Here is a 67,442-nt window from a genome sequence, read left to right as displayed (position 1 = left end):
TTCAAGTAAAGTTTGGTATAGATACTAACATTTTAGACCTCATTTTTACTGACAATAGCAGCAGAGTTTATATTCTGGAGCATTTTCCATCGTTAAGTGGCATCGATCATGGTCATCATATTTTCAAATTTAGATTTGCATATGAAAATAGGTCTAATTTAATAATATCACAACAAGCAATAAGGAAGAAAAATTTTTTATGGAAAAAGGGAAACTATACAGCGCTAAATTTGTATTTTAATAACATAAACTGGGAACTGGGCTTGGAAAATATGAAATAAGGTGTGAAAAATATATTCCAACAATGAATTTAGATAAAAACTCTTTTCAACACAAAAACAAGTCACTGTGGATGACAAGTGAACTTAAAATTATGTGTTAAGAAAAACTAAAAAGTTGGTTTAGAAACAGAAATTTAGCTTTTAAAAGTATTTTATAAGTCAATGAGTATAAAAAGTTACATAAAGATATAAAAAAGCTTGTCAAAAAAAGTATTCGCCATTTTGAAAGAAACTTGACTCTTAACTCAAAAAACAAATCTAAAAGTGTCTATGCATATATAAATAACAAAACAAGATTTAAAGACTCTATCAAAGCAATAAAGCTACATAATGGTATTATAACTACTTATAATCAAGAGATAGTAAACACTCTTAATGAATTTTTTGCATCTCTTTTTATACAAGATGATTAATCAGAAGAAGTTTTGGACAACAATCTTTTAAAAAAATGTCCTGATCCATATTTTAGTATTCCTATTATTCAGAAACATTTGAGTAATTTAATCGAATCAGTAGGTCCTGATAATGTTCACCCAAAAGTTTACGGGAATGTTCAGAACCTTTGTCGAGTTGTTTAGCATTAATATTTTAGTAAAGGAACTATCCCAAAGTTATGGTCATGAGCAAACGTTGTTCCGTTATTCAAAAAGAGTAATAAACTAGATCCAACAAATTATAGACCGGTTTCATTAACATCAATCGTTAGTAAAATTATGGAGCGAATTATTGGAAATCGTATGATGGTGTTTCTCATTGAAAACAATTTAATTTCTAAAGAGCAACATGGTTTTGTTGACAGCAAAAGTTGTATAACAAACCTGTTAGAAACATTAGATTTGATCCGCAAGCGTATGAAGAGAACATTTCAGTTGATGTTTTGTTTTTGGATTTCAAAAAAGCCTTTGATTTAGTCTCTCACAGGAAATTACTGAAAAAATTATTTAGACTTGGATTTGGGTCATCTTTGTTAAATTGGTGTAAATCATTTTTGTCAGATCGAACTCAGAGGGTGGTGATAGGAGAATATATTTCAAGTTGGAAGATGGTTATTATTGGAGTACGCAAGGTTCAGTACTCGGAACTCTTTTATTTGTTGTGTTCATTAATGACCTATGTAGAGGGATTATTAAAGTCACTAAATTATATGCAGATAATACCAAAGTTATTTCAATCAACCATTGCTATGATGATAATAAATTATTACAAGAGGACATTAACATGCTAATAAAATGGTCTGAAGATTGGTTAATTAAATTTAATGAATCAAAATGTAAAGTCACGAAGAAGAAGAGGTGATCTGACTCAAAAGTATAAGATCTCAAAAGGAAAAGATATTGTTAATTTTTACCACCCTTCATTATATTTTGAGCTGGAACGATCAAGTAGAAGTAACGATTGTAGAATACACAGACAACTTTCCAATTCGAGAATTCGTCACCATTTTTTCACAAACAGAGTTACAAGCGATTGGAATTCTCTTCCTCAATGGATAATAGATAAAGATAACTTAAACCTTTTTAAAAACAGCATTGATAAATATTTTGGTTTCTGAACACTATGTTTTGTAATCAGCTGTTATAGCCTTGGTTCTACGTAATTAAGACTCAACACACCTCAAGTGTGTACATCATCTTTTCTATTATATTTTATATACTTGTAAATCTGCCTTTTCTCGATGCAAACACAACTTTGATGCGCTGTATATAATCCAACGCATTTCCGACGTATATGAACTAACGTTGATCCAACGTATATAATCTAATGTAAACCATACACATTGTACTAACGTTGGTTTATAAACATTGGGTCAACGTTAATTAATATACGTTGGATCATTGATGGGTTATACACAATTGGTTAACGTTGATCCATATACATTGGATCAATCTTGATCCCAATACATGGATCAACGTTAATCCCAAACATTGGATCAAAATTGATCCCAATACATTTGATAAACGTTGATTCCAATACATTGGATCAACGTTGGGTTTAGATCTGAAAAGCAACCAATTTTTGCAATATGTTTACATACGTTGGACCAATGTAACTTTGCTAACTATTATTAATCACTTTCTTATTAAGGTTTTTATTAATATAAATACGATACAACTAACATTGGATGAACGTTATATTTGCATCGGAGAAAACAGCCGACATTCTCGATGTATTTGCATACATAGGCCCAACATAAGTGTGCTAGCTGGGTGGTATAAAGAGGCCTAGGTACAAAGAAACCCTAAGTACAAAGAGACCCTGGGTACACAAACTTTCCCTATTCAAATAACTTTTATTTTGCTTTAAAACAAAATATTAATAATCTGCATAATTATTTTTTGAACTTTATTATTTCTTTAAAAAATTTATCAAAAATTTTGTGATGTTTGACATTTTTTAGAAAAAGGGTGGGGGGGGGGGACTTGTTATCTCTTTTACCCCTCTTTGTATCCGCACTTGGTTTTTTTCCTACAATGGTGGAATTTTTATTCTTTTCGCAATGTAAAACAAAAACTTTAAAAAATTGCTATATAAAAACTCTAAATGTATTCAATTTTTCAAAGAAAAAGGTCTACCTGGTATTAAAAAGAAGCAAATTTTTATTGTCCTCAACTGAAATTAAAAAAATTTCAGTTGAGGACACCGAGGAAGCGACAGAGGGAGTGTAAACAGTGGCGATATAAATAAATGCGTTGTTGCAAAAGATTGATCGATTAATCAGTTTCATATAATCAAGTGGTTTAAATTATGGAGCAAGTCCACATTTCCTTATTTCCAATACAAAATTTTATGCTTTACCATTTAGTTTTTTTCGAGCAACTTTAAAAACTAAAAAAGATTTTAGTCATTGCCATGTTGGAAAACTGATTGTAATCTTTTAAAGCTTTTAAGTTTTGAGCAATAGAAAAAAAATATCCATGAAAAAACCTGTGACATGAGCTGGAAATAATGCAAAAATAATACCATAGTAACAAAACTCACTGACACTGACATGACATTTATATTTTTTGAGTGGGCTTTCATAAAAAAAATTACGGAAAAAGTAACTAATTCCTTTAAGAATGGATGAATGTTATTAAATATTAAAAAAATAGATTCAACAAATTGAACACCCAATAAATAGATTAATTACTTGATTGTATTCTCAAAAGATTATTATTTTCGTAGACTCTACGAACCATAGAATATCAATCGTAGAGTACCAACCGTAGAGTACCAATTGTAGAATATCGAATCGCAGAGTACGAATCGTAGAGTACCAATTAATTACATGTAGATCCAAAGCATGCCAGGCAGAATATTGATAAGTTTTCTATAGATTATAATTTTTTTTCTTTGTTGTTGAGATGATGCTCAGCTATAAAATACTCAATATAGTGCTATTACTATTATTATTGAAAATACTCAACATACATTATGCTCTAATGCTATTACATTTCATATAATTTCTGAAAACCTAGTTTTAAAAACGCATGCATACTAAGATTTACATTTGAAATTTAACGTTATTTAAAAGATCTATTTTAGCGAAGAAATAATTCATATATTAATGGCTATATTAGAGGTAAGATTTCGGGATGGTCACGCTTAAAAGATCATAGACGTTGTCTATGATCTTTTAAGCATGATTAAAAGATTTTTCACCCGTATTTTAAGACATAATTTATCCTAAAATACGGGTGACTTCCAAGTATAATACATAAATTCTTGTCAGCTAATGAACAATATAGTTAAAGAAATAGCCCATACTTCTTGTACTATTTTTCTAGTAATATAAAATAGTATAGTTGTATACTGTGAAAAACTAATTAATTACTCAAATGCAATATAGTAGTAATAGCTAAACTATTGCTGCGTGAACAGCGAGTGAGTTTCTAACTCACATTGACAGCTTTTGATAATTTAGAAATATACAATAATTTAAAATAGAAAAAATTAAAATTTTGAATAAAAATTAGTTCTAAATTAATTTTTGACACTAAATATGTTTTCAAATAAAAAAAATTTTATTCAATAAAATTTAGGTTTATTTCATATTTCTGGCAATGGAAGTACGAGGAATCTTAAAATAAGAAATTTTAATTTAATCAAGTTAATCTGAAAAAAATTTTTTTTTAGAATAGCAAACGCCAATCAATTATAAAACTAAATTTCAAGAACTTTGGTTAAAGGGAAATAGTTACGATTTGTATTCGGTAAAATGTAAGACGTAATATAACATACGTTTTACATAAAAATTTTAAGTTCAAAATTAAAAGCCTACCGCATTTGAGAAACTTGGTAGTTCTTTGTATGTATTTTATTTCTTTGAAAATTAATTTACTATTTGTATTTCATATTTTTCACTTAAGCATTTAATACATTGTTTGCGTTTGTTAGCATTAGCATGTATTTCCGATGCATTTGTACCCAGACCTGCTACAAATATAATCATCAAACATGCTTGCTAAATAAAGCTAAATTTCAACACTTTTTGATTAATATACAATTATAAAAGATTTGTATTTAGTTTTTGTTTACACTTTCACTTGCTTACACTACATTTTATCGATCTGTTATCGAATTGTTATCGATTTGTTGCAGGTTAAAATCTTGAAAGTTAAATCTATCGCTAAAACTTGAAATATTTTAGTGCGATTTTTAAAACCTTTCTCAAATTTTTTAATACTTTATTTCATTATTTTAAGTTTCGCGGTTTACTTTTACTAAAGTTTATCTTTTTAAACAATCTTGTATAACCTACTTTATTAACCTAAACTTTCATAATTTTTTATACAAAAAAAGTGTGGCCACTTTGGGTTTGTTTTAACAACAACAGCAATAATAAAAACAACTAAAACAATGACAACTACAAAGATAAATTTAAGAGAAACGTTGAAAAAAATAATATATACACAATAATACGTTGAAAAAACTTAAAAAATCTTACCTCTTAAGTGTCAATCTTACTTCTTAATTACATCTTATTCTAAAGTTCAAAATAAAATTTATAAATTTACATTTTGAATGGTTTACTCTCTTATAGGTTGGCTCGATTCGGAGAACGATCATCGCAAACTCGAAGAAAAATAATTGCAATCATCGATTCGGAGAACATTCGTCAATTCGGTGAACAATCATCGATTCGGAGAGCAATCATCGATTTGGAGAACAGTCATCGATTCGGAGAACAATCATCGATTTGGAGAACAGTCATCGATTCGGAGAATAATCATCGCAAGTAGGCAAAATAAGAGCAAGTAAACAAAACGAATTCACACAAAAATAGTTCCTATTAGACAACATTCGTAGCTTTGTCATCCTATTTACAAATCTCTTATTGCCTTTAATAAAGTGGTTGTATCTATTTTTTTGAACGCATGTAGTATTTTAATTTAGTGAGGTGGATCTTTGTTCATTTAACAAATAATACCTATGAGTAAATAAAACTCTTTTTTTTTTTTTTGAATAACGCAACACTGTTTTTTTTTTCAAATACTCACAACATCAACTGGCAACAATAAAAAATAAGTGTTACTTTTGAATATGTAAAATGTGCAACTGTTACACTCCATTATAAATTCCAATGAATTTATAATTATATATATCATGTATATAATTATAAGTTCAGATATACCTGTGCATTAAGTGTGTTACTGATGAAACCATACTAAAATAGGTAGAGCTTTAATGCATACGTCGACCTAGAGTTTAGATTTTGGAAGGTACAACTTTATTATAAGAGCAGGCTATTACATGATACGTGTGCGATCGCTCGCCTTGTGTGGCCACCCATAAAATAAAATCTTTAAACATTTTTATCGAAAGAGAAAATAAAAAAAATGTAATAAACTTAAAAAAAAAATCATATAAAAGCTTCATATTAAAAAAATCTTTAGAAAATATCAAAGTTTCAAAGTTATATATTCTTAGAATACGGAAATAAAAAAAGTAATTTATAAACGATTTATAAAGGATCTTTAGTGGATTAACGCACTTTTTCAAAACATTGTAAACTAAACACTAAAATCGAACTAACGCTGCCGAGCAAAATTGATCTAAAGACTCAAAAATGGTTTTAAGTTGACTGTTAAGCGTAGCAATAAAGTTTTAAAAACTATACAAAAAAGAGAAAAGTTTCTTTGAACATTATAAAAACATGAAACAAAATACAAATAAAATACTCTTTAGTAATTTAAATAAAGTGTTTTTATTATTAAGCAATCGTTTGAAGTAATTTCTTATTATTTAATGGCTTTTCGCATAATATATATACATCTAATTAAAAGTTATTTTGAAATATTTATAACAAGAAAATACATACTTTTAAAAAAAAAATCATTTATATTACATTTAATATTTTATGATAATTTAAATAAATATTTTGATGAAACAAACATTGATTAAAAGTAACTTGTTGCTTTATTCGAAAGTGTTTTGTGTAAATTAGACAAACTTTTGTTTGTGTATATACACTAGCACTAGCTTTTGTTTGTGTATATAAAAGTTTTTTGTATATTACTCTGTAATATAAAATCGTTTTAAAAAAATCAAAGTTTCGAAGTTAGTTATTTAACGTTAACTATAACGTTTAGATAATTTCCTCTTAGTTTTATTTTAGTTAAGTTAAGTTTAGTTAAGTTAAGCTAAGTTAGTTATTTTAGTTAAGACTTATTATTTTAGAATTTTAGTTTATTTTTTTATAAGTTTTTTTTAATTTTCTCTAGTTTATTTTTATTTTTTCATGTCCAGGTTAGCATAATTTTGTTATGCTAATTATTTGAAACGCTTAATACTTCAAAATACGCAAACGGCCACGGACAAGTTGTCTTAAGAAAATATTTTGGCGTGGTCTAACCGTATGCGTTTCCACAAACATTTTTTAAAATTAGTTTTCATTGTCTGAAATTCTGTCTAAATTAAAATTCTTATTTTAAATAATTAGTTTCCAAAATATATTGAAATTGTATTAACTATTGCTAAAAAAAAACAGAAATAATATCAAAGTGTAAAAAAAAGTTTTGACTGAACAATACCGAACCCAAACATTAATAATAAAACCACATCTGCAAGTAGAATACTTGTGCAATCTGCATGTAGACTGCTAATATATAATATATATATATATATATATATATATATATATATATATATATATATATATATATATATATATATATATATATATATATATATATATATATATATATATGTATGTATGTATGTATGTATGTATCTATATATATATATATATATATATATATATATATATATATATATATATATATATATATATATATATATATATAAATATATATATATATATATATATATATATATATATATATATATATATATATATATATATATATATATATATACATATGCTAGAATAATCTGTTATGTCATTGTCAAGAGATATTTCTTATCAAAGTTTGTATTGGTGTCTTGGTTCAAGTATTATATCAGGATTATTTTATTATGGTTATTACCGCAGAAGCAGTTTTATGAATATTTTAAAGGTATATTTCTTTATTTTACTTAAGATAAGAGTTTAATAGTATTCATATTACTAATAACATTTAAGTCATAATTAGTGTAAAAACAACATAAAGTTGAAAAATTGCAATTTCTAATTGAATGCTATTTAGAATAGTAATGTTTTACATAATTGTATAAGTTGTATTGTATAAATGTACTTAATACTTTTTATATTTTTTTAATCATTATTGCATATTCATTATTTAAGAAATAAAATCATTTTGTTCATGTACTTTTGTGTGCCAAATTCAAAAAGGAGGGAGTGGGGTGGGGAAGGGAATAAAAGAGGTGTGGAATTTTAGTCCAGATCTAATAAATGTTTTAATCAGGGATTATCTTTTTCCAGATATTTCCGAAATTCTGGATATTTTTCTCAACTTTTAGTTTTTGCCGGATATCCAAAATGTTTTCCATACATACAAGTTTAGGAATATATTTTTGTAATATATAAGTTTTTAAATCTTTTTCACTCATCACTTATACATAACTAAGAAAATTTTGAAAAAAAATTATAAATAACTCAGCTAAAAGCAAAATTAAGAAGAAAATATATTCTAGATTTTTTCCGGATATTTTACCCAAGAAATTTTCTGGATTTTAAATATATAGCCTGGATTATCTATGCTTTATAAAAAAGTGGGTGGGAATTTTTTACAGAACATGCCTAAAACAATTTAATTGTGGCTTTTGGTCTAATGTGCATTTTTTAACATTTATTATATTTTCAATAAGATTTTTTTTAGTTTTGAGATGTTTTTAGTTGATAACAAGTAAATATTATTAAAAAAAAGGGGGGGGGGTACTCAATAAACTTAGGTGGATAGGAAAGTTTTCCTGAAATCAATAACTGTCTCCTCCCATGTATTAAGCATCTTTTATTATATTAAGCACCTAAATAATCTTAGTACTTAAACATTATCAAACAAAAAAGTTTTTAGCATAATGTAACAATAATAGTGTAATGTAAAATTCTCGCATATGTAAAATGTTATTCACCCAACACTTTATAACAAGGCCTGTTGTCTGATCTGCTTAAGTGGAAGACTGAAGCAGAAAAATGTTTACCCTTTAGAAACATACTCTTCTGTAAGATGTGTATCAAACTAAAATGTTAGTGCTGAGAAATGTTGTGCGAGATGTTTGGCTGTCCTCAAACATGGTGTTTCACATATATGCACATTTCATGAAATATAAATTAAAAAAAAAATGTTGACTTACTACATAGACTTTAAAGATTGTATTTTTTTCCTAGCATTCAATTTAATTGTTATTTTTTTTTTACCCAAAAATTTGTTTTACCCAAAGCAAATTTTATTATTGATTTAAGTTAAATTTTTATAAATTTATTATCTTTTAAAAACTTTCTCACCCACCCTGAGCATATTAAGAACCCAAACCGCCACCACGAACCCACCTCTGTTTATTAATTTTTACTTGTTATCAACAAAGAAGCTGTTAAACTTTAAAAATAAAAAAAAACTTTGAATGGAAACCAGCTTTAGAAATTAGAAATGTTAACTGGAAAAATACTGAAAAAAATAAATCAAGACCCTCCCTTCTATTAGATATGGACAGGAATTTCCACTTGAGAAAGTTAAAAGCAATAAATATTTATGCCTCCTAATCTTTTATAGAATTGTGCTCACTAGGATCTGGTCTGCATTCAATCATATTAAAAAGTTCCTGACAAGATAGAGTTTTAGTAGCAGGAGGCTCAGGGAGTTGTCTTGACATTTTTATATCAGCCTAACAGCTTAAGTTTGTTCATCTTTCAAATCATCTACAAAGAGAGTTTACTGAGAGAATAGAAATTTCTAAAAAACAACAGGTAATATAATGTCTTGCATAGTTTGGTTAAAAGTTTTAATTCTTTTTAATTTTGTATTTAAAATTCTTCAGTAAAGTTCTTCAATCAAGTTGGAAACCATTCTCTGTCTGTATATACTTTACAAGCTCTTTTTTGAAAAAGTTTTAAATTAAAATAAACAAAATTTTTATTACTTCAGGTTAGAATTTTGCATTTCACTCTATCGTCATAGCAGGGAACTTTATATAAATTACATCTGCAACCAGATGTATCATAAAGTTTTCCAATACACTATATGCTGCAATTTGAGGTCTCTTTTGCACTTTTTTCTACTAATAAGTTTCATTGTGTTATATATTTTAACCAGTTTTAAATAAATTGACCCAGTTTTTAATAAGGGCAATTTTAGATTTATATTCAATCAAATTTTTAATGGTTCTTTTTGAATTTTATTGACTATGTCAGTTTTTAATTTTGGACAGAATAAAAGATTTTATAAACGTTTCCATATGTTGGTGAATTATTAATAGAAAAATCCTTATTTGAACCTCCTATGAGTTTCTTAGTAGATTGTTGAGCCATTTATAGCAAATTTTAACCATAGCTATCTTTATTATTATTTAACTGCTTGCTTTATTCACATTTATCTTTTTAACTAGTTTTTCCTGCATTTACAGAAATGTCTAGTTTCTTTTGAATTACAATTTTATTAAACCTTAATGCATAAAGTTGATTCAAAATTGTTTAAAAATTTCAATTAGTTCTTTGTTTGTGTAAAATTCTCAGGTATCTGAAGGGAGAGGTAAATTGATTTCCAAAACAATTAAGAAATTAAATTTTTTTTCTTTCACACAGAAGCTAATCTATTTTTGTTTGATTGTAATGGTAATAAGTATTGGTCATCATTGTTATCAGATAAAAAAGAATAAACAAATAAGAAATCGAAAAAAAGTTTTGAAAATTTCTTTAAAATCTTTAATTGCATGTTGGAATTTCAAAATTGATTGGTGTTTCTCAATCATTAGTTGGATTTATTTTGCAAATATATTCACACATTCCATCTATTGAAAAAAAAGCTGGAAGTGGAAAAATAAAAGGATTTAAGCATAGTTATAAAGCATTTTATAACACCATGTAATGTATATATATCAAGTTAATTAGCATTACATAGCGTTATATAAAAAACAGCATTGACATTATTGCTTTAAAAAGTAATAATAATAAATTTCACGTGAAGGTCAAATGATTAGGAGAGTGTAGAAAAACCAAAGTATAATTTTTATTGCACTACATTTAACTATTAAAACAACATTTTTAGTTGAAATTTTTTTAATAAGGTTAAGCAAGTGAGTAATAGATAACTAGACATTATAAATACTTTAATGTGTGTGTAATTGATTCGTAGAATTTTTTAAAATTCTTAAAATTTTTTTGAAAAACTCGTAAAAGAAAGACAAAGTATTCATTCCAATAAAAGATTTATATTCATTATACAAGTTTACAAGTTACTTTTGAACAAATAATAATCCATTGCAATAAGCTTTGTCAACAAGAGCACAGACCCGAGATGAAAAGTTAGTACACATTTTTGGAGCATGCTTTACAAGTTCATTCATGATTTGACATACTCTTGATTTTAATTGGTCAACATTCTCTGGTTGAAAGGAATCAGCAAACACTTATCTTTTGATTTCAGCATGAAGGAGCTCGATAGGCCGACATTGAGGGACATTGGTGGGGTTGTTTTGTTTCAAAACAAGTGGAATTTGTTTGTTGTTTAAATATATAACTACTTTTGAAGAATAATGTGATGAAGCTTTGTCTGGCCAAAAGATGCAAGCTTTATCAGGGCAGTGCTTCTCAATGTAGAGGATTAGTCTTTGTTGAAGGCATTCAAATTTGTACATCTGGGTATCGATGGCCATTCCCTGGTTTCAGATAAAGTAATCCGAAACACCATGATCACAAAATGTATACCAAACACCTACTTTAAAGGGAAACTTGGTGCGACCTGAGAAGCAAATCTCTTCTGGAGTTGTTGAGGCATCTTTGGCATAAAAAATTTTACTTGAAAACCTGGCCCCATCATTCTGTGTTATATATGTTTCATTATCCATTATGATGATTGGAAGTCCACCTGCTCCCTTTGTTAAATGCTGACAATAAAGTCATTCAAGGGCTTTTCTTATTTCGCCTTTCTTAGCTGGATGGTAAAATGGTGCTGGTTTTCGCTTGTGACAATAAACACCATGTCTGTTCAAAGTATTTAAGACAGTTTTGTGGCAAACATTGTATTTTGGGGCAGCTCTTCTTAAACTTTTGTTTGTTGTGTTGTTAAATTCACATATAAGACCTCCAAGTGCAGCACTAGAGATCTTTCTAACAGCTCCATTGTTTCTGCGACCATCAGTAACACCCACGATCTTCTCTGCTTGTCCGAGAACCTTGTATGCACCAGATTTGCTATAACCTGCATTTTGCAAAGCCTGTAAGCGATCTTTCTTACTCAAGTATTCAGTACTTTTCAAGATATTGCTTGCGATTTAACGAGATGCCATATCAAAACTGTGTTATAAAACAATGTACCCAAATGATACTAAAACAGAAAAATGACAATTACAAGCATGAGTCACCTGTATATCATATAACACAGTTTCTATTTTTAGACATGATTTATTCTAAACATATTTGCATGTTAACAGTATTCTACGAATCAATTACACGCACGATATTAAAATTATAAATAATATATACCAAGTTAAATTATAAACAAAAAAAATTTTTAATACCACTTTAAGACTTATACAGCTAGAGTTTGAAGTAACAGACATGTTTTATAAAACTACAGTTTTATAAAACATGTCTGTTACTTCAAAGTCAAACAACAAAATGATACTGGAGTTATTAAAGGTATTTGCTTTCAAAAGAAAAATTTAAAAACAAATATCAGATTTTTTTTTTTGATAACTTTTTACAAACTAAAAGCTTGAAATTGGTAACTTGAAATTTAGATTTAAAAAGCAAAACTTAAATTTTTTGGCTGCAATATCTTTTGTTAAGGGAAGGGCCAGAGTTGTTAGTCCTTGGCTTTGGCCTGGCCGTAAGGCCAAAAATTGAGGCTTTGGCCTTGGTCTTGGCCTTGAAACTGTTGACCTTGGCCTTAATTGTTTTGGCCTTGGCCTTTAAAAAAATACATATTTTCTTATTGATTTCGTTGAACTCTGCAAATAACCTTGGTCTATTTTTACAAAATGTGGTTTTATTGTCACAGCACTTGCTACTTACAGTTTTGTTAACAATTGGCCTTAACGTTAGGCGAAAATTGAAGTGTTTGGTCTTGAAAAGGTTTGTGTAGGCCTTGGCCTTGAAACTCTTAATCTTGGCGTTGACCTTAAAACTTAATCTTGGCTTTGGCCTTGTACTTGGCCTTGTAACTTATGGCCTTGACCTTGGCCTTGGCCTTACTTATGGCCTTGTTAACAACTCTGGGTAGGGCTGCCATAAGTATCAGACTAACAACCAGGACAAATACCCCCTCCCCACCCCTACCCCTATCCAAAAAAAAAATGTGTAAAAAAACTTAACAATTATTACAATAATTGTTTAGTTTTTTTGAGTTGAACTAAAGGCTCATCTTTAGTTTATCCTAGCCACATTGAGAAATAATTCTTGCGGCCTCTACAAACTCTCCCCTCCTCCCCTTCCCAAAATAAATCTGTTTTTCTGATTAGTAAAGCATAAACTTCCCTTTGCCTTTCAAGCTCAAATAAAAGTCGATTGATTAGATTAACCTCAACAATCATTTTTCCTCCCCCAGTGAAGTCTGATGCCTCAATAGAAATTAATTCGTCATATTGGCATTTGTAAGCTCAGCAGAGCAGTGACGTATATAGGGGGATGATTGAAGAGTCTTGGATCCGTCACAGCTGCAGAGTGTTTGTTGGTGCTCACCAATACACAGTGGTTTGAATTAATCAAAAAGTGGCATTAATTCATGATTTGCGAAAATCTGATATAAAAAGTTCTGATTATGCAAAAATGTTGCAAATAAGTCATATTTTCATGTTCTGAAAGAATTTTTTTTTTAGACCACTTGGCACTTCCCCGCAGATGCTCAAAGTTGCCATTTTTTAAAGAACAATTATTTAGTGAAAAAGCAATAATTTTGAACTTTTATTTTATTTCTTAAACCGCACCTGTGAACTTCCATATATTTTATATATCAATCAAAAGAATACTAAACAGGCTTTTAGAGTTTACTGATAAATATTTTATAAAATAACATTTCATGCCGTAAAAGTGTGACTTTTATTAAGTTCTGTATGTTTCTGTAAAAATCTGAGTATATATGGATAAACTTTGACCCTTCTTCTTTTAATCCAATATAGGTTTTGATGCCACCTCGACCCGCTCAAGAACAATTATTTTCAATTTGAAAATGTTTCTACTTAAATTGATTTTTTTTTTACATAAAACATGACAGTCATTTTTATTCAGTGCTAAAAATGACACTCTAATTTCTTTAACATACATAAAATAAAATTATTAGACTAAAAATATAATCAAAAAAATTGATTTTTTTTTTAAAATATGAAAAAGGTTTTCCCCAAGTAAGGGGACTTGCAGAATAGGAAAAAACATGCAAAATAGAAGCACTGATATCATTTAATAATAATGGTTTTAAATTATTTTAATTAAAAGTCAATTTCGTAGTTACAGAGTATTTTTTTGCTATAGGATAAACTGCTATCGGCTTCTACAGTAGCGTGCAAAAGTAACCAGAGCATAACTTGAGATAACTTTTGAATGAAAAGTCCAATTTCTTTCAAATTTTCACTGAAATGTCAAAAAATTGATTACAAATCTAAAAAAAAATGAATTTTTACTAAATCTAAGCAACCTAATCTTAAAAGTTCATTTAATTAACATTTCTGTGTGCAAACGTATCTGGACAGAAAAAAACAACTTGAATTGCATTTTTTTTTAAACATTTTTTAAATTGAAAATACTTTATTTTAAAGTAAATTGCTTTAGTACTTTGTTAGGAAGCCCTTAGCATTAATTACTGCTTGACAGTGATAAGGAATTGAGTCCACCAGCTTCTTAATCACAATAATTTTGATTTTTTGCCATTCTTGTTTCAGAATATTCAATAAATCACGTTTACTTGTTAGTTTTCGACCTGAAATTTGTCGATCAATGAGCTTACATAGACATTCAATAGAATTAGGGTCAGGACTTTGCTAAGGCTATTCAATTAATTTAATTTCATTGGTTTTGAAAAAATTTTTCGCAAGAGTAGAAGTGTGTTTGGGTCATCGTCCTTCTAAAACATCCTACCTCGAGGCATTTTATCTTTAGCATGTAGTAGCATAACATTCTTAACTATATATTTGTACATATTTTTGTCCATTATGCCATCAATCAAATGGATAGAGCAGATACAATCTCTATTCAAGAAGCCCAGTTCATAACGTTTCGACTTCTGTGCTTTACTGTTGGTAGCTGGTATTTAGGATCGTTTTTATGGCCTTTTGGTCGACAGACATATCTAATATTATCAGACCCAAATAATATAAACTTAAATTCATCACTGAAAAGTACTTTCAATCACTGTTTTCTTGCCCAAATCAAATGTTCATTAGCAAATCTTAAGTGTGCTTTTTCGATTCTTTATATAAATAAAAAGTTTCTTTGTAGGACATCTTCCAAGTAGATTTACAGACCTCAAAAGACATTTGATTGTATCAACACCACATTTTTCATTATAAAGTTCTTTAATTTCAGCATTTACCAAGACAGCATTTTGCGTGGAACATTTCTCGGGGCTTGAGGATAGATATTTCAGCAGGATAATTACTCAAAAGACACTTCAACCCTTATAAAAGACTTTTTCAAAAACAAAAAAATTCAAATAATGGAATTGATATAGCAAAGTCCTGACCTTAATTCTATTGAACATCTATGGAAACACATAGATTGACGAATTTCAGGTTGAAAATCAGTAAGTAAATTTAATTTATTGAATATTCTGAAACAAGAATGGCAAAAAATCAAAATTATTGTGATTATGAAGCTGGTGGACTCAATTCCTTGACACTGTCAAGCAGTAATTAATGCTAAGGGCTTCCCAACAAAGTACTAAAGCAATTTACTTTAAAATAAAGTATTTTCAATTTAAAAAATGTTAAAAAAAAATGTAATTCAAGTTGTTTTTTTCTGTCCGGATACTTTTGCACGCTGAAATTTTAATTAAATGAACTTTTAAGATTAGATTGCTTAGATTTAGTAAAAATTCATTTGTTTTTAGATTTGTAATCAATTTTTTGACATTTCAGTGAAAATTTGAAAGAAATTGGACTTTTCATTCAAAAGTTATCTCAAGTTATGCTCTTGTCTGGTTACTTTTGCATGCTACTGTATATCAGCACAATCTAACTGTTGATAAACATTAATTAGTTCAGGTAAAACCTCTTCATTAACATTCTTACTTCTTGAAATAATTTTTCGAAATAATACTGGAAATATAAGGATCTGATTTTTCTATACCTCGAAAAAAAACATAAGTTAAGTTGTTAATTCTTGAGGTTTTTCTTACATGATCCATACAATCTTTTCTATGACATTTGTGAAGATTTTCTCCAACATTTTCGCCAAAAGTTCCAACTGGCGATATTAATTCAACCATGATTTGAGCTCCATGAACTAACACTTTATGAACACAAGTAGGAATTTTTTACCATGAATATTTCTCATTGATAATTAAAACTGTTTGTAGACAATAATTTTCAAATTTGATTGAATCAATTGGGTTTTGACAAAACAAACATATTAATATTGTTCTTAAATGGACAATAAAATTTATATCTATATCCAAAATTTCTGATAACAATATTGGATCAGAAAAAGCTCACCTTGCAGTATTGCCATTATTGGATGAACCAGTGCCACCTGGATGAGGTTTGTCTATGTGTAAATTTAATTATTCCCAAAATCTTTTTTTGTATAAGACTTTTTCGAGCTTTTACATAACCTTTATTTATTTTTCCTTCTGCCTACCATTGCTTAATATCCAATTTGTACGACAAATGAAAGAGATATTCCATGAAACGGATCCAGCAATAAAGTGGACTTATTCCAAAGATTAAAAATGCTTTCTCGGTGTTAAATAATTTGTTTGTGTAGTTTTCAATGTGACTCATTTCAGTAGGTGTTGCTTTACAAAGCGGACACAATTGATAAGACAGTGTTTCACTGATATAAAATAAAGAGCTTTTGATATTAAGAACTTTTTCATTTGGTAGCCATATTGTAATATCAGAAAGTTCATTTATTTGTCATTCAACAAAAAATTCTGTTCCGAGAATAAGTTCTTTACTTTCTTTATCATACTTTAAGATCATTGGTCTGCAAAATCTAACAGAGTTAGGAGTTGGGATTGCCCAAAACACATCTCAGTCATATGTTTGAAGTCTTAAGGGTACAATGGTAATAGAAAAAAGTGAATCGTCTGATGAAATTTTAAATAACTCATTGAACTTTTGATTGAATTGAGAAAAATTACCGGCTCCATCAAATCCCTAATTTACAACAAAAATCAACTTAATTGAATCCTTTTCTTTATTAGTAATTTTAGATATGATTTGTGCCTCTTGTAATTCTACTATTCTTTGAACAGTACGTATTAGAAGATTTTGGAATGGCACATTTGCCTCCTTGTCAGAGATGTGCATATTATTTGGTCTACATTTTTTTTTAGATTTCAGAATATTGCTGTGAAGTGGATAAATATCTGCACCTCACTCTTTACTTTCCAATCTTATCGCCATGTACTGAGGTTTAGTAAAACCATAATTTAATAGAAAAGCAAGACCCTCTTCTGTAGACATTTTTTGTATTTTTTTGTCAATGTTTTTATTGATATCATATGCCAATTGTTGATCTTGTAGAAAAAACATGATAATTTTTGCTAAGTTCTTATTACCTATTTGTTTGGCTGTGTATCTTGCTGTTTTAAGTATATACTTTGTATTATATTCAGCTTTTTCAGACAAATTAGAAGTTGCTATTCTTTTAGTTCGTTTTCCTTTGTCTTTAAAAGGTAATGTATGCCGCCCTTTCTTTAATTCTGGCGTTTCTAATACGTTTGAGAGTTTCCACTTCTTTAAATTCAAAATTAAATTCATGTTCTAACCAGGAAATTGACTTTCTATGAAATTTATACTTGGAGTTTTGAACATCCTTCATTTTTTGTTTGTACTGTTAATAATTCTTTTTTTAATTCTTTTTCTTGAGCACCTTCAATTTTCATAACATTCTTCTTTTCCAAAAATTTTAAACATTCTAACATTTTAATAACATCATCAGTCACAAAAGAAATAAAATCTTTATTCTTTAACTTCATTTAAGACAATCTGTACTTTATTATCTATATACACAATTTTAAATCGACAAAAAGATTTTTTGTAAATTCTTTCAACTTGCGAAAGCTTTTGAGGTTATATTAATTTAAAGGAAGTATTTTGAGGTTATATTAATAGTAGGTCTTATAGTTACCACAAATATATCTTTTTATGACCGTAGTATGCAATTTGATTGAAAATGACAGTCATATTTTATGTAAAAAAAAAAAAAAAATCAATTTAAGTAGAAACATTTTAAAATTAAAAATAGTTGTTCTTGGGAGGGTCTGGGCGACATCAAAACCTATATCGGATTAAAAGAAGAAGGGTCAAAATTTATCCATGCGTATTCAGATTTTTACAGAAACATACAGAATTTAATTAATTATAATTATTATAATTAATTTAAAGTCACATTCAAACATGCTATTATTTCCTAGTCTAAAAAGTTATCTTTCTTTGCATTTTTACGGCTTGAAATGTAATTTTATAAAATATTTAACAATAAACTCTGAAAACCTGTTTAATATTCTTCAGATTGATATATAATAGATGGAAGTCCACAGGTGCGGTTTAAGAAATAAAATAAAAGTTTGAAAATCATTGCTTTTTCACTAAACAATTGTTCTTTAAAAAATGGCAACTCTGAGCATCTGCGGAGAAGCGCCAAGTGGTCTAAAAAAAATTTCTTTCAGAACATGAAAATATGACTAATTTGCAACAATCTTGCATAATCAGAACTTTTTGTATCGGGTTTTCGCAAATCTTGAATTAATGCTACTTTTTGATTATTTCAAACCACTGTGCAATAGCATAAGTTCTTTTCAAGTTTGACAAAAATTGATTGAATATTTTCGAACGAAAAAAGAAAGAAAGCTATACAGCTCATTCCACTTTAAAAAAACCTCAACTGCTTGAATCATTTTATTTGCTTTGTTGAATCTTTTTGTATTTGTGTTTCAGATTAAAACAGCCACACTAAGCTGATCTTTTTTCCGTTTAAAGTTTAACAGTGAAATTTGTAAAGTTAAACCCAAAATAAATTGATTCCTTTCCGGCTTGCCTCTTCGAATGCCATGGCACCGCAGCGGCTGCCTAGGATGGACATGTGTAAAGATGGGCCTGAATGTACTGTCAGAATATGCTTGTTTTATAATACTTATAATGCCTTATAATAACGATTATAATAAAAGCTATAATGACTGATCGTGTTAAGAGGAAGCTGATCAAGGCTGTCCAGGGCCGAATTTCTTGGAATCCAGTTAAGTCAATAAGAACAAGACTAAAGAGCTCTCAGTGAGTGTGCACACCATCAGAAACCTAGTCAGAAAGGATTGTAAAGCATATTCAAGAGACAGGATTAAGAAACACCTGGTTTCCCCAATTGTCAAAGAAAAAAAATTGAAAGATCATAGAAACTTCTGAGCCTCTGATGTTTGGCGTGGTTTCATCTGATGGTCTCAAATTGCCTCCGGTTTTCATCAAATCTAGTCAGAAAGGTGACACCAATGAGTACATTCGAATCCTGAATATATATATATATATATATATATATATATATATATATATATATATATATATATATATATATATATATATATATATATATAATAATTTCGTAGTTTAAAATAAACAACGTTAAAAATACAGAGAAGATAATTGGTTGAAAGTTAGTTTACCTCAAATCAGTTGAAAATGAAAATCTATAAAATAGGTCGAAAAATAAATCGGTCAAAAACAAAAACGCCATAAATCAGTTGAAAATAAAAGACTATAATCGGTTGAAAACAAATTAGGCCTCAGTAGATTAACTGAAAATTAGTTCCATTTTTTAGTAAATGTTCTTTTTGAAGAACAACTTAGGAGGTCGAGATTTTTATAGGTCTAACTATCTGACACATATTTGTATATATAAATATATATATATATATATATATATATATATATATATATATATATATATATATATATATATATATATATGTATATATATATATATATATATATATATATATATATATATATATGTATTAGGGTGATTCATATTTGACGAATTTTTGAAAATCAAGTTGATCCTACCTGGAATGGTTGACCACCAGTATAAAAATAATTTTAAGCCCACAAATTTTAATGTCATGTGACTTTAGAGGTCCCCGCCAGTCAAATTTGTGTATAAAAACATAGCAAACTTCAGGGGTCTGGCGGGGACCTTTAAAATCAACACGGAAAGCCAACTTTTCTTTTATATGGTATATTTTGGACTACATATTTATAATAGGGTAGGACCAAAAAGAAATATGGTGGTATTTATTCCACATAATGTGGAGAAAGTGGCGAAAAACCCGTTTTTTTTTCATAAAATAACGCATTACTATCTATAACTGACGCTGGTTTATTCTTCATATTTAAGCCAAATTTTGAAAAATAATTTTAGAACTAAGCATTAACAATGTTTATATAGAAAGGGCATGTCAATAGCTACCCGCCCCCTTCACCCTATTACTGGAGATTCATACCCCCTCTATCCCTTCTTTGTTGAAAAGGGGGAGGTCAAAGTTATTTAAATTTTATTATAAATCATATTATTTAAAATTACTTTATTTTCTTCTGCAAAAAAAAACATCGTTTGTCAATTAAATTTTTTTTTTTTTTTATATTAAAATCATATGTAAATATAATATAATATATTGCAATGCATAAATATAGTATATAAATTATGTTATTTTTTTCTCTGCTTTCCTATAGCTTCATGTGCTAGCTGCAACTGTTCCTTGATTTCTGACCCACGGAAGTGATCTCGTCTTTGCTGCACAGCTAGTATAAGTTCTTGACGATCATCCTCATTGTGAACATTGTTCACAAACTCTAATACAAGTTTTAAAGCCTTTTCAGAACAATCGTTCACTACTTCAAGTTTACTTACAAAATTGGAGAATGTTTTGAACGGGTCAGCATAGCACCACATAGGAGAAGGACAGTTTAACCAAAGTTTGTCCTCCATTTTTGTCAGGTTTAATAAACTGAAGATGAACCAAGAGTTCTCTCCAATTAATGGAGCAAGTCCTGGTGGCACTTCTTGTTTAAATTTTAACTCATTTATCAAGTTTGACTTCTCTGAATGCTGAAAATGATCAGGAACTGGTTTGGAGAGTAATGTTTTTGCGATGTTTTCCACATCAAGAAGGGTAGGGTCTAGGAGAGCAAGTGGAACCAAAGTTTCATCTAAGTACCAGGTGTTTCTCTTCATTGACATCATTGTACTTTCAATTCCGTTTAGAACTTTCTTGGAATCAGAGTCGCGTTTCTCTACATATCCTTTGTACTGTACTGATAGGCTTTTACATCCTGAAATGGTGCCGCTGAGGGCAATGAGGTTCTCAGAAACCAGACAGAAATTGAGATAAGTTCTACCATTGTCTTCGACTCTTTATTTTGGGCAGCAGTTAAATCATAGGGCAGATGTGTACTCAATTTCTGAATCTTCAAGTAGTAAATGGCTTTTGACATGAACCTAGCATGAGAAACACAGCCTGAAGCTTGAACATTGGAAAATATTTTAGGATACAGATACATCTAATAAAATTCTAATAAAATAGATTACTGTCTTTGACTGAACCTATCATTGGTTCCTGAATGTCTTCCAGTATTTGAAGCAGTTGTGTCAAAACATAGTCCCTTTACATCGTCACATATTCCATAATCTTCCAGTACAAAGCTTCATACTGATCAGCTCCAGTCTCAAGCTCCATTGCTGGAATTCTAAGAAGCTTAATGTCTCCATCAATATTGGCTGAAACAGCAAACCTGTCTCTTTTTTCTTTTTTCCATATAGTTATATCTTCCATAATTTTTCCATCAAAGTGAGCTATTATGGGGAAAAGTGCTTTCTCAGCAGCTTTTTTAACCCCTATTTTGATCTTTGCATCATTTTGCTGGATGGTTTTCTTTTGTGCCCGCCAAACAGTAGATTGAGACAGTAAAAAGTCTTCAACATTTCCACCTAAACTAACAACCAAATCTGTACACACATGCAGCAAATCTCTGGAGGAAATATTTTTGGAAACTGAAGTCATAGCAATATCTTACAAAATCTGAGTCTATGCTGGTATTTATATCACTGGTTTCTGATGAAAACTGAAGCTCTGAAGTAAAATCATCTCTCTGAAAAAAATGTTCAACACTGTGTACTAACTGTGGATGTTTCAATCTTCTCTGTTCTCTCTTCCTAATTCTCCGGTTATAAAGTTTGTCTTTTTTACCCAGAGTCATTTTACGACTGGTCTTTTGATCTCTCAAAAATTTCATATTGGTACAATACGATTCCTTATTAGGACAAGTCTTCTTTTGAATCTTAGATATTTGGTTTAGCAATCCAGAAAACCTTCTTTCCTTTTTTTTTGAAATCTTGTCTAGCTTTTCCTGCTTCTTTTGAGTTCTTACACTTACTTTTCTTTAAATTCTCCCAGCTGTTGATCAGATCAGTGATATGCTTACTTTAATAATATATATAACAGGTTTAGAAAGTATTATATTATCCAAATTTTGTGGTGTGTTTATGGTAACTTGTCCCTTTAATATGAATTAAATCTTGTTTGGCCTACCTTATAAATGGGTCAGTGAGTATCCCATCCTTGTATCCTCTGTCTATCCATGGTTTCTTAACTGCGAACATAATGCAGTTTTCAGGACAATTACCAAGACCAGAACACTTTGCTGTTTGACGAACAATGGTACAAGCAATCAGCTTTTTTGTTGGAGTTATTTTGTCTCTAGATCGTCAAACTGAAAGTAGAGAATAATGTCTGTATTTGTTGAAAACGTTATTTCTGTAAGATTTTCTTTAAGATCCTCTTCTTCAAAAAGATATGTTTTAAGTCTTGTCGATCTTAGCATCTTGGTTTCTAAATAGTAATTTGATTAAAGAAAACAATTGATATTCATTCTTTGTTTAAGTCACATGTATTTTACAATAATAATTTTGTATATAACCACAGATAGTAGACCTTTTATAGATTGTTATGGATACACCACATACACACACAGAATGTAAAATTACAACAATATGTCTTCCGCAAATACGACAATATGTTAGTTTATAAAATCACGGAAACAAAAAAATATTCCAAAATATTCAGGAATCAAAATGTTCATAATTTAATGTTTATATTGTCTTTTTTTCTAAAGAAAATAAAGTAATTTTAAATATTATAATTTATAATATCATATTATTTAAAAAATCATATTATAAAATCCCCCCTCCCCCTCCAACATAGAAGGGATAGAGGGGGTATAAGTCTCCAATAATAGGGTGAAGGGGGGCAGGTAGCTATTGACATGCCCCTTCTATATAAACATTGTTAATGCTTAGTTCTAATATTATTTTTCAAAATTTGGCTTAAATATGAAGAATAAACCAGCGTCAGTTATATATAGTAATGCGTCATTTTATGAAAAAAAACAGGTTTTTCGCCACTTTCTCAACATCATGTGGAATAAATATCACCATATTTCTTTTTTGGTCCTACCCTATTATAAATATGTAGTCCAAAATATACCATATAAAAGAAAAGTTGGCTTTCCGTGTTGATTTTAAAGGTCCCCGCCAGACCCCTGACGTTTGCTATGTTTTTATACACAAATTTGACTGGCGGGGACCTCTACAGTCACGTGACATTAAAATTTGTGGGCTTAAAAAATATATATATATATGTATATATGTATATATATATATATATATATATATATATATATATATATATATATATATATATATATATATATATATATATATATATATATATATATATATATGTATATATATATATATATAGAGAGAGAGAGAGAGAGGTAGGTAGGTAGGTAGGTAGGTAGGTAGGTAGGTAGGTAGGTAGGTAGGTAGGCAGGTAACTAGCTAGATAGATATATCATTTGATTGATGCAATTAGTCTATTAGATTTTAGACAAGTGTCTACAAATAATTCATTAGATATACAGTGGGTTTGCAAATTATTAGGGACACTTTACTTTTTAAGTAAGTTCAAAGTATAAACTTCTTTAATGAATAAACACATCTTGTAGTTATTTTTTATTGTTTTTATTGTTAGAGAGCTTTATTTAGAATATAAAACAACATAATTACTTGTTCATAGCTATTTATTTTTTTATAAAAAGTTTTAACATAACAAATAAGTTAATAATCTTAATATTTTGTAATGCCACCATTTGCTACAATAATGGCTTTCAGACATTGGGGCATGCTTTCTATGCAGTCTTTTGCATTGTGTTGGAGACTGGGGTTGCTATGCCACTCTCTTTCAAGAGTTTCTATAAATTGCTGCTTGGTAGTGATTATTTCTTTGGCATTTTCCTGTTTTGTGAACTCCCATAGATTTTCTATGGGATTCATATCAGGTGAATTCCCTGGCCATGGCAAAACACACACTTTTTTTTCAGTTAGGAATGCTGTAACACTTCTAGCTTTATGACACGGTGCTGAGTCATGCATGAACATATACTCTTCATTACCAGAGGACCATTCTTGGACCTGGGACAGGAGCCTATTTTCCAGTGCTCGACTGTATTGGTCCTGCCTTATGGTCTCTTCCACAATCTAAAGGCAGCCCATACCCTTGGCTGTGATCACAGATCACACCATTACACTCACTGGATATTTAACCTTTTCCTAAAAGCAGTCCTGGTGGAATTCTTCTCCTGGGCGTCGTCGAACAAATGAGCTTTTGTCTATCAAAATTTGATTCGTCCGAGAAGCAGACCTGTAAAACATTTCAAAGATATTTTAAATTATTAACCTTAAATTTTTCTGGTTTCTTACAATATTATAAACTATATTTACTCTAGTCCAGCCTTCAATAGTCATATGCTGGTAATTTATAGCCTATTCCTGTCGCTTTTTTTCATGGCGTCAGTTAAATGTGGTGTTTTGGTTGGACAATGACCCATTAAATTCTTTTCAGCCAACCTTCTCTGAACCATCCTTTTGAAGATGTTAATTCCTTCATTGTTTATAATTGTAGCTAGTTCAACCACACTTTTTTTTTTGTTTTTAAGGCAGATGTCTCTAGTTTTACGGTCACAACCTGGAGTACTGATCCTTTTTTTACACTTTTGCTGACACGGTTCCAGAGGCACATTTGTACCAATTTTTCTTTTAATTTCACTCACTTCTGACTTTGAAACACTTGCAATTGCTGCTATCTCTCTTTGAAAATGTGTAGAATGAAGAAGTAAGGTTTTTACTTCCCTACTTTTTCTTGGGATTAAGTCTGGAGACTTGCCCATACTAAAAAAATCAATGAGAGGTAAGAATGGTTACAAGTCAGGATTTATGCATTAAAATTAGCAAAAATAATAAATTATTAACTATAACTAATTGAACTATTAACCAATACTTAGGTTTCAATAGTTCTCGAAAAAAACTCGAAAAACTTGCAAAAGGTTTTTCCAAAAATAAATAATGGAAATCAATTTTGAACTTACTCCAACCACACTTTTCAACAATTGACAGCTAATGGAGTAATAACCTAATTTTTTGACAGATAGGGTGGACTGACGCAATTCCCACAGTTTAAAAACAATCAAGTTATATTAGTAACTAAAATACACAAAAAAAATTATTTTAAAACAATTTATTTGCTCGCAAAAATATTTAAACTTAAAAATTACTTAAAAAGTAAAGTGTCCCTAATAATTTGGCAACCTACTGTAGACTACTATAATTACTTTTTTATTAATAGTCTTTTTATCATAAATATATTTTCGGGGATTTAGAATGTTAAAGTTTTTGAAATCAACAACGATTTAATAGCAGAGTTAAATAATTCAAATGATTGCACCCTTCCTTATGGTGCTGTAATTGGTATAGTAAAGTCTGAAGGTAAAACAATTCGTGGGTGTTACAATGCTGGTGTTGATGGTGTTGTACAAAATATATTTCTTAAAGAACATAAGACAGAATGGAATTCTTTTACAAAAGAATGGTAACTAGCATAACTATTTGTTATTTTTTGTTTGTAATTTTGTGCTAATTATTTTATGTGGTATGTAATAATAATAAAAAGTTTAACAAATTTAAATAACTTACATTAATTTAAATAAGTTATTATTTAAATTAATGTAAGTTAATAAGTAATTATTTAAATTGAACATGTTGGTTTTTTTTAACACAAACAAAATCTTTTTTTTCCTGACATAATTCTTGAAAACTCATCATTTCGATAAAGGTTAATTACTAACTGGTTTGTTTCTGGGGAAAGAGGGTTATCAATTTTTTTAATGGCAATATTAGAATCCCTTTTTAAGCTCATTTTTAACATGTCTTGAAGTTCGAACAAGATACTTAGACATTTGATATCTTTTTACGTATAGCTCATGATATTTCTTTAACATATTGATAGGAATGGTGTTGTTTGTTTCTGCTGTTAAAGAAGCTTCAACAATATTATGTGCTAATGAAACCATTTTTGCAACTCTGTCTATAGTGTTGCCAAACTTTTATTTTTCTACCGGTATTTTGTAGTGTTTCGGAACACATTTCAATTTGACTGGTGAAGTCCCAAACAATTCTTTAGAGGTATCAGACATAACCTTTTTCTCACTTCTTGATCCCATCCCTCCTGTGAACTAAAATCTTCATCAGTTTCTACTGCTTTTTTGTAACATGCTGAATTTCCAACCTGGCATTACATTATTTTTTTATCAAAACTTTGCCAAGTCTAGAGAAATCTTTACATTACCTAAAAACACAAATTTGAATTAGTTTTAAAATTAACTTGAAATTTTTTCATTAAAATTTCTTTTAATTATTATATTAACTATAATAAATTTTAGATTATCTTTTAAAGCACTTTTTTTACTTTCCTTGTGTGTTCCAAAAGGTTTACAACACTTTGTAATTTTTTTTTTTTAATATTTTCATAGAATTGTTCATGATAACAGCATACAATTTTGATTGAACTAAATTTTTCTTTTAAATTTGCTCGCCACATTTCTTCTCGCTGTTCAAGACAAGACAAATCTTTGCTTGAACAAAGCCTTGTTTTCTAGAAAATCCAGTTTAGTTTATAGTTTTTTCAATGTCACTTTTCGCCATATTTATTATATTTATTGTAATATCACTAGCAAAAAGAACAACTAAAGAATAAAATTCTTCATATGCTATATGATCTTTAAAGATAACCTTAACTCAAACTTTCAAAACTTTTCAAAAACTTTCAGTGTTTATTCCAAAAATATTCTAAAGTATTAAGCATTTAACAATTTAAAACAGATGAATTCAAATGGAACAAAACAATTAACCACTCAGCGTAGTTAAGGCAATTTATAAATTATTTGAATTCTTCTATTTGGAATTAGCATGGTTTTATCAGTGTATTATGTCCAAACAATTAGATAGTATATTTTTTTTTGCTTCAGGTTTTTTTAATATTTAAAGAAACTTTTCTTTTTTTATATATAATTTTCAAAACCTTTTTACTACCCGTAATAGTGAATCCAAAGAACACCATTTTGGAGTCTTCAGATCAATTCCGCTCATCAGGGTTAGCATGAATTTAGTATTTTTTATATGTATATATATACATATATATATATATATATATATATATATATATATATATATATATATATATATATATATATATATATATATATGTGTGTGTGTATATATATATATATATATATATATATATATATATATATATATATATATATATATATATATATATATATATATATATATATATATATATATATATATATATATATATATATATATATATATATATATATACACATATATATAAAAAGTTTCACTGGGACTCCCAATCAATTCGGATTTAAGAAAAACCATAGCACTTTTATGCCAGTTCTTATTTTAAAAGATATTTTAAATTTTTACCTATCACATGGCTCAAATATGCATGTGGGATTTATTGACATTAGTAAAGCCTTTCATCAAGTTTGCTTTGATACACTATTTAAGAAACTAATCTAAAATTATCTCTGGTGTAACTTTACGCTTACTCATTGTCTGGTATGTTGGTCAAACAGCTCAGATCCTTTGGGGTGGAATATTATCCAAAACATTTAATATCAGTAATGGAGTGCGACAAAGGAGGTGTACTGTCTCCTCTTCTATTTAATATATATATTAACGATCTTAGTGTTTTACTCAATAAAACTACCGTAGGCTGTTGCTTGGGTCCTTCTCTTGTTAACCATCTTCTTTATGCTGATAATATTGTCCTGTGCGTACCCTCAGCCAAAGGTCTCCAGATCTTACTTGATTTATGCTTCAGTTATGATGTGAAACATGATATAGTTTATAACAATATTAAGTCTCAAATAATGTTTTTTGAAATTTATAAACCCCTTATAAATAGCCCTCGTTTCACATTATCTGGCATGGTTCTCACATACACTAGTCAATATAAATACCTGGGTCACTTGATCTCAAACGATATGTAGGATGACAAAGATATTTTAAAACACGTGCGCTCTATGTATGCTAAAGCGAACCTCATCCATAGAAAGTTCAGCTCTACACAAATACAAACAAAGATCATGTTATTTAATGCCTTTTGCAGCCCAATCTATGAATGTCAGCTATGGTATCTTTTGAGAAAAGACTCATTTCATCGCCTATGTGTTGCATATAATAATGCACTTTGCTTGATATTAAACAAGCCACCACGGAACAGTTCAAGTGAATTATTTGTGAAACATGGTGCCCATTCACTTAATGTTGTTATTTACAAGCAACAATACTCCTCACTGTTACTGCTGCAGAATAGTGAGAACCTCGTCATAAAAGCTTTTGTTAACTCAGACAGGTTCTTACAGTCTCCACTGATTTTTAAATGGAGAGCTGAGTTATATTTATAACACTTTAATTTCTTATCTTTATTTTTTATTTTTTATTTTTTTCTTGGGTTTTGTTTATATTCAAGTGAGTTAGTCTTTGTTTTATTCTAATCCACTTTATTTTACCCATTGTATATTATTATATTGGGCCTTGAGCCTGTCAATAAATTTTGATTGATTGATTGATTGATATATATATATATATATATATATATATATATATATATATATATATATATATATATATATATATATATATATATATATATATATATATATATATATATATATATATATATATATATATATATATATATATATATATATATATATTAGGATTGTTCAGGGAAAAAATAATTTAAATTGAATTGAAAAAACCTTCTAAATTTGAAGCAAATATGTTTAAACTAACTCCAAAAAAATTTAAACACTATTGAATCACTCTTTCCTTGCCCTCAAAGGAAATATTTGGGAAAAAAAGAACCACAAAATGACTAAAAACGACTTCTTTTAAAAGTCTTGAGGGCAATATTGACATAAATATTCTTAATAATTTTTTTTCTAGAGCATAAATAAATATCTGAATTTTTGATTAAAATGGTATGGTTTTTTTCTTTCCTAAAAATAGTATAATTTAAATTTTAAATCAGCTGAAATTTGGTTAATACGCTGTGCTATTTTGCTTTTAAAGCCTTTACAAAAATTAAATTCAAACATTTTAATTTAAATTCATGCTAAGGTACAATAAAGTAAATATTCAAAATCATTAAAATTACTCATTTTATGTTTAATATTTATTTTGAATAAAATTTATATTGATTAATGTTATCATGACAATATTACAAGTTTTATAAAGGACCATATATATTACACCATATATATTACACCATATATATTAGTGTATGAAATATATTTAAGATATTTCATGTTATTTATACTATTTACAATATAAAAAATATATTGTATAAATTAATTTAACATATATTATATATTAAGCAGTGTAATGTTGCCTTGATAAACTTTACAAATATTAAATTCAAAGTTGGTTATTTAGATTTAATTATTAATAATGATTAATAATAATAAATTATAATAAAAATGTAAAAGGAGGCTTGTCTAAATTGGGAAAAAAATGTGAACTGTAATGTAATAAAACAATTATTATTAAAGCAATAAACCAGCAATTTTAGGTAATAAAAAAATTATTAAAGCAATAAACCAGCAATTTTAGGTAATAAAAAGAGATAAATAGGTCTAATCTAAATTATTTCAATAAAAAATATTTTGTATTTAGAGACTCGACTTCTGGCTGGAATGGATTTTTACAACATCAGATCTAAACTGCCTACAACCACTAAAAAGATTCTTTTAATTGTTTGTCTTTGGTGAAATAGGCAACAATTAAGTTATATTTATATTTTGGCGAAGTTAAAAAAACTCTGGATAAGTTAGGATTTGATGTTGTCAGTGACATCATGGCCTATTTAAATTACCCAGCCTATGTTACATTTGCCATAAAATAAAGAGGCCAGTTTTTTACGGCTTATGTTTAAAAGTTCTTAGTTATGATTTGTGTTTGCACTAAAAATGTGTTATTCTTATTTTGTTAAAATGGTTAAATAATAGTTGGATTTTCTTTGAATACTTTGCATTATTTCATGCTGAATTTAATAATTAAAATTAACAGGAATGAAGAAATACCTTTTTACAAGGAATATTTATTGGGTTTTTGTCTTTTATTTAATTTTTTCACTTGATTTTTGCTTACTAAATATTTAATTTCCTTTTGCAAATTGTTATAAAAAATATTTTTTAGCAATACAAGATCTATATTTGATTTCCAACTCTTGGTGAACTTTTGGTCTTGATTTCCAACTCTTGGTGAACTTTTGGTCTTGATTTCCAACTCTTGGTGAACTCTTGGTCTTGATTTCCAACTCTTGGTGATTCTTGTAAAATCAACACTGCTATAATAAGTGTTTAAAAATTTTTCTGAAAAACTTTGAATTAAAAAAGAATAACTGCAATGTTTGATTAGAATAGGAGAAATATTATCTAGAATACTAAAAAGATGACAAATAAAATCAGACAGGTTGACTTGAATTTCTCCTGTGAATAAAATACTATTACTTATACTAAGTACTTATTATTAACAAGAATACATTTTTGATCACAAGTTTAACATCCAAATCTTTTATTTTATTTTTTTAACAATGAAACTTGCTATAGTGCCATCAACTTCTATGCTATACTATTTATAAACTAGGATTATCAAATGTCCGATAAATATTTTCCTCCCAGAAAATAATACCGTCATTAAGCAGACTTCTGCCAAAATCTTTTTATCTATTCACTATTGCATATCTTTGTCTTTTCGCTTTTGCATATTTCTAAAAGACATAACAAAAAATCACTGCTCATTTATTTATACTTACTAAAATGTAGATTCAAAGGATCCTTTTGTAAACTGGATAGAAATATGTAGCTCCAAAGGATCCCTAAACATAGTGACTAAATTTCAATACAATTTGCAATTGAGTGTGGATTTGTTATAAATTTTTACAGCAGCATTGGTGAGTTTCTGCTTTGAGTTAAAAGTGATAAATAATATAATGATAAATACAAAGTTACAAACCTTTGACTTTATTTTCAATGGAGAGTTTTAAGTAATCTTAGCAAAATGTAAGATTATGTTTAGTAGCATGTTGATTTATAGCTATCTGAAAGTATATTTCAGTATTCTGTGTTATTGGAACAAACTGAAGCAGGAAATCAGTCAACAAAAAATTCAGCATGAAATAATGCAAAGTATTCAAAGAAAATTCAACTATTATTTAACCATTTTAATAAAATAAGAATGAAACATTTATAGTACAAAAATGACTCATAACAAAAACTCAAGCTTTTATACATAAGTTGTCAAAAAACTGCCCTTATAATTTTTTTTACAGAAAATGCAACAAATCAATTTGTTGATTCAGTGCAATTTAAGTAGGCCATGGTGACACTCAACTAAAAAGCGTTCTCACAAAACAAGGCAAACATTTTGGTTATTAAGGTATGAAGAAAAATGAAAAAATTGTTCTGCTAAATTTTAGCAAATCAAAAAAACTTTAAAAATTACTTTATAAAAGTCTTTTGGGTTTTAATTTTTGAGTCTAGTGGCTATAACACAAAAAAACAATCTAACAGTACACTAACAGCAGAAATTCCAATAGATATCTTTGCTAGGAATGTTATGTTAAGTGCTAGCTATGTTAAGTGATGTTATGCAGAAAGTAGCAAGTTCTATTCTAACTGAAGCTTCTGTTGATCTTAAAAATATAAATTGCAATAAATCTGACTGAATATGTTAAAGATGAAAACAAGGCGAAGAAAGACATCAGTAAAGAGATAGAAAAAAACACCAATATTGCAAAAAGACCCGCTAAGCTTAAACTCTTTGGTAGATTAGTTTTCTTACCTTATGCTTATCTTTAGTGGTTTAACAAAAGAAAGGATAAAATACTGGTTTTTTCTTCCACACCAGTACTGGCATACTCAATCTTTGTCAAAGTTTTTGGGAATATGCTAATAGCCTTTTAGTTTTAAATAACCATATGGGAGAGCTGTCGATATGATGCAGCAATATGTTGGTTGTTACAACAACAAAATGAAAGACTAAACAGACTGCTTTTTTTTTTGCTGAAAAAGTTTGTTCTACTTTCAGGATTTCTGAAAGTAGAACAAACTTTGTCAGCAGCTCCACCAGTCTAAGATAAAAAATATACATATATATATATATATATATATATATGTTATCCAAAAATAAAATAAAAATAATTTTATTTTTATTTTATTTTTGGATATATATATATATATATATATATATATATATATATATATATATATATATATATATATATATATATAACGTGGTTTCTCGTTTTTCTGAAATTTGCCGACTGCCTAGTCGACTTAGCCGACTGTGTGCTTAAATTTGCCGACTGACTTGTCTAAAAGGGTCAAATTTTCCAACTAAATGAACAAAATAACCATTGATGGGGGATGGGGGTGTCACACCCCCATCGCGCTAGCCTTAAATATATATATATTTATATATATTTATATATTTATCTTTATATGTGATATATATTTCTTTGTTTGTTATTCCAGGATAGATAAAGTACGTATATTATCAACAAAACAACATGTTGAACCATTTTCTTTGGTTGATAAATCTGATGTTAAAGTCCATGTATGTGATGTATTAAAAGCTGAAAATTTAAAACTTTCTACAATTTACGATATATATGAACCTAGTCCATCTTCAATTACACAAGGAGTTATTGACTTTGTTGCTGGAGATAGAGTGAGAGGTATGGAGACTGTGGAAGAAATGCTTCTTATTGGGACAAAACTTGTTGGAGTTGGACAAATAGTGTTAGTTGATGGTAAACATATATCACTTAAATGTCCTTCGCAACCTGGTTTAAGATATATTTTATCTTCAGACTCTATCAGTGATCTTATTGAGGCTGAAAAGCATGCGGGGAGTATTTATAAAGGTTTTTCTATATTTTTTGCTCTGATAAGCATTACTTTTATGTCGTATTGGTTATATAAATGGTACAGGTTGTACAAAACTGAAAACAGCTATAACTCATTAATGTATGAAAATACTGTTGAAAACGCATGCTCTGTTTGTTTGTATCAACCGCGCAGTGTGGTGATTTTACCCTGTGGGCATGTTTGTTCCTGTAAGTCATGCACTGAACGATTGTCATTATGCCCAATCTGCAGAACAATTATAGAAAGATATGTTCCCATATTTAATAGTTAATAAACCAACTAAATACCTTTTTTCTTTTCTTTTACAAATATTAAAAAAAACTGATAGTATAGGGAGCATCTATAAAGTATGCAGACTGGGGAGAGTTAGACAAAAGCGTGCAGATGTGTACAAAGGATGGGGGTGTTTAAAACAGTCAGTACGTACGCGGTTTGATTAATTAAAAATTATTTTTATTTCCTCCTAATAATATCAGTTACTCTTCTAATTTAGTAAAAAAAAAAACCAAAAAGTTTTGCTTTTAATTTTATTGATAATTTGAAAATTTTTTCTCTCGATTTTCTTTATATAAAATAGAAATTAATAGTTTTACAGCGTGCGGACTTTATGGATGCTTCTTTATTGGATTCAAACTGATAAATAGATTTTAGGTTTATGTTTTTGTAATTTGTATTTAAATAATAAAATAAACATCTGTTGAGACATTTTAACTTATTTATAATATTCTATTAATTCTTTGATATAATGATATTAAAAAAAAATCTAAAAAAACAAAACTAACATTACCCAACCTTATAAATCTTTTTATAAAGATTTTTCCGGTATAAATAAAAATATTCATTATTGTTATTATTACTAATACTTATTTGTTATTGTTGTTGTTGCAGTTATTATTATTTTTATATTATCATTATTACATTGTACTCCCGATATCACGAACCTCCAATGAACAAGAAAGTAGTTTTAGTTAGCGAATGTTCTAGTTATCAGGGCATTCTCAAACACGAACTTTTGCCGATAAGTAGAAACAACACATTATAAATTAAAAAATGTCACTCTGTCTTAGTTTTGAAGAAACGTCTCTATCGAATATAATTAAGACTGCATTGAGCTTTTGTTAAAAATCTTCACTACTAAGACTGAAGGGCATATAGTCATACAAAACTTGCAGTGCCTCCCGTATATCAGTAACTTTTGGGCAAACCGGATACATCGTATTACCATCATTATCTCCTTCGTCATCAGCATCATGTTCATTCCCTGCATTTTTTACTTCTTTTATCAACTGTTCATCTGTTAATAAAGGTACTGTGCTTATTAAGTTTTCATCTTCAGCTGTTCACCTGGAGGGTAAAAATGATCAAGTTTTTCTAACCTATTTTGAACCTCTTTAAATGGGTTCATCCAAATGGGCAGATTTCGTGTCAGATAGTTAGATCTACTAAGTTGTTCTACAAAAACAACATCTACTAAAAAGTGGAACTAATTTTCAGATAACCTACTGAGGCCTAAATTGTTTTCAAGCATTCATTGAACCTTATACATCCCGTTTCTGAAGACAGCGCTTTAAAGCACTGATGTTGACTTGAATATGAGCAGCCTTGCTGATCAAATTTGGCTCGTATTCAAGTCAACAAAAAAATATACAAAAAACATACCGGAAAGACGTAGTTATAAAATTAAAAATACAGTAGGTTGAATATTTAGCAGGTTTAAAAATCAGCAGGTCAACGATTTAGTAGGTTGGAAAATTAGTAGTACATGTTTTAATTAGGTGTAAATATTTAAATCAAAAATTATCGGTTGAAAATCAAAAACGTCATAACATACGATTTACGAAATTTCAAAATTAGTTTGAGTTATAGGCCACCGCAGATTTCTGCTCATCATCCAAAACTCCTGATTTTGCAAAACAACGATGGTGGAGGTTTTCACTATTTGCTATGCGAGATCAAGCATTTTCATTGCATCTAAAATCGAAAAAATAAGAAGATCTTTTCCTTTATCGATAGTTACGACCAGCCAAAGATCTGTAATAAGCTTTCAAAGAGCGTTTAACGCCCTGATCCATTGGTTGAAAATTAGATATGGTATTCGGTGGTAAAAAAATGAGCTCAATAGATTTTAGATAATCAATCGTCGGGTGTGCTGCGCAGTTATCTATTATAAACGCTACTTTTTTTTTTACTTTTGTAAGCTTTGTATTCACACAAGTACGCTATCCATCCAGATTTTACTTTGACTTCTGTACCTGCAAGGTAAATGCTTAACTCCTTTGAAGCCGTGAGGTGATTTTGATGTGTTGTTATCTCTGTAACAAGAGAATCAAAAGAGTTACCTCCACCTACCGTCTTGAAAGAAACATCTGTTTTTCCAATGATCAAGTCAACCCACTGTGGTTTCTGAGACCCGATTTTTTGGCATAAATTAATAACTTTAAATTTAAATTCAAAAAAACTAATGATTATTATTTCTTAAGATTGGTTTTTATGTTCCAAGTGTGTTATAAATAAATTTTATAAGGTATATATATATATATATATATATATATATATATATATATATATATATATATATATATATATATATATATATATATATATATATTTATATACATATATACACACACACATTCAATATATAGATATATTTAATATGTAGTTGTATATATTTTTTTTATATATTTAGGTTTTATTGAGTTTTATTTGAATATGCAATGAAATCTAAATAGTTAATAAAAATTAAGTCCTCGTCAGAAGTTTCATCGTCGTAGTTGTCATCGCTACCTTCTTCGCTTTCGCTATGTTGATGTTGCGAGGTATTGGATGGCATTTCTGTTAGTAAACTTATTTAGAATTCGTATGTCAAAATTGATAGTGGAAATGATAGGATCTATGGTATCTAAGGCTCTATGAAAAATATCTTCTAGACTTTTTTCTCTGCTGGTTTTGTGAGTATAAAATTGTCTATCATGTTTACAAATTTTATGTCTTGCTTCAGACCCTTCTGCACCAAAATAACCAATTGAAAGTACTTTGTTTTCTAGAATTTGTCTGCCATATACTAAAACTTTGTGTACAGTTGCAGACATCGAATACCAAGGATATTTAGACATATGATGTTTTGCCGTATCAAAACAATATTTTTTTAATTTATCTATATTAATTTGATACAAGAGATGGGTATAAGAGTAGTTTTAAACTTTTTAACCAAGTCTATATCCTCATTAGCTATATCTGTAGCTATATCCTCTATATCCTCATTGTCTATATCCTCATTAGCTATTTCTGTAGCTATATCCTCTATATCCTCATTGTCTATATCCTCATTAGCTATTTCTGTAGCTATATCCTCTATATCCTCATTGTCTATATCCTCATTAGCTATTTCTGTAGCTATATCCTCTATATCCTCATTGTCTATATCCTCATTAGCTATTTCTGTAGCTATATCCTCTATATCCTCATTGTCTATATCCTCATTAGCTATTTCTGTAGCTATATCCTCTATATCCTCATTGTCTATATCCTCATTAGCTATTTCTGTAGCTATATCCTCTATATCCTCATTGTCTATATCCTCATTAGCTATATCTGTAGCTATATCCTCTATATCCTCATTGTCTATATCCTCATTAGCTATATCTGTAGCTATATCCTCTATATCCTCATTGTCTATATCCTCATTAGCTATTTCTGTAGCTATATCCTCTATATCCTCATTGTCTATATCCTCATTAGCTATTTCTGTAGCTATATCCTCTATATCCTCATTGTCTATATCCTCATTAGCTATATCTGTAGCTATATCCTCTATATCCTCATTGTCTATATCCTCATTAGCTATATCTGTAGCTATATCCTCTATATCCTCATTGTCTATATCCTCATTAGCTATTTCTGTAGCTATATCCTCTATATCCTCATTGTCTATATCCTCATTAGCTATATCTGTAGCTATATCCTCTATATCCTCATTGTCTATATCCTCATTAGCTATTTCTGTAGCTATATCCTCTATATCCTCATTGTCTATATCCTCATTAGCTATTTCTGTAGCTATATCCTCTATATCCTCATTGTCTATATCCTCATTAGCTATTTCTGTAGCTATATCCTCTATATCCTCATTGTCTATATCCTCATTAGCTATTTCTGGAAATTTTTAAACATTTTCAAATACTCGGCGTGCAGTATTGCTGTTGTTGGTACTTCCAAAACCTCCTATTTTTGGTTTATCTACGTGAAGGTATAAATTTTCAAAGAACTGTTATTGTATTTCTTTTTTTTCTATATTAAATAATTTTCTTATTATAAGTACCGCGAGTTTGCCATTTACACAAATCATATCTATATGATATGTGGACGATGGATTCAAAAAATCGTATCCAAGCATGTAGTGGACTAATTCCATACTGTAAAGTATTAGGTTTAGGCTTAAATGATTCTGTAGTTTTGAATTCCTGCACTTTAACAAAATCATTAGGAGTAGCTCCACATATCGGACAAGCTTGGTATGATTTTTTTCCAGATAATAAATTTAAAATTTTGCCATCAATTAGCGTCATAAATAAAGTAAAGCTGGTTTTAATTTTTTTATTATTAGACAAAAAAAATCGTTATTGGCTCAAACTTCTATCTATTTGTCCGTTAATATATATATATTTTTCAAATGTATTCTGCGGATTCCTTTATGTATTCAACTTTTAATGGCCTAGAAAACTGCACAGATTGAGGAGTGTGATTTTTCCAAAAGATCTTATTATCTTCTGAGTTCAAACAAGGTGGCACAAAAGTTGTTACAATTAAATTTGAATCAGAATGACAGCCAACAGTATCAAATTTTTGTTTATAGGCTGACCGGAATTGCCAGCAAAACCATAACTAAATATTATCTTGGCTATAGTTTCGTTAGTACTAAGGGATTCCATGTGCTAAAAAACCACTTCTTAATTTAATTGTATAATACGTCTCAGTTTATGTTTTAATAAATTCTTTAATGGTACTTGTGCAATGATATCGGAAATTAATATACTATTTGCGAATTACATTTCCAAATATCTTTGTAATCAGGATAGAAGTTACAATTTCTGATAACAGCTCCTTGTATAATGTTTTGAACCAATCCTAAATCACGTTTATTTTGCTGACGTGCAGCCATACCCGCTGCTTGCAATATAAGAGATGTTTTGTGCGAATTTTCCCGACATAACTCTGATGCTTCCAATCTCCAGGCCCGATTCAATTTTTCAGTATGATGAACTTGGTCGTTCAGAAAATCTTGATTGAATTGACTGACTAGAAGATGTTGATGGAGTTGCACCATCAGTAAATGTAATTCTCTTTTCAATCAACCTGAATTTTTACTTTTAAATCGGCTCAATGTACTTACACTATCTGACCATTTTCGTTCAAAAGAATTGCACAAACGACAAATTTTCTTTTGAATGTTATTGCTAATTAGTACTGTTATATCATTTCCAACTATTTGACGTGCTCAAAAGTATTTGAGTTTTTTTCATTTTTATCTTTCTTTTCCAGTCATACATTAAATAAATCCTCGTATTTGAAACGGTACTTCATTGCAAACAAACAGATTCTTAATTGGCATAACTAAAGGCATGTTTTAAAAATATTTCTGAACATTAACAAAATTAAATCGTGTAAAAATATTTTTGAAGAAATAAGGATATTTTTTTAAAAGTCACTTTAAAGTCTTGAAAAATGTAATGGAAGAAGAAATACTTTTACGCATTTATTGCTATATTAAATATTTAAAAGTAGTATATACCTGCAAAAAATATTTTACTTTACAGAAATCGTTAAAAAATTGTGTAGTTTTAAATAAAGGAGGTATAATAGGCTGGAGGAAGAACGAAGTTAAAATATGTCGCTTCTCTAGGAATAGTTTTAATAGTAACAAAATTTTCTATATATATCTTATCTATATCTATCTTTTCTATATATATATCTATATATCTTTCTATATATATATTAATAGTAACAAAATTTTCTACACTGCGTAATTATCGTAATTTGAAGTTAACCTATCATATTCCATCTTTAACAAAAATTATCCAATGATATTGTTTCAAAACGTCGTAAGCAATTGAAGTATTGCAAATAAAAGATGGAAGTTAACACAAAATCAATCAAATTCTTTGATTGATTTTGTGTTAATTTTTTTCTTTACAGCGACAATAGCCATTGTAAAATGTAAACACAATACATGATTTTTATTATAATACTCCAACCTACGTTAGCATAACTTAAACTATAAACTTTTCTAAAATCAAAACAGTTAATATTGTTTACTTTGCAATGCAAGGCCTTCATCGCGGTTTAAATATATTTCTTCAAATTTTGATGGAAAACTTAGTTGCATTTGAGGGCAAAAAGTTTAACTTAATTAGAGAAAAAAAGTTACTTTTACTAAGGTTTTGTTTTAATTTTTCTTCTAATGTGCGAGTTATCGGATGAATATTAACCACTGATAACAGTGGAGTGAACAGATAAAACGTTTCGATTTTTATGAGAAAGCATAAATTATATGAGTAATATAAGAAAGAAAAGGGGTTACGACCCTTTAATTTTTAAAATTTATGTATAAGAACCTTAAAAAATGTGGAAATTTTTTTTTGTACAGGCCTGAAAAGAAACTTATTTTGGGACAAAAAATGTTTTGCTGCTACATGGTTTTTGGTGAACACTAAAAACTCCTAAATAAGAATTAAATTAAAAAACAAATTTATATCGTACAAAACATGTCTTTTATCAACGTTTTAAGTAAAAACACAAAGATTTGTTTTAAAAAAATCCGGTTTAACTTTATTATTCTTTATTACACTATATAATAACAGTAGTGCTGCTTTTTTAGCAACTAGACCTTTTTTTTTTTAGTTATTAAGGTACAACAAAAAGACTTAACGGTCTTATCACAGAGTATCGTGTAAGATCATTTAACCAAGAAGTTCACGCCTCCTTTACCACTGTCGTAACGCCTCCTTTACAAATGTCGTTTTTATGGCCAACTGTTAAAATCAATATCACAAGAATGAAGGTGTTTTTCATATTCCGAGTGAGTTACTTTTCTTTTAAACCGTTGCTAGTAAGAGATAAAAATGAGGTGAGTCGGTGTATACTCTTAATGATGTGTTTTTAAGTTAATAAATGGCTTGAAATGGTAAAATACAATGTAGATTTTGATGTGACACTGAAGAAGATCAACAATTATTAAGTGATTTGTGGCAGTCATTTCTAGGAACAATTGCTAAAAACCCATAATTTAATATTTTTTTCCACATAGGTTGCTCAGGGCCGTTGTTTAATTTTCTTCTGACGATATAAACAGGAGAGACAAATAAATAAACGTGGTGAAATTTTTATCTACGTGAAGGAGAATATTGCATCTACGTGAAGGAGAATGAAGCATTACTAAGCGGAAATCCGCTTTTAGGAATGATTCAAAGGGGCGTTTAAATAAGTACGAATTTCATTAGTGCGAACTGGCATAAGTGCGAATTGGCATAAGTGCGAAGCAGTTACAAAAACTGGCACAAGTGAGAACTGGCATAAGTGCGAATTGGCATAAGTGCGCCAAAAGAGCTTGCAAACATTGGCATAAGTGCGAACTGTTATAAGTGCGAACTGGCATAGGTGCGAAGCAGTTGCAAAAACTGGCACAAGTGCGAACTAGCATAAGTGAATTGGCATAAGTGCACCGAACAAATTTGCAAACATTGGCATAAATGCAAACTGTCATAAGTGTGAACTGGCAAAAGTGCAAAGCAGTTACAGAAACTGGCATAAGTGCGAACTGGCATTAATGTAACTAGCTTAAATGCGCCGAATATATTTGCAAACATTGACATAAGTACGTATTGGCATAAGTGCAAAATACCAATTTGCACTTAAGCCAATATTTACAATTTTATTCGACGCACTTATGCCAATTCGCACTTATGCCAGTTTTTGTAACTGCTTCGCACTTATGTCAGTTCGCACTTATGCCAAAGTTTGCAAATTTGTTCGGCGCACTTATGCCAGTTCGAGTTTTCGCAACTGCTTCGCACTTATGTCAGTTCAAGCTTATGCCAGTTTGCACTTATGCCAATGTTTGCAAATTTGTTCGGCACATTTATGCCAATTCACACTTATGCCAGTTCGTACTTGTGCCAGTCTTTGCAACTGCTTTGCACCTATGCCAGTTCGCACTTATGCTAAGTTTTGCAAATTTGTTCGGCGCACTTATGCCAATTCGCACTTAAGCCAGTTCGAGTTTTCACAACTGCTTCGCACTTATGCCAGTTCGCACTTATGTCAATTCGAACTTATGCCAATGTTTGCAAAATCTGGCGCAATGCCAATTTGCACACACGCCAGTTCGCACTTATGCAAAGCTTCGCACTTATGCCAGTTATGCAGTAATTGTTAATAATCAAACATAAAACATCCTCTTAAGCCGTTGTTATTGACCACCTGCTGGCGTGAACTTAAGCAGAATTTTTGAACAAAATATTTTCTAAAAAAGGCGCAAAAGAAGAACAGATAAATATTGTTTTAAGAGATTTTAACATAAATGCTTTTTACATAATGATCATTATGTTAAAAATTAAAAAATTTTATGATTTAATTTTTGAATTAGGAGCGGTTCTTTTGATTTCAACATGTGTAACAATTATTACAGCTACTCTTATCAATAAAATTATTGCAAGAGATATCTTAATATAGTATTGCCGAACTTAATCCTTTTAGTAGTATTAGTGCCCCTTCGAGCGTGTTTGACACGGAACCCTTGGCAGCCATTGCAACCGAGGTAGTGGCGAGAAAGCGTCGCAGTACATTTTGTTTCAAACAAACGGAGCAAAAGTGTTTGAAAATATCTAACATAAGTAAACTTCGAATTAAGTAATGTTAAAACATACTGGAACATTTATCAAAAAAACTTTAAAACTTTCTTTTGACAGTTAAATGTTTTTTTTGCTACATTTATTTTTTTTACTATTAATATATGCTACAGCCGTTTTTCAAAACGTCTTATTGCGTATTTCGAGAATAACGCAATAAAAAAAAAATTATTAGGAGAAACTCTTTGTAAAAAATTTTTTGAAACGAATAATTTTTATGATTTTTTCAGAACTCTTTGAAAATATGTATTCAATAACGTTTGTAGACATGAACTAGCTTATTTTGTAAAGAAAGTCAAAATTGATTTTTTATACCTTTAAGGCGTTTTGAAAAACGGCTGCAGTATAGATGATAGATAGATAGATATATAACCTTTTTCGTCACTATAAATTTTTTTTACAAAATTGTTAACGTAACAAATTGACTGGAGCAAGCAGAAGGTGGTCTTATCATCTTGCCCCGTTAATTTCAATTATATTTTACAATCAATATCAATTAAATATAATATAAACATAAATTATAAGATATTTAAATATATATAAATATAAGAATTCGTATAAGTAAAATAGCCAAAAAAAATGTATCTTTATAAATATAAATACAATAAATATAAATACAATTATAAATGCATTTTTATAAATATAACCATAAACATTTTCAGCTATTGTGTAAATGAAAAAAAAAATTTCAAGACGTGTAAAAGTTTTTTAAAAAATAAGAGATTGTTACAGTAACGCTGAGGTCAAGTAACTGTTGTTTAACAACGAATATGTTGAAATAAGATAATTAGACGCAAAATTGATACAACGAATGATGTTGAAATGAGATAATTAGACGCAAAATTTAAAAGCTCTAAAAGGTGAGTTTCCATTCATTCTTTTTTTTATGGGAACAGGAAAAGGAAGGAATAAAATAATCACGTGGACATGCGTAGTATGTCCACGTGAAGTTTTAATTTGTCCCAAGCAGTGTTGATAAACGGCGTAAATCTTCTCGCCTCCGCTTTTCTTCCGCAGCAGACGGCTGCTGCCTCCCGATCAACTTTTAGCGGCAAAATGTCCTTTTTTCCGCCTCCAGTGGCTTCCGCCTTTTTATTTGCGGCTGCAGCCAGAGTTCTTTTTTGGAGGCAAAATGTTTTGGAGGCCGATGCTAATAGAGAGGTGGAAGCTAATGGTGGCCTCCTCCAGAAGAAATTTTGGAGGCAAAGCCATTTGAAGGCCACCTCCATTAGCTTCTGCCTCCTAACTGGCTGCGGCCGTCAAATTGGAGGCGGAAGTATTTGACTCCCGCCGGCGGATGTAATGAAAAATAATTGCTCGTTTGCTTTAAAGCAATTAAATATTAACTAGAAACAAATGTTAAATACTTAACATCAAAGTTTTTTTTTAATAATTTATTGACTATTTAAAAAAAATTTTGAAAATTTAATTTTGTCAGTGCGGTTGTTTTTCTGGACTATCGAATAAATTAGTAATTTAAATTTCAAAGCAAATGTTAAAATTAAAACATTTTTTTTACATGTCTTTAGCAAAAAAGTCAAAAAAAAAAGTTTATGACAAATAATTAAATTGTCAGTTTTTGATCAATGTTTGATGTTTGTCGCCCTTACGTCATGCTAAAACTTTTATTTTCGGACCATTAAATTATTAAAAAAAATTTTAATTTGAAATTTTAATATTCTTGAATATTGGCATTTAAAGCGTGATTATTATAATTGGAAGGAACTCTATAAGATTTCTCAAGTTGTTTTTGGTGCTGCATTTTCTCAGGTTAAAGTTGAATGAGATTTTAGTAGTTTTGCAATAGTCTACACTTATTTGAGAACTCGACTTTCAGATGAACCATGAAACGCTATATTAGCCGTGAGACAAAATTTGATTTTGCTTGACAAAGTAAAATTCTTTTAACAACCTTATAAAAAAATGAATGTAAGTAACGCTATTTAATCTAAAATGTAAAAAAACAATTGCTTTTTTTGAATAATAAAACAAGTCTTGTCTTTAATTAACGGAAGTTAATTTCAAATCCAGTGAAATTAACTTTTTTAATGTTAATCAAATTGATTTTTAATTAATTCAATGTAAAATAAAATGAAAAAAAGTTACGTATGAGAACTCTAAAATATTTTAATTATAAAATTCATTTATACTTAAATAAATGTTCATTATAGTTTGGTGTAAATGTAAAAATGCTAGTTTATTCGACTGTTTCAATAATGTTACCGACAGTGACCCATTAGTCACTGTCGGTAGCATTATTAAATGGCGAATAACCGTCATTTGAAAAAAATATATATTTGTAACCGCAGTTTAAGGAACAGTCATTTGAAAAAACTTTTGAGTATCTGTCGTTTGAAAAATATAACTTCTTCTTTAAAAAAATGCTTTATGTTTAGCCCATTAATATTACGTTTAATTTTTTGTTTCGAAATAATTCTAATTTCTTAAGATTCTAAAGAGTTATACACCAATCAATAACAGAATAATGACTTTATCAAGGTTGTTGTCCTGAACAAGACATGTTGACTTGTACAGGACAAGAACAATAAAGGTGCGTGTGGCCGGAAACTCTTGCCGGAAATAATTCCAGTAGCTTGGTAGTGCACTTTTAGAATATATATATATATATATATATATATATATATATATATATGTATATATATATGTATAAATATATATATATATATATATATATATATATATATATATATTCTAAAAGTGCACTACCAAGTACCAAGTTTTTTATTTTTGCGTTATTTATTATTCTTTTACTTTTATTTTATACTGTTTATTTGGCAATGAAAAGTATTATAAATATAATTAAATAAGTTAAACTATAAAATGCACTACCAATAAAATGTTTTTATATAAAATCATATCTTATTTTTCAAACCAATTCTTAAATGTTATTTTTGTCATTTAATATTTTAATAAATTTTGTTTCTTTTATTTTACAAAGCAATTGTTATATCTTATTTTTTGAAAAACTATAGATTTTAAACGATATGCGATATATTTAAATTTTCTTTTATAATATATATCAGAGATATATACATTGAAACTATATTTTATTGTCAAACTATATTTAGTCTAGTAATGACGTATTTTTTGGGGCTTAATGATAAGACTAAATTTGTCTTCTTCTAGCCCCGGTCATGTAATTATTTTTTCATAAGTTACGACTGTAAATTTTTTATTATCGGCAAAGTGTAAATAAAAAAAAATAAAAAAATAAAAAAAATAAAAAAAGTACCATATATATATATATATATATATATATATATATATATATATATATATATATATATATATATATATATATATATATATATATATATATATATTCCATAAAATTATAAATAATGGCTCGCACAAAATTTATATAAAGAGAAAATATTAAATTCAATTTAAAATAGGAAGTTTACTTAAAAAAAAATTTTATAGGAGATTTTTTACCTGGAAGTGAAAGTTTAATATGACATTCTTATTGGGTAGTATATAAAAAAAACAAAAAACGCGAGAGTAAAATCATACTAATGTAATAGCCAGCCCAGTGGGCACGGTAAGTTTTTATTAGGTTTAAACCTAATAATAACGTTTAAAAAACGTACTGTGCCCACTGAGAGAGGTAATGCTGCAGCGGCCTAAATAAATTTATTTTTGCGCTCTCGTTCCAAGAGACTTCTTAAAATCATCTTAAAATACTTTGTTTAGATATTATAACTATTGTGATATTTTATTTATTAATAACATTAATAATAATACTTATTATTTGTATTATAAATATATAAATTATCTTTATGAATATTAATTATTAATACGTTACGGACACGTGTTTTTAAGACTCATCTTTTTTAAAAAACAAAAAATAAAATTATTTTTTGCGTCTTAACGTTAACATTTCTGTTTTTCTTATAATTAATGTTTATTAAAAATTTCTTTGTTTTTATTTTTCAAAGTTTGTTAAAATACATACACCTGCATACATCAACAAATATAGTCGATATATATATATATATATATATATATATATATATATATATATATATATATATATATATATATATATATATATCTATATATATATATATATATATATATATATCTATATATATATATATATATATATCTATATATATATATATATATATATATATATATATATATATATATATATATATATATATATATATATATATATATATATATATATATATATATATATATATATACAGTATCGGACAAAACGAATGCAACCAAATAATGCAAATTTAGTTTCTTTGTATAAAAGTGCTGCATTTCAATTTCAATTTAGAGAAATAACTATGTAACTGTTTAGAGACAAAGTTCTTCAAGTTTTATTCATCACAAAGTTCATTATTTGTACACGAAAATTAATAAATTAACCAAAAGTATTAAAAAAAGTTGATTTCCTTCTGGACAAAACAAGTGCAACTCGACAAAATGTTGACCAAGCTGTATTTCGCTATCAATATTTCGTGGTGAATCCTTTGTTGTCAATCACAGCCTTGCATCTTCGAGGCATAAATTCGATCAGGTGATCAATAAAACTTTGTGGAATCGCTGCCCAGGCCTTTTGGATTTGTTCAAACAGTTGATCCTTATTACGAATACCTTCACTGCGGTTGACGATCTCCCACAGGTTCTCGATACGGTTGAGATCCGGAGATTGAGGCGGCCAATCCATCACCGATAGGTGGTTGTCTTGAAACCACTGCTTGACTACTTTTGCAGCGTGTTTCGGATCGTTGTCTTGCTGAAAAGCCCATTTTATTGGCATATTCCATTCAGCATGAGGTAACATAACATCTTTCAGGATATTTTTATACATGAAACGGTCCATTATTCCATCGTTTCGATGTATTGGACCTAGACCGTTAGCAGAAAAACACCCCCAGACCATTACATTGTCTCCACCATGCTTCACGGTCTTATGCCAGTAACGTAAATCGAGACGTTTTCCGGCCGGTCGACGTACACGGCAAATACCATCGCTCCCAATGATGTTGAACTTTGATTCATCACTGAACAGGACAGTTCGTCATTTCTGCACATTCCAGTCAATATGAGATGTAGCAAACAGGAGTCTTTTCTTCTGTTTTTTAGTGAAATCAGCGGTTTCTTTGCAGGGCGTCGAGAAAACAATCCGGCTTCAACAGCACGTGGTCTAATTGTTCGGTCCGATACAGGCAGCTCTAATTGCTTTTGCATCTCGACTGATGATATCCAGGGATCCTTCTTGACGGATCTGACGATCATAGAATCCTCTCTAGAAGTGGTGAAACGCGGTCTTCGACCTTTGTTATCTGCTGCCAACTTCCCCGTAGAACGATATTTGGAACATAGTCTTGATACGGTCCATTTTTTCACGCGATATTTATCACAAATACTTTTTTTGCACTTGAAGTCATAAAAATAATAAAAATAAATAATCACGCTTCTCAAGGCTTACCGTGTTACATTTACCTTGTGATGATACAATAATGCTCTGTGGAACACAACGTCTTGGTTGGATGTAGACTGTATTGATATAATGAAACACTTGTTGTATTTTACTTCTTGAATTGATGTTCTTCGATAAAACACTTTGATAAAACTCACTTCGATAAACTGTCTTGATAATACTAACTGATTGACTTCCATATACTGACTGAATTACATGTCGATTTACATGTCTCTTATATAGTAAAATGAACCTGTGTGAACCTGTTCTGGAAGATTCTAGATGCTTCTTTTCGATGCTTCTGGAAGCTTCTAGATGCGTCTGGATGCTTCTGAATGTTTCTGGATATTTCTGGATGCTACTGGATGCTTCCAGATGCTTCTTCTGGAAACTTCTGAAAGCTTCTGCATGCTTCTATAAACTTCTGGAAACTTCTGGATACTTCCTTTAATTATTAAAAAACTTCCGTGACGTTGACACGGACTAGACTTAAGAAAATGAAACAAACCAAAAAAGTTGCACTTGTTTTGTCCGCTGCAAAATGGCACTTGTCAACGAAATTCTGCCTGTGTGCTTTCACCTGTCAGCTGATTGCTCATGTCATGGCATGTTTTAACTCCAGACTCCTGAACTGTTTGCTGTGGTAGTATAGTTCGTTTCGTTTTTAAGACATGTAAAATTAGAAACACTTTTTATCATTGTTCGATGTTGGTTGCAAATGTTTTGTCCAATACTGTATATATATATATATATATATATATATATATATATATATATATATATATATATATATATATATATATATATATATATATATATATATATATATATATATATATATATATATATATATATATATATATATATATATATATATATATATATATATATATATATATATATATATATATATATATATATATATATGATATAGGCTTTGACAGGCATTTTTAATCTAAAAGCATTTCAATCTTTATTTAAATAGGATTTAGTTTTAAATTTATCTAAAAAGTAAGTTAAATTACAGTGGATTTTTTTATGAAGTGACCTAAATAAATGGTTGTAATTTATGTAAAAATAATAAGCGCATACAAATAAGAAAAAATTATTCAAACGCGCAAATATACAAATAATGCTTGCAGTCATTTTATAGTTTATTTTAAACCAGTCATTTTATAGTTTATTTTAAACCTACAACAAAAAAAATCGCTGAAGCAATTAAAATATTTTATAAACTCAATTTAAATATTTTAGAACTTTATAAATTCAATTTTCAATTTTACCTTTTTAAAAATTTAAACGTTTTAAATTTTTAAACTTTTTATAAGAATAGAGTCAATTTATGAATTCTATTAGAGTCAGTTATTAATTTTTGTTGTTGTTGTAATTTGGAAAAACTATTAGCTTAAGAGCCGTTTTTTCTAAGAATCAGGCAAATTCCTGAAACTGTGGAAGTGACCTCCTCCAAATTGCTTGAATTTTTTATATATTGATCAGAATATAGAGAAAACCTGTTGGGGAAAAAAAAAATTTTCAAAAATGTTTCGTTCACTCGGAATCTGGGCTTAAATTTTTGAGATTTTTTTAAAAATTTTTAGAAATTTAGTTTTTGCCACCTTTGAACCCATTTTTTTGGCAAGGCAAAAAGTTGCACATAGCTTTTGTAGTTAATATCAGACGTAACCCAAAAGCTCTCTCCAAAAAATATAAAAAAGTTGCGTGACACTGTGCGGTTGGCTAATTATCATAGTTCAAAAGTACAAAATCAATCACTTTTGTCAACTTTTAATCGGAGTTAATTCTAGCGGCGAAGTGTTGCACACAATTTTTCTTTTAGGATTTGAAATTATCAAAGGTATTGAGTCTAAAAATGCAAAGAAAGTTATGTGATACCTAAGGTCTATTAATATATTAAGGCTTGAAATTGGAAAAAAATGTTTTAGTATACTTACAAAATGAACCATTACGGCAGAGGCGCTTAGTTTTGTAAAAATGTAAACATATCCAACTGTCAATACAAAAAGGTCCTAACATAATAATAAAAAAAATTCGTGTGATTTTGTCACACGCATGATATAACATGAATTAAAAACTGAACAAAAATCTAACATCAAGATAACTATATTGCTAATTAAATAAAACATAAATCAAACATTTAAATGTTTTTCCATTTAAAAATTAGTTTTTCATTTATTAATAGAGTCATTTACACACATTATCCACCACATCACACATAATTTCTACTCTGCTGCAGTAAGTTTCTCTAAGAATAATGATATGACTGTATTATAGTCTTCTTCGGATAATGAATAATCGCCACAACCACTGATTAGAAAAGGAGCATTTACTAAACAGATAATTTTATCAGTTTGGTTATTTATCTCCTCGGTAGTAACTGGCCAGCGAAAAGTATTCTTCTCTTGCCCGTTAATCATACAATTAACTCTGATCCCAGTTATAGATACCTAAAAGTATTAGCGCAACATTTAAAATAATATAATAAAGAGTTGATGATTTGTTTAATTTTGCTTACATTCAATAAAACTTGTAAAGTCTTATATAATGTCATTCTGAAATTATTTTTACATTTTATTTATATTCCTTTTATTTTAGAGCACTGTTTTGTAAAACAAAATAAAAACTTGAAACTAATATATACTTTGAATAATATTACCTCCACAATATATCCAATATTCCATTGTTTTTCATATGCAACAGCAACCCAATCATTCACTTTCCATACAAGACAAAATTTCTTTTGCAAGATTGGCGATGTCTTCCTCATATTTATTATCATCTTCATTTTCTCCTGCCAGATTAAAGTCATCATTTTCGCCATAAACTTCTTTGTTATCGTTAACCTGACTATTTTCATTATTTTCTGTTGTCGGTTCTACCAGCTTACCTTTTCTTTTCAGGTTACTAAATCTATAACAATATCAATTGTACATATTTTTAAACATATATAAACAAACACACAAAGTTATAACTTTCACCTAAATTTTAATTTCATATTTGTAAAAGAACTATTTAACAGTCAGAAACATAATCTAATTTGCAAAAGTTTTGATAGCAACAATGCCTACCTTGAAAATAAAGATCTTATCTGTTGGCTAGTTACATATTGATCAGGCGGAAGTTCTCTCCTCAGCTGCATGTGAACCTGCTCAGGGCTCATTTTATTACCTGATTCTTCTCCACGAATAAAGTATTTATACAACAGTTCTTTCTGCTGATTTGAAAATCTAAAAGAACTTCGAACTGGTAATGCCCAACCTTGCATTAGAAAAATGTTCATGCAATGTGGTTTGTCTTTTACGGAAGCACTGTTAGAGGATGAAGAAATTGGCATATTTAGTTGTGAAGTAATTTTCATCTTATGAACAAACGAGTTTCGAACTTTATCCAATGATGTTAATGATTTCGGAACTGTATGAAGACCGGATAGCATGTGTTCTTCTAACTCAGCATCGCTTTCAAATGATAAAGTACAATTCATTTCAGTGCAAAATCTTAATGAATATAATTGCCTGTCACTTCTTTTCTGTTTTTCCTTAAGTGACTTGTTACGCTTAATTGAATTATCTGTTTTGCTATATGGCAACAACAACTTAATCGAGGGTTGAATTTTAAGATTTCCATACTCTTGTTTAATTCCCTCACCGATATTGAAATAACGCCACATCTTCATACTTTTCTCACCAAACTCAAATGAGTGATAGTTGCTAATGTTCTTTATCTTTGGTCCAGTAACTACAGTTTTATCATTGCTAATTTGAGCAACTGCTACTTTTGCATCTTTAGCGCCAAAACTATAATGCATAGCCTTGTGTATATCTTCAGCAGTCAAAAGATTATTACCAGAGTCAACGTAACTCCTTAAAATTGTCTTTACAACTGCACTCTCCCTGTCACATTGATCTTTTCCACAACAGGGTTCATTATAATCATATCTCAGCAACTTTATATCTCTCTCTTTGCATACATTGTAGATTGCTTCAGCTGAAAGATTTCCCTGATAGCAGCCGGCATTATCAGATCTGGTAAACATTTTCTTGATATGCGGTTGATCAATTCTGAATTGGTCTAAAACTGCAGTGGCTAACGAAACAACATCACCTATTCCCTGATCACACCTATACATTGAAGTAAAGTAAACACGTTTGAATAACTTTCCTGCTATTTTTATGAAGAATATATCCACATGTAAACTCATTCCTTTCTTGCCAAAATACTCTCTTTGGCCCTCTCTGTATCGAACCGGAAGAATTTTTTGACAAAAATATTTAAGCCAGAAAGCAGTTTCATCGTTTAATTGCTTAAAAGCTTCAATTTTTGCCTTTTTCTGTTGAGAATCTCTCATCAGGTGTTTTATGTAGTTGAATACATCCTTTACAGCAATTTCCAAATCTTAAATAGAATCAGCATCGTCAGAATTTTGAATTGTTAGTTCTTTGATCATCTCGATAGCTTTGCACAAATCATAGCAATCGGCACATACTACTTCTGATATCTCTGTGTTGGATTGAAGATTTTTTTCAGATGGATCTGATAAGGCATGTTTTGAGCTATGAGAAGAAATGTTTGAGTCATTGACACTACAATTGGTTTGATAACTTGTTTTCAAATACCTTTTTCCTCTTTCAAGGGCAGCTTCGAGAGATTTAGAACTAAATCTTTGTGCCAATTTTTGTAATGTTTGAAAACCATTCATGCCTGAAGCAGTAACATCATCTAATCCAGCTAAGCTTTTTCGACTTGAAGGTTTTATTGCATGCAATACTTTCCACAAACTTGAATCAGATAATGGTATATAATTGTTTTCACTACAACTTTTTCGATAGAACATTATAGCGTGGCTATATTTTGTCGTCAGTATTGCATGCACTATCTTTTGTTCTTCACCGCTGTCGTATTTTAATTTGGTTATTCCATAAGCAACATCATGCAAAATACCGCTTGTAAATATAAAGTCTAAGAAATGTTCACACTTTGTTTGATCAAGACTAGATCGGACGAATACTTTCTTCTCTGGAAATGCCACCCCTTTATGAGATGCATGCCATTTTCTTGCTGTTTCTATACGATGTTTGGTACACTCAAATGTGTTCATTATAAACTTTTTGGTATACTTGGTATGGTCTAATAATGAGAGGATAACTAACTTTCCCATGGAATCGCTTTGCTTATATACTTTCTGAGCACGAATAATTTCAATTGGGAGAGGGCTATTTATTTCATCAACATTTTTACTGTTAAGAAAATCTATAAGTGTTTCCTCTTGTCCAGGAGCAACAGCTTCCGCAAATTTTTTCTTTAATAAGTTTTCTAGGCGAACATACTTGCGTTTTAACTTATCTTAAGTAGTATCTTCCAGATATTCGAACTTCCTTTTTAATCTAAATTTTATTGGACTTGCATTAAGAACCTCAGTTACACTCTCACGGCTTCTTAGAGATTCGTCCAAAATCTCCTGTGAAACATTAATTTCACCGGGATCAAATTCTTCATCTGGAGTAGCAGGTGTCATATATGTTTGTTCTTGTTGTGTTTGTATTTCTGTACATAAATTGGTGTTTTCGTTGACTCTAGATAAAGCAGTTTCTTGCTTTAAATGGGTAAAACACAGCATTGCACCAACTGAAAATACTTCATTGTATCGCTTTGACATTGATATGACGACATGTATTGGTGACGCCCTTAAAGCGGGAGATTTTTTTCCTTTTATATTTAGATGGTGAGGATGAAAGCATGTTTTTGGAGGACTCCATGCAATACCAAACGTGTACCGGTGAAAAGCACATATTTGTTCATCCTTTTCAAGATTTCTTTTAAGTCTATTTGCAATAAGTCCATTTTCTTCCCAAATATTATTATCGTTTAATCGCATGACCTAAAAACAATTTTTTAAACAATTATTAAGTGTGTCATTTAAAGCATTGTTTATAATCTGACTCTTCACGAAAAATGTTTACAAGTTTGAAATACATTGTTGTTATTATTAAAATACAATATTGCAAGAGTGTGATTAATTTAGTGATTATTTATTAAAAGAGTGAGGAATTAATTAAAAGAGCTATTTTTTTTTGTTTAAAGAACTTTGTCTCAAAATCTTATTGCAGAGAAGTTATAAAGTATGTAATTATAAAAATTATATTACAGTCTGCGTAAATTTAAAATACATAATTACCTTTAAGTTGATGAGGTGTTTCTTAACATCAACATCTCCCAGCTGATGAATGTAGAACATTTTGTTTATAATTTTATGTTTTTTGAATGATCCACAATTTCCTTTTGAAAAGCAACAACAGTTTTCATAAAAATATTTGTTTTGTTTCATACTCAACTAAAAACAAGTTCTATTTATGCAGTACCTATTTCTCAATAGCAATGATAAAATATCTACTCTATTTATGCAAATTTTAAAGATCGTTAAAATAAAGTTAAGACATTTTTATGGTAAAGTAAACAACCGCCCACTAACTTGTTTCTCCACAATCGTAATATCAGCGATTCTTCTTCCATTCGATCACCACAAGTTATTTGGTTATGACGTAAATTTAAATAATTCACTTCTGATCATGTATTGTTTTTTATTATTATTTATTTCAATTGTTATGATTTCTATATCATAGTCAGAAACGCTTAAATTTTTTCTTAACATTACATGCAATGTTTTGTGTAATGCTAAATGCTAATTTTGGATGATAGAAATTTTATTGTGAGCGAAAACCTCATCTGTGTGTCCAAAAAAATATCTCTTCGTACTTAATCATTTTTAACAATTTGTACCTTTATTTTTAACTTAATATCTAAAGATCACACGAATTTTTTTTATTATTATGTTAGGACCTTTTTGTATTGACAGTTGGATATGTTTACATTTTTACAAAACTAAGCGCCTCTGCCGTAATGGTTCATTTTGTAAGTATACTAAAACATTTTTTTCCAATTTCAAGCCTTAATATATTAATAGGCCTTAGGTATCACATAACTTTCTTTGCATTTTTATACTCAATACCTTTGATAATTTCAAATCCTAAAAGAAAAATTGTGTGCAGCACTTCGCCGCTAGAATTAACTCCGATTAAAAGTTGACAAAAGTGATTGATTTTGTACTTTTGAACTATGATAATTAGCCAACCGCACAGTGTCACGCAACTTTTTTATATTTTTTGGAGAGAGCTTTTGGGTTACGTCTGATATTAACTACAAAAGCTATGTGCAACTTTTTGCCTTGCCAAAAAAATGGGTTCAAAGGTGGCAAAAACTAAATTTCTAAAAATTTTTAAAAAAATCTCAAAAATTTAAGCCCAGATTCCGAGTGAATGAAACATTTTTGAAAATTTTTTTTTTCCCCAACAGGTTTTCTCTATATTCTGATCAATATATAAAAAATTCAAGCAATTTGGAGGAGGTCACTTCCATTGACTGCCTGATTCTTACAAAAAATGACTCTTAATACAACGTGGTCGCAAATTTTTAATAAACATTTTTTTAATAACTTTTACAATATCCAACTATTGAAAATAAGTATTTAACGTTACGGTAAATGATAAAATAGATAAAAAATTTAGCATGTTGACTTGTTCTAAAAAACCTTTACCAAAATCAGTCAATTTAATTACTTATTATAATTTTTTTTTTTTTTGGCAAAGAGATTTATTTGCCAATTGCATAGAAGTAAAATTTCCAACTTTTAACTTTTGTTTTTTATAATTAAAATACTAATTTATTCTAGTTGATTTATTAGTTTAAAAAAATTTTTAGTTTAAAAAAAAAAATATGAGTTTAAAAAAAATTGAATTTTTTTAAATACTCAAAACTTTTGCAAACAATCATATAAAATGAAACTTGTCAAAGTAATGAAATGTCAAGTATTTAACATTTGTTTCTAGTTAATATTTAATTGCTTTAAAGCAAACGAGCAATTATATTTCATTACATTCGCCGGCGGGAGGCAAATATTTCCGCCTCCCATTTGACGGCCGCAGCCAGTTAGGAGGTAGAAGTTATTGGAGGCGGCCTCCAAATGGCTTTGCTTCCAAAATTTCTTCTCGAGGCGGCCACCATTGGCCTCTGCCTCTCTATTGGTGTCGGCCTCAAAAATATTTTGCCTCCAAAAAAGAACTCTGGCTGCGGCCTTTCGGCTTTTCGGTAGAAATTTACTTTGCCGCCGGGCGGCATTATCAACTCTGGTCTAAAGGAAAACTACGCATGCTCTCGTGATTTTTTTTCCCTTCCCTTTCCCGTTTCCGTAGAAAAACGGATCAGTGGAAACTAACCTTAACAAAAGCCACTAAACCAAAAAAATTAAAAGTAATTGCAGTTCAGTGCACTTGCAAATTTTTAAGTATAGTATATTTATGTTTGAAAAGAAACATATAAACTTTTTTAAAAATATTATTGTATGTAGGTATGTTATTATATTTAAATGTTATTATATCTAAAAAAAAATTGACGAGATTGAAACTTCAATTTTCAGATTCGCCCCTCTCTTGATATTTTCTGATTGCTAAAATTACGTTATCTGCTTCTAAAAACATTAAAAATGATAGACAAGGCTTTTTCGTAAATCGTTGAAGCCACAATTTGTTTTGCGTATGTGACATCGCTTTGTGGCAAAATACTAGAAAAACAAACTAGAAATAAGATCTTATTTAAATTTTTAAAAATCTCCTTCTATTAAAGATATATGGAATTTATTTTTATGGGATATATTCTAATAAAGACAAAAATATTCATTTATTCTATTGTAATAAATACAATCTCTTATCCGTGAAATGATATATCTGCACCAGTTTTATATATTTTTATACAACTGTATGCAACAATTAAAGTTAATCAAAAAATGTAAGATAAATGTAGGGTTAGGACTATTGTATTGTAATGAAAACAATAACAGTTACAATAATTATTGTTATTGTATTAACTTAATTTAGAAACAATAACAATACTTGTGATTTACAACTATTGTAATTCTGTAATACAATAACAATAAATATTGTATTGCAATTCATCTTTATAAAACAATAACAATATCTGAAAAAAAAAAGTATCGCAGTGACCCACTACAATAACAACAAATATTGTATTGTAATTCGTCTTTGTAATACAATAACAATATATTGTTATTGTAATAAAAGACGTTAATATTTTTATTTAAGTGGAATTATTATGTTTAACTGTTTGTGTTATTAAAGTTAATTTTCATATATATTTTAAGTTCCTTTGCAGCATTAAAATCAAGAGGAAAAAATAAAAAGGCTGAATAAAATAATTTATGAATGTTATTTTTCATAATAGTAAGGCTATCATCAGACAGGCAATATTTAGCGGCCATTCAGAGCTTAGAAATACATAACAAGATAGGTGATGCGAATTCTAAATACGTAAAAAATAAAATTTGCAATATATTGCAAAACCGTAAATAAAAAATAGCAAAAATAATAGTAAGTTCGTCAGAGATGAATATAAATACGTTAAAATACGTTAGCTTTTCTACTTTAATGTAATAATTATTCTAATTGTTATTGTAATTAACAATAGTTATTGTAATAGTTTTCATCAAAAAAATACAATACAATAGTTCTCGAATTTTATTGTATTGTTAGAAAAAAAACAATACAATACTTATTGTAATTGTTTTTTATCACAGCAATACAATACCAAAATAAAATTTTTTTATTGTTTCTGTAATATTACAATACAATATTATTGTATTGTAAAGTGTAATTGTATTTAATTTTTACAATTACAATTACAATAGTCCTAACCCTAGATAAATGCAAAAGGAAACTTGACGCATAAAGGTTTATTTTGCCACAAACCGAATTCAATGCGCAAAATTTTTTTGGCTTAACTTTTAGATTAGCGTTTATTATTATTCTTTAGTTTTTAATCATTATCATAAGAATGAACTTTTTTTTTTATGACTATGTTACTTTTTTTTTTATGACTTAGTGGTCTAAGATCTACTTAGTTCCATTTGTATAGCGTTACGTACAACCGTCTGTAAGTGGAAACGTCTTTAACATATGTTGAGTTTATGATAATTCCATATATATGGAATTATCATAGAAAAGTTCTGTTTGAAATAGACTTACAAAGACCCGTATTTTTACGGATCCAATCTCGGCTAGTCCTTAATAATAATATAAAAAAAGTTATTTTGAAAACTGATATTTCTGACCACTTTCCAATATTCTTAACATTTAACAGTAAGCACACAACTAAGAAAAAATCAAGCCAAACATTAAGACAACGTTTTTTAACCAGATAAATTTAAACCCGTTTAAAGATCAACTATCATTGCTTCGTTAGAAGCATATAAGTTTAAATGACAACGCTAACTATATTTACTACGACTTTTTTAGGACACTGTATTCTATCTACGGTGCCAATTTTCTAAAATTGTTCTTGTCAATCAAACAAAATTAATCCAAATAACTCATACACACCTTTTTTTTCAGTTCTTAAGGTGCTCCAAGAAGACCAATAGCTCTTATCATAGAGCACTGCGGAGGAGTGTTTACCAGAAACTTCATGCCTTTTTTGTAATCAATGTCGCTAGAGCGGGCGTTGAACCACGAATCTCTAACCACTGCACCACAAATATATTTAGTGGTAGATCACTAATAAAAAAAACAACTACAAAAATTACATTTTTAGATATTATTTACATCTAAATTTATTAAAGTTTATCTTTAAATTAAAAAATTAAAAAAAATATATTTACAGTTTGAAAAACTTGGTCCCAGAAGCCCCAAAATATCATCTTTTCTGTGGCCTTGATTATCTCAAAAACTGTTTGTGCTATTAACTTGAAGTTTTCAAAATTAGATTTTAAATTCTTATAAAGAAGATCCTGCACCAAACTCAAAAAACCACTATTATATTATATTAAACAGATTTTTTTTATATAAAAAGGTAAAAAAATATGGTGTTTTTGACTATATTTAAACTTTAAAACCTTTGTATTGGATTATCATAATTTCATAAAAGTGGTAGGGGACATCCATTACAACAAAGAGAACAACTCCTGAAAGTTTTATGAAAATCGGTTAAGAAAATCTAGAGATGTTCACCGCAAACTCATTAATTTTAAAGAGCTGATAACAACTTTTCATAAACTTTTAAAGACAAAAAATAAAATTATTCAAATGAAAGCAAAAAACTCAGTTATTGAAAAGTTAATTGACAAATATTATCTTCTACCTACTTTAGTACTTTTATTACCTTTTACCTACCTTAGTACTTTTATTATCAGTTAAAAATTTTATTATTGTTTTAATTTTGTTATTTTGTTAATGACAAATATTATCTTGTGATAAAAGGGTTTTGGAGTAAAATAGAGCAAAATTGAAAAAATAATTGTTTACCAGATTGGTTACTGACAGAATAATATTTTCAAAGTTAAATTTCGTTAAAAAAGAATAAAAGATGAATTCTCACTTTTGATTTGTAATTTAGTTTCAACTAAAAACTCCTATCATTTTAACGTAAATAGTTAATACTAGTAAATACAAATCTAACATATATAAACTAAAATTATGAGGCACCATAATAAATGTTATCATTAACTACTGTATGTTCATTATAACTTTATTTACAGAATATAAACTTATTTTCAGAACTTCTTTAGCTGAGAAATTCATGCTAGCTTCAGCTATGTAAGTGATGTAATTTCTTTGTTTAACAAGTTGAAAGATTTCTTTATGAGATCCAGGGGCGTCGCTTTAAAGGTAAAAGGAGGGGGAAGGAAGGGGATAGAGGCGAGCCTCCCGAGAATCTAGGAAAAAGAAAAGAAAAGACCTAATATGAATAAGAATATATAATGAGATTCAGTGACGGATTTAGCATTTTTTGGTGTTTGAGATAACTTCCAGACATGGAGCAAACTCCAAACATTTGTATGTTTATACTAATGCCAAATAATGATTCTTTGCAAAAAATTGCGATGATTGGAAACTGGGAACAAAATGTCTTTAAATTTCATCCAAAGCAGTTTTTAAAAACGACTATAAAATCAGTCATGAAAGATCCGTTCATGGCGGTAAAAAAATTCATATACAAATAGTGGGAGCCCCAGAGAATCCTTTTATAGACTCCTTAGCTTCAAAAAAAACGAAAAATCAAACATCAGAATGCGGATAACGATGTCGAAGTGGATGATGAAATACAAAGCAGTGAACATACAAAGTTAGAAAACTTGAAAATAGTTGAAGTTAAGAAGTTCAAGATAAGGACGCAAAAGGGAAAAATACGGATTATATTGTCCAGGAACAAGCAGAGGAATTTACAGAACTAATTTCTGAATCAGATCATTTACCCCAGTTTCCTGGCAGAAAAAAAAAAAGGATGACAAAAATATTACTAACTTTGACAATGCAGTAGGCAGTGAAAAAACAAATTGACCTTCGCTCATGGAGAATTTGGGTGTTTTAATTGATAATTTTAAAGAATGTAGTGAGATTTATAATAATGATTGTGAAGAAGTATTAGTAAATGAAAAATTCGCAGCAATTGAAGTTGTGAATGCAACAAGTTTTGTGGTGGAAACGTCAAACGTTTTGGAATGAGATGCGCATTTATTAAAAAACTCAATATCAAAGCCCAAAATATTATAATTGACAAATAAGATGCATCAGCACTGATAAGCCATAACCCAGGCTTACGTCCACATACAACTACAAATAATCAAAATCGTATTTACTCCAGTTAGAGCCACACCAACTAAAACTTGCAAGTTTCCCAAGAAACGGTAAAAATAGATTTAATCCCCAGTGGTACAAAGAGTTTAAACATTTAGAATAGCCCAGAAAAATCAAACTTTTTATCGATACATGCAATACTTTAGGAAGTCAAGGGCTAGCGTTTAGGGAATCTGACAGTACTCACCGAAGTAACTTTGTTGCTGTAATGAATCTCATCTCTCGCCACAGTTCCATACTAAAATTCTGGATTGAAAATAGGCCCCTTCGTCCTTATAAAGTTACATACATGATCCAATATCACAAAATGAAATTAGTTTAATTGCAAATATATTGGAGTCAGTTCATTGATAAAATTAACCGCTCCAATTTTTTTCTGTGATGGCCGACACTACTCCCGATATGTCACACAAGGACATAATGAGTATAGTTGTGAGAAGAACACAGAACTAACATTGAACTAACACTACTCTTGAACATGCCTGCAATGTTAATACTTGAATAAGAGAATTGTTTAATGCACATAAAGATTTAGTCATTTACAGGAAAAACTGGAAGACATTGACAATGCAATCCAGCTTGTAAATCTGTCTAAAACAAGATGTACCGCACGAGCAAAGTCTGTCAAGACTCTAAACTAGTGTTTAGAGAAGGTTATTGATCTTCTTCAGACCATCTCAAATAATAAGATTTTCAATACTAACACGAGAACTAAAGCAATGGGACTTTTTAAAAAAGTAACAACTTTTGATTTTATTGCTACTCTTTTCTTCATGAAGAATATCATTGAGGAGATAAAAATATTAACAGAAATCTATAAATATGAACAAAAGTCCAAACTTCAATGTCAATACTAATGCAATTGAACACACTGCCAATAACCTACAAAATATCAGTAACGACACAGATGCTAGGAAAGATTTGATTGAAAAAGCGGTGACATTTTCTAAAAAATTACACATCGATGCAGAAAACGATTAAAAATAATACAATAGATTAACAGCCCTAAGATTTTACTGGAAAGAATTCAAAGGTGTCATAGGCTCTTTAACTATGGCTTTAACAGAAAATTCGGCAGCTTCAAAGGAAATATTTGTCTCCATCACCAAAATCTTCAGTTTTCCTTTGAATGAGGACAATTTGAGTATTGAAACCTTAACAAAAGCAAATAAACTTTTTCTTTCTGGATATACAAGGATCGAATTGCAGACGTTCATGTGCTGAAAAACCAGATGAAAATTTTATTAGATATCTGTTTAGAAGAAAGTGATGAAGATTTTAAGTCATCAAGAACACCATTTAAGACGCTGCAAGACATTTTGTACCATACTGTAAAATTAAAAGACATACTGAAACAAGCCCATAAACTATGTATTCTTGTAATCACAACTGCTTATGGTGTAGCATCAAACGAGTGTTCTTTCAGTCAACTCAAGATTGTAAAATCACATCTGTTATTATTCACAACACAAAAAACTGTGTTTATTTGTATACATTAATAACAGTTTAATAATTAGTAGATTTTGTAAATGAGAACAACAATGACTGATGAGAGATTGGATAGTGTCTCATGCTACTGAAGTGTGAAAAAGAACTTTGCAAAAGAGTTAACCACGAACATCTTGTTAAAGGATGGGTGTTACTGAAGAAACGCCATGTTAAAGTCTATGTAGTGTTATTATTCACAACCCAACAAATTGTGTTTATTTGTATACATTAATAACAGTTTAATAACTAGTAGATTTTGTAAATAGAACAGAAATGGGTTTTCTTAGAATAAAAAAACAGTTGGGAAACCTATGTTAGGCACTAGGGAAAATTGAGGTTTCCCTCCCCATTCTTAGAATTTTCCCAAGTAACGCCACTAATGAGATCAGACAAAACTTTTCTGTACTATTGTACCCTTTACCCAATTCTCAAAAAACTAATATTGCCCATAAATATCAAAAGTTGCTGCTGGTTGCTGGTTAGTTGCTGCTGGTTGCTGGTTGCTGGTTGCTGGTTAGTTGCTGCTGGTTGCTGGTTGCTGGTTAGTTGCTGCTGGTTTGCTTGTTGCTGATTAGTTGCTGCTGGTTTGCTTGTTGATGGTTAGTTGCTGCTGGTTTGCTTGTTGCTGATTAGTTGCTGCTGGTTTGCTTTTAGTTTTGGTAAAATATAATTTCTATTAACAGTGACAAGATGCAAACGAAGTTAGGAGACAATTTTATAAGCCATATTATTTCAAGCATCATAAAAAGTTATAATTTAAAAGTTACATTTGTAAAACATTTTAGACAGCGAACAATGGTAGCTGTTATTTCATCTTATGTTGATTTTCATAAATCTGTAGCAGTCATTAGTAACATTGAACTGATCATAATCAGCAGAATTATTATTTTTATTTAAAAAACCATTATTTACAATTTTTCAGAAGATTTACGGCTAGAACTGGATGTCATGTGTTCATTTTTGTTTTGCTATGCTACATTTAAATTTTAGTTCATGCAAATTAGATACATTTTCTGTAACTACAATGTTTGTTGATTTTGGTTTCCTTTAAAGAGTCTAAATTTCTTACTATAGAAATTTTAGGTTTTTATATTTCTAACCATTACTTTGAATATTATTTAATCAAAGTGATAGAACTAATGTGGAGTGTTGCAAAAAACAGCAACTACGTTGGAAAATTCAATAAAATCAAAAATCAAAAGCATTAGTCAATAAAACAAAAAGTAGTTTTAGAGTTACAATCACCGCATCTGGTATTTTACATGAAAAAGTATATACCATAATTATGATATAATTTCTTTTTTTAGCTGTATAGCAACGGAATTAACAAAGCGTTGCTACGGAGAAAATAAAAAGTTGCTTATACCCCTTCGTTAAAAAAAGGATTTTTAAAAGAGTTAGCAATTTTTCTCGAGATTCGTTGTTTACGATAATTATATTACTTAAAATTTATAATTGAAAAAATGATTTTTCTGATTTTTAATAGTATTCAATCACCTTAATAAGTATAAAAATTTCTCAAAACTTCACGAATAATGAAAGAAATTAGTGGAAAACAAAATTTTTTTCTCAGGTTTCCTGCCTCAAGTCATCTAATTTAGTAACAAATATATTTATGAGTCAAAAGAAATAGCTTGCGAATTTAATAATTTTTTTGTTAGAACTGATCTTACTCTGAGGGTTTTAATACAAGGGGTAATGGAAATAAAAGTGTGTGTAGGTGAGATGAATGGGGGAGGGGGGGAGGGGAAATGATAGTTTAGATCTAGTAGACGATGGCAGAGTTGTCAACAAGGCCAAAAGTAGTAAGGCTAAGACCATGGCAAATGCCACATGTTACAAGGCCAAGGTCAAGACCAGGGCCAAAAGTTTCAAAGCCAAGGACAAGAATTTCAAGACCAAGGCCAAGAATAAAAGTTTTAAGGCCAAGGCCTACGCAAATATTTTCAAGACCAAAGACATGATCTTAAGTTTCAAGACTAAAGACCTTGGCCTTACGTTAAGGCTAATTATTAACATAACTGTAGGTAGCAAGTGCTGCAACAAGACCACATGTTGTGAAATTAGACCAAGGTTATGCTCAGAACTCAACGAAGTCAATAAGAAAATATACTTGTAGATATAGATGAAAGCAGAAATCAAAAATACATAAAAATAAAGAATTAAAACTTTTAATTCTTTAATTTTATGTTTTTTTGTGCTCAATGCTAACAACTAATATTAACATCTTTTAGTTATATTGTTATTAGTTGTTAGCATTAATTATTAGTCATAACCATAAACAATCACTATATAGCCTATAAGTCTTTAATACATTTAAGAAACATCAAAGTTCAAAGCAACAAATCGATATATTAGCTCTATGAGGGCACATTATCAATCCACTCTGACAAAAGATACGCTCGACAGGAGCTGACATTGCAGGGACACATAAATACTTGTCAAATATAGATTTCTAATTTTTGAATTTTGTTTAATTGTGTACAGTTTTTTTTAACGAAAAATCTTTTTGATTAAATTCGAGTGATTGATTCGATCTTGTTTGCAAAACAGGATTTTTCCATTATTTGCAAAAAAAGCATTTTTTATTGGTAAAGGGCTTTTGAATCTGAGGTGTAACACTATTTTACAACATTTTATTTAACTTGCTTTCTTGTAGGTTTGTTTCTTTGATTATTTTTTTTTTTTTGGTGTCCACGCAAAACAAACACGAGGTAAGCGGTAATGATAAAAGAAATCGTTAAAAAAAGTAATTAAAACAAACGCAAAACAGACTTTAGTTTAGCATAAATAAAGTAGATCGTAAAGAAAAGTTATTAAAACAAACAATAAAAAGCAACTTTTAGCGTTTTAGTTTAGCGTAGATAAATAGAATCGCTGTTGAATAATAAAAATATATATAAAAAAAAACTTTTTAAAAGCAACATTTTACAAAAATGGACTAAAAAGAAAAAAATAAACTATTTTAAGGACTTTGTGAACGTACACAACCTAAAATAACATAAAAGTCAATGACTGAAAAATGTTGGGCGCCAATAGGAATGAGTTGAACTTAGTTGCCCAACATTTTCAGTCATTGACTCTAATGATATTTCAGGTTGCGCACGTACACACAGTCCTTAGGTCTCGTGAAACAGTTTAATTAGATGTAATAAACTCTCATTAACCAGTTATGTCATCGGTTATTGCTTTAAAATGGCTAGTCAAAGAAAGTTCTGAATTCTTAAAGAAAAAGTGGATGGCCAAGGCCAAAACAATCAAAGCCAAGGCCAAAATTTTTAAGGCCAAGGCCTTATTTTTGGCCTTAAGGCAAGGCCAACGACTAACAACTCTGGATGAAGGGGTCTTAATAAAAGGGTGGATAGGAATTTTTTACAGAATACATATAAAACAATTTTAATTCTAGTTTGGCTGGTGGTCAAATGCACATATTTAAGCAGCTGTTTTAGGGATCGTCCATAAAGTACGTACGCTCGGAGGGGAAGAGAGGGTCTGCAGATGGCGTATATGAGATGGGAGAGCAGTGGGTTGATTATATATGAAAGGAGACTCTAAATTAAAAAAAATATCATAAAATGTTAGATAAATAGGTTAAAAGCGTAGGTACTTTTAGGGAGGTGGAGGGTACTCAAAAAAGCGTATTGCAAAACACGATGGGGGGGGGGGGGTCGACGAAAAAAACCCCTTATCATAACTTCAATAGAATTTAACATGGTTATATAAGTTTTATACTATGGTGAGAAATAAACAAAAACCTAATTTTTAGAAAATCGAAATTTACTAGATTTTTTAAAGGTTGACGATTTTTAAAGCCTGTTATACTGAAAGTTTTTATTCTTTTCAGTGACTATATATATATATATATATATATATATATATATATATATATATATATATATATATATATATATATATATATATATATATATATATATATATATATATATATATATATATATATATATATATATATATATATATATATATATATACATACATGGCCTACTTAAATGACACGGCATAATTGAGCCCATAAGAGTAAAAGTGGACCAAGTCCATATTTCTATATTGTTAGAAATAAGCGTTCTTAGTGTTTGCATATATTATAAATCAGCCATATGTAATATTATTGATGTCTAGTATCATTTTAAATCTTTTTTCTTAGGCAACAAGATATGTGAAATGCACAAATAAATTTTTGAATAATTATTAATTATATAATAATAGTTATGGACTTGGTCCATTTTTTCTCTAAACATAATCAACAAATCGCTAAATCATTTTAGTGTAAAATCATGAACAAATTTCATATTATTCGTTTACAATAGCAATTCAAATTAAGACAAGTAGTACAAATTCATACTATGTCGTAAAAAAACACAATTACTATTTACTAATTATCGGCAAAAATAGTCCTCATTATTACAAACAGTACAATAAAAACCACACGAATTTACTGATCATCATCGCCGCTGTCATCGAGCAGTTCATCTTCTAGTACATCCTTGTTGTGACCGCTGTGTTCCAACTTTTGATAGAAGTCATGATAGATGGGAGGAATATACTTTAACAGTTTCATTAGATCTGAGTATTTTTCTTTGCTCAGTTTTGTTGCTCCACAGTACAGTGGAGCCAAACTCATTTCACTAAGATTCGTTTGACGTCCGCGTTTCGCTAGCGAAATGAAACTGAATGATGCGTCATCATCTAAAGAGTATTTAAAGAACAGTTTGTATGGCTCGTTCTTTCTAAGTTGCAGCCATTGCAAATCCAGCCAATTGACCTTCTGATCACTCTCATCCACTTTCCGATTTGTATTTAATTTCAATAAGGGCTCCACACTCTTGAAATTATCAGTGCTTAATCTTGCAACACTGAAGCGCTTCTTCATAGAGCAGTTCTCGATCAATTTGTACCACTGTTCTGGTACGAAGATCTCTGTGGATTTTGGTTTTGCTCTCTCAATTATTCCAAAATCTGCATCGTTAGGCAAATAAGAATGCCCAGAGACCACAAACTTATGATTCACCAGTTCAATACTCGTCGTCTGCGTCAAATGCATCCATAACAGTGCAACTTTTATATTTCGATTTTGGCCGCCGCACGAGTCGCTGAATGCTGTAATAGACGTAATATCCCTATTTATCAGATTTTGACAATATGCCAATAAGCATGAACCGATCTCACCTGCACCTCGTGAGGCTGTTCCCTCATGCCATACATTCATCACTGCATTGTCATTTTAAAGGTCATGAATGCCTAGATTATACACTGATAATTGCCGGCAATAATAAACTTCATCGGTTGTAAGGCAAGGCAATGACATGACCTTTTGGAGGTCAAAACAAAAAGATGCATGTTTATTGTCTTTATTTTCCTTTTCTAGTTTTTAGGGTTGACGCGCCTTCTCTGCTTTGCGGAAATGAATCTC

The 67,442-nt window shown here is 29.3% G+C and overlaps 1 protein-coding gene across 1 annotated transcript; it reads left to right on the top strand.

Annotated features, from left to right (window-relative positions):
- Nucleotides 1-7,639: 7,639 nt before the first annotated feature.
- Nucleotides 7,640-33,727, top strand: LOC105845598 (mitochondrial ubiquitin ligase activator of nfkb 1). The gene is made up of 3 exons (XM_065807677.1): nt 7,640-7,780; nt 25,797-26,005; nt 33,045-33,727. Exons 1-3 carry the CDS (start codon nt 7,661-7,663, stop codon nt 33,709-33,711), a joined length of 996 nt encoding a protein of 331 aa, XP_065663749.1. The 5' UTR covers nt 7,640-7,660; the 3' UTR covers nt 33,712-33,727.
- Nucleotides 33,728-67,442: the final 33,715 nt, after the last annotated feature.

Source organism: Hydra vulgaris, chromosome 10 (genome assembly GCF_038396675.1).
Source record: "Hydra vulgaris chromosome 10, alternate assembly HydraT2T_AEP".
Lineage (NCBI taxonomy): Eukaryota > Metazoa > Cnidaria > Hydrozoa > Anthoathecata > Hydridae > Hydra > Hydra vulgaris.
This window is presented reverse-complemented; position numbering and strand designations above follow the sequence as displayed.

Excerpts from the sequence above, each read along its gene's own strand:
- LOC105845598 (XM_065807677.1), top strand. The coding sequence starts at position 7,661 with ATGTCATTGTCAAGAGATATTTCTTATCAAAGTTTGTATTGGTGTCTT. Across the intron at positions 7,781-25,796 it reads GTTTTATGAATATTTTAAAG|AATGTTAAAGTTTTTGAAAT; the intron begins GTATATTTCTTT and ends TCGGGGATTTAG. Across the intron at positions 26,006-33,044 it reads AATTCTTTTACAAAAGAATG|GATAGATAAAGTACGTATAT; the intron begins GTAACTAGCATA and ends TTGTTATTCCAG.